The sequence below is a fragment of the Watersipora subatra genome, chromosome 2 (genome assembly GCF_963576615.1).
Source record: "Watersipora subatra chromosome 2, tzWatSuba1.1, whole genome shotgun sequence".
Lineage (NCBI taxonomy): Eukaryota > Metazoa > Bryozoa > Gymnolaemata > Cheilostomatida > Watersiporidae > Watersipora > Watersipora subatra.
In genome coordinates this window covers 26,293,774-26,352,890 of record NC_088709.1, presented here as the reverse complement: position 1 = coordinate 26,352,890, position 59,117 = coordinate 26,293,774, and the positions used below count along the sequence as shown (strand labels likewise).

The 59,117-nt window shown below is 35.1% G+C and overlaps 2 protein-coding genes across 2 annotated transcripts; both read right to left on the bottom strand.

Annotated features, from left to right (window-relative positions):
- Positions 1-6,810: 6,810 nt before the first annotated feature.
- On the bottom strand, positions 6,811-19,417 carry LOC137388090 (sulfotransferase 2A8-like). Its single transcript, XM_068074604.1, is given in 6 exon segments — positions 6,811-6,977; positions 10,727-10,901; positions 12,983-13,080; positions 15,144-15,295; positions 17,911-18,094; positions 19,136-19,417. Coding segments are annotated over 6 exon segments (1,023 nt in total). The 5' UTR covers positions 19,383-19,417.
- Positions 19,418-38,192: 18,775 nt separating this feature from the next.
- On the bottom strand, positions 38,193-50,127 carry LOC137387628 (plasminogen receptor (KT)-like). Its single transcript, XM_068074107.1, has 5 exons — positions 50,006-50,127; positions 44,859-45,010; positions 41,134-41,269; positions 39,687-39,884; positions 38,193-38,481 (listed from the first exon to the last, which is right to left on the bottom strand). Exons 2-4 carry the CDS (start codon positions 44,994-44,996, stop codon positions 39,712-39,714), a joined length of 447 nt encoding a protein of 148 aa, XP_067930208.1. The 5' UTR covers positions 44,997-45,010; positions 50,006-50,127; the 3' UTR covers positions 38,193-38,481; positions 39,687-39,711.
- Positions 50,128-59,117: the final 8,990 nt, after the last annotated feature.

The window sequence follows — 59,117 nt, the reverse complement described above, 5'->3', positions numbered from 1 at the left end:
CTAGCGCGCTGTGAATAATTGTCAGGTGTGCCGATAGATAGACGCAGAAAAGAAGTAGCTATACAATAATTTGACCATAGCGGAAGCAGAATGAATGGCTCTAATAGTAGTATGCTGGTTGTGAAAGGTAATTATCATGGGTTCAAATCCTGTGTGATGCAGTGTTTTTCAACATCTAACTATGCCTTTAGACAGATGGAAAGGCAGACACGACTCTAATCATAGTAAACATTTCTTTTGCAAAAGTCACATATTCTGACCAAAGTCACAGAGGTTGTCATATTGGCAAGTGCAAACAAGGTTTAGTATACCCTGTATATATAGTTTAGGTTCGATATATGTATTTTTTCTAAACATATATTAATATATATATACTAATATATCAATAAAAAATATATATATACATTTGAAACATAAAAGTTTTTTAAATTATGTCATACAAAATGATAGAGAAAGGCAAAACATAGCCAATCAATTGAATGGTTTGACATATACTGTAGCATTTAAAATATCTTTTTCTGGGAAATATTGAGCTTTTTGAAAAGTATTAGTAGAGCATAATTAGAACAGTGATTTTTACAACTGTGATGGCGATAAGAGCAATTCATAATCCGGGCAGCTACAGAGATGAATGTTTAAGACCAGAAATAGGAAGAAGTTCAAACTCTGATATGCTACGCTATTATTATGACTTGTTGCTCCACTTGAAGATGTGTTGATATTTTTATCAACTCTGGCAGTTTGCTGAAACAGTTTTATTGTTGTACAAAATCCAGATGAGTGAGAAAACTCTCAGTTTGTTGAAAATGGTACATTGAGTAGTCCTAAACCCCCTAGCCTGAGAACTGAAAATGGTACATTGAGTAGTCCTAAACCCCCTAGCCTGAGAACTGAAAATGGCACATTGGACAGTCCTAAACCCCTAGCCTGAGAACTGTAAATGGTACATTGAGTAGTCCTAAACCCCCTAGCCTGAGAACTGTAAATGGTACATTGAGTAGGCCTCAATCCCCTAGCCTGAGAACTGATGAAAATGGTACATTGAGTAGTCCTAAACCCCCTAGCCTGAGAACTGATGAAAATGGTACATTGAGTAGTCCTAAACCCCCTAGCCTGAGAGCTGAAAATGGTACATTGTGTAGTCCTAAACCCCCTAGCCTGAGAACTGAAAATGGTACATTGAGTACTCCTAAACCCCCTAGCCTGAGAACTGAAAATGGTACATTGAGTAGTTCTAAACCCCCTAGCCTAGGAACTGAAAATGGTACATTGAGTAGTCCTAAACCCCCTAGCCTGAGAACTGAAAAGTCAGCTTAACAACTTTGGCTAAATACTCAAATGATTTTTAAACAAAGACATTCAAAGTAGTTTGTCTTTGTGCCACGGAATCTATATTAAAGAAACCACTTTGTCAATGTTTCTGCTACTCTGTATAAGCACTATGCGTTTCCATATCTTTGGCTGATTCCATCCAAACTTTTCCTTCACGTCCTCCGTGCTTTCTGTCAAGTCACTAAAATATTTGGTTTCAAAACTTTGTCTGGTTCCGGAAAACCATATACATTCTAAATGTTCTAGCCTGAGAACTAGACTCCTAATCACTCGCCTGCTGGCTATCTAACTGAAAAGAACAAAAATTTGGTGCAACGCCGGGCTAACTGCTAGTTAATTTGAAAGGCCCCTACACCTTTTTAATAACAGTAGTTTTATTGGTGTGCCTTGAACATACTCATACAGGCAAAACAGACGAGTCACACTCTCTGACCTACTCGCTGACCTATCCAAGTTATTTACCTACAAATCAGTAAAAATATAATCTCAGTGAAACGTTTAGCCACCCCGTGACAGACGACTCCCATAGAGATGGAATATTCTTGACAATCTCTGCTTGAATCCGATCAGAATTTCCGATTACAGGTGAACTGCTTTTATTATAATGCTATGTCGGAAGGCATTGTCCCAGCTAAGTACACTAGATGCATATGGGAATATTGCATTACACCTCCAGCTCTTTCAATTTTGAAAAATCATGATAGCGAAAGATAAATATACATTCACGTAAAAATATAGCTTTCAAACAATATTATTGATACAATACCGTATGTTGACAATATTTTTTATCGTGAGACTTGATTCGCTACGGCCCTGGGCTGGTTCCGTATTGGATTTGAGCAAGAACCAATCAATACGTATCTGTTAGCATTTGCTGTATGATTAACCTTGAATGAAGCAATCAATATATCACTGCTTTGGCCCACAAAGCCTTTCCCTATGTTATAAGATTAACAAATATCTCGTAAACAACATCGCTTTAGTCTTGGAGTTAGACTTAGCCGCCTCATCTCAAAGCATTGTTATAGAAAAGGATGCGCCCGCGAGGTAAGAAAATCATCTTAGAAACTCTGGCTAGCTGTCTCATGCCGACCCCACAGGGTCTTATACAATTAATAACTTTGATGATAAGTTAATACCTAGGTTATCCTACCGGAAAGGCATTGTTCACAGAATATCTCCTCCACGGAGTCACTCATTTTCCCACATTGTTAAGTATAGCGCAACGCTTTTGTCAGCGGTGGCATTAGAGCTGGTGCTGTCTTTAAGATACCTTATTAAGCATTTTATTGCCTGCCTGAATGCAAGCGTTTGTATGCAGTCACGCAGGAGCTTCAAGGTCTCGTCACGCTGAGCTGACCAGTTTCGCTCTCCATGAAACTCGTTTTATAAAAAGAGTAACAAAACCTGCAGGCTTCTTTCGTTACGGGTAACTATTATATTCTATTTAAATTTGAGCTATATTATTATTGTTGCCGTGTATTTTATCACAACCAATTTTTCAGAGCATCAGCTAAATACCAAAGGTTACAATCGCCATGCAATATGGTTTTTATTGCTGGAGGAACTTCATGAGGACTCTTTCTGTTCTCGAGGCGTTTGCTCTAAACTCGGCCAGATAAGACAATTGTCTGTTAAATACAGTATTAAAGGGCTCGTTCTATAGGCGTTCTTATTGTTTTTATACTTCATGGTCGTCGAATCTCAAATCATAGTTTTCTCTACTTCTCTTTTTTTTTAATCTTTTTTAACCACTCTTCTCTTATATATATGAGCAATCTTTACCGTGGTAATCAATAGTCATATTTTACAACATGTCTTCCACAAGGTACCACAGCAAGTAAACTAACTAAAGAGCAGTGTACAGAAAAGACAAGAAAGAACAACACACTGAAAACTATACTCTAACTAAAAAAAATAATGAATAGACTAGTTTTCTTGGCTTTGTTAAGTTTATAATTTGGCACTTGTTTGTTTCTGGCTACTCAGAGTTCATGTAAGTGGGTTTTTTTAATCACAGGACAACTTAACCTATATATGGTGATTATTATTATTGGTAGTTAGCACAGCGTGATGTTGAGCTGTTGTTGGTATTTTTGAAACTCGGGTTAGAACAACTAACCTGGGAGATCTAAAACCTGCCTGAGTATTCTAGCCAATCCCAACAGTACAGCAAATTGCACTGTATTATTATTATTGTTCATATATTTTTGATTTCAAAATTTTGATATTCGACAGACAACTGTAAAGTTGAACATTGCTTTGTGAATCACCAAAATAAGATCGCAATACAGGATTATGGAAATGCAGACAGAGTTTAGTTAATTATGGCGGCTTTTCTGTTTCAGACTTGGAAATGACGTTGATTGACACCGTACATTCAACCAACTACATCCATAGCATTTGGGACCTACACAATCCTACTATGCGGCAACAAGAGACACAGCTTCTCAACATAAAACCATGTCGTCTGCCGATACTAACAGGAAGAAAGGATCGCATTACTCAACAAACATTAGCGGAAGATACAAATTGTCAAGTAGAAATGGCTGAGAGTTATGGAACGCGGGGAGTAGCCCCATCCACCCGAAATACTGAGTTTAAAAACAGATTAAGACTAGGTATTTACAAAGGGAATTCAACGTGTGTGGCGACTGACCCTGAGCACCACAAGCAGTTGGTGAAAGAAAAGCTGGCATTGCATGAACAGCGGACTCGTCCAAAGACGCCGATAACCTTAGAACCATTGCATGTACTGCCTCTCAGCAAACCTCAAGCTACAAAGGTCAAAGAAAAGAATCCCGTGAGTTACTATCAGTTAGTTTTACCTAACAGCTACTAGCATCTTTAAAAGACCACCCGGTAGGATATTTTTGGAAGGTTATAGAAGCCAATAATAGTCAGTCATGTGGTTGAGTTATGTAGTAACTATCAGCTAGTTATGCGTGACAGCTAACTAGTATCTTTAAGCGAACACCCGGTGGATAATTTTAGAAGATTCTATAAGACAATAAGAGTCAGTAGTCTAGTTGTGTTGTATGCACAATCCCTTGTATTAAAACCAAAGAGCTAAGATTATACGTTAGATTATATGTAGAAGGGTGGAAGGGGTATCTCAAGCTAACTAGTATCTTGCAACAAAATTCACATTACAGTTTATTTGGTATCAAAAGATTCATCATGTCTTACTCTGTTGTGTTGTAGGTGCAAAATATGTGGGAATGTGATAACGAGGTCTTAAAAGCTCAAAAACGACCAGTTAATCGCAGCCACACGAGACCGCCGTAGTTTGGATTCTCTTTCCAAAATGGCTCAAATGTGACATAGTTGCTACAGGATGGTTTCTGTTTACACTTTCAAGCAACCTTATTCGTCGAAATATTTTCAAAATTTAATTCACGAATTCAATAAAACCATGTCTATTGTTCTTACGCGTCTGTTTTATCGTCATCGTAATGCTGTCACTTTTAGCACTGATATCCTATAATTTACCGTCAAAAGTCGTTTAATTTTTTAGCCTTAGCTTTAAGGAGTACATATCATTGTCTGATAATCATGACGAGCCTGTTGGTCACTTGTGATAATCGAAAAGTGCTGCAGAAATTATTTGCGAAGTATTGGGTCACATGATCAGATTACGACTTGCCGATTAGACCAAACCGAAACAAAACTGTAAAGTAGCGAGCATCTATATTTGATATGGGGTCTTTGGTAAAACCCGAAGTGTTTGTTATAAACTAGTGATACGATAAGTTTTATATTGAGCTTTTTATTGGCCTTTCAATTCACGTGAGAACATCACGTGACAAGACAATAACGAAATTTCATGGCTACGTCATCGAAATAAAGAGATTCCAATCTATGGCGGCTTTTCGTTTTTGAGCTTTTAAGAGCTTGTAATCACATTTCCACATATTTGGCACCTACAACACAACAGAGTAAGACATGGCGAATCTTTTGATACCAAATAACTGTAACGTGAATTTTATTGCAAGTCAACCTTTAAGGGAGCACCTATTAGCCAAATTTTAGAAGGTTCTGGAAGTCAATGATAATCAGTAGTCTGGTTGGTTTGTACGCAAAACCATTCTTATTTAAACTCTAGAACGGAAACTATAAAAGTATAAAAGGGGGTCTTCAAATCTTAGCGTAAGCGCTTAGTAAATTATTTGCAAGTTATAACCTCAATGTCAAATATTTGTAGAGGTTAACACGCAGTGCTCCTGAGTTGGTACAAAAGAGAAACAGCAAACAAGAATTATCTTCCCAACATTTACTATCAACAGGCGGGTGGACAAGTGACAACTCTTTTCAATTTCCTATTCTCAACAAAGATAGCAACCCGACCTTAGGAAACACAAGCAAAGTTTCAGAATTCAGCATTGCAGCAGACACTGAGACAGCTAAAACCTCTCTTACAACCAGCTTTTTTGTTAATTCACCAGAACCTAGGCTACAAATCGTATCTTCATCAAGAATGAATCAAATGAAATCATCGAAACAGACGAGAAATGGAACGAAGCCTCTGTACCAATCCCTTAAGAGCAGCCAATCTAGTTATTCGGTTATGCGAGAGCAGAGGCTTCTTAGTGAAAAGCTTCGTGCCTTTGACAGCGAGAACTTGTCCGTCAGCGCACAATCATATCAGCAGAGAGAACTAGACGGGGTGCTTGAACTGGTTGAACAGGCACAACAAAGCCAGCTCAAGTGCCCAAAACACAATGGCAAGAGGACTTGTGGCATTTGCCCTCCAACGGCTGGAACTGTGAGAAAGGGTCGAACAGACTCTGCCCATCTTCCAGATCTTCTGGCTCCTAAAAGAACTGAGTCTATTGGAAAAGCTAGAAAAGCATTAATTGTTCAATTACCTGATATTTTGTACAGTAGGTCGAGCAGCCCTTTCACTTGACGGATATACTTTTTACATAAACCTTATTATTATGTTTTTATTACCTGTTTTACTTTTTTTACTTCATCATGATATAGTTTGAAATACGAAACCTAATTTTTGCTACTAAATAACAAGACCGATGTGGCTTATAATAATATTTTGTTATATTTAATAGCCATGACAACCAATTGCATAAATTTGATATACAAAATTGATGGTAAAATTACCACACTGTGCAAAATAAAAAAAGTAACACCGGTATTCATTGAACGTACAAAATGTGTCACAAATAAGAAAATAAAGTTATATGTATAAAAAGTTATGAATCACTAAAACGTGATAGAGCGGCTACTAACTAAAATACAATTGGGATGTTCCAGTGTTCACGGGCTGGTTGTGCATAGCCTCTGCAGTTAGATAACAAACACAAGTCGGAATGCAAGGTTAAATATTCATAAAAGCAATGCAGCTACACTACAAACTATAATGCGACACAGTTTATTCTATTTGGATTAAATTTTGGCATAAAGAAGATAACTCCTAAATTAACTTCATAGAAGTTGCTGCTTGGAGGTTGAACAGCATAATCAGAGCTCTACATAGAGCCTTCTATGTAGCTAATTGTGAAGTTTAGACGGCAAAGAAGGCTCAAATCTGAAAGGAATCGCTCTTTTTTTGTTCCAGCGCTTAAAAATCTTGTCAAACCTTCGATTTTGTTCCGAGGAAAAGTGGTTTTTCCAGTCACCGATTTCACCTACAAACAGAAATGAACATATGCTACTACGACATGTATAGTATGACAAGTATATATATCACAGATACAACATGATAGGAATATTTGTTTAAAATATGTGAATACATATTTTTGTTTTACTTCATTATTGAACTATACAATATTTTTTATTTTTTCTTTGCAGCAACGACTTCGCTATAACAAAGATTAAAAAAATTAATTTTAATTGAGGTTGAAGGCGTGTACTTCCATTAACTTAATGTAAAATTACCGTAATCATGAAACCTAAATGAAGCCAAAGGGATAAAAAGTAAAAGTTGTCGATACAAACCAATAATGCCACAGTTACTGTACGGTCTTTAAATTACACAGTTAGCTTTAATTTTTTCTCATTAAAATGGCTAAAGGACTGAGTCTGAGACAATCTTGGAACAGGTTAGACGATTTACATGTATCTTAGGGTTCATGTAACGTATAACATTGCGTATTGATTGTAATGCTCATTCAGCAAGCGCAATTGTCCTGTACTACGTTTAATCAGCCTTGCGTGTATATACAAAGAAGTAACAACGGCATCTAGACGGTGTTTGCACTATAAGTATTACAGCATCACAATATGCTAGCAATATTATATTACTACTAGGTGAATAACCGGCGTTGCATGGCTAACAAAAAGTGCAATATTAATAATAATGCTAGCAAAAATATGCAACATTTACTATTCTAACTTTTAAATGAAAGCGTTTCTTTATTTCTGTGTGTGTCCGGTCAATACATAATTCAAATATTTAAAGGTCGAGGCATAGCTAAAACAGATTGCTAAAAAACATTTCTTACTTTTTATGCTGCACATTCGTTGTAAATTTAAAATAGCTTATAAACAGTGGCAGGTAGTGTAGTTGCCATTGGTAAATTTTTTTACTCAATGAATTTGAGGAACTTAAGCTAGTAACTTAAGCTAGTACTTTAAGCTAGTCTAAATCTTTATTATAGTAAGAGCCATGTCTGTACTTCCGTCTGAGAGTTAAGAAAAAACTGCACCTCAGAGGAGTCGCACCCGTACATTCAGCAGATTCACAGATGTGCAGACAAGCACACTATGACACACCAACAGCTCGCCACGGCCTAGAATAATTATACTAGCAATTGTTACGCTTTATGATCTCTCACGCAATCATGATCTTCAAACATGTTAGAAGAAATGATTATTCCATAGTATAGCAAGGGGCTGCGTGGCGTAGTGGTTAGCGTGCCTGTACGCAAAACTAGGTTTAGATTTTAATTCTAGTGTGAAGTGGTGTTCTGTGTGTATTTTGTAACTATGTCTGGACACACGACAAAAAATCAAACAATTAGATTGATATAGATTGTAGATATATATATATAATGTAGATATATACAATTTATATAGATTGTAGACTTTTCAAGGCAGGAACCAATAAGCTGCAAGATTTTAGACAAAAAGGTTTGCCAAAATGCTAAATGCTGCTCTTTTCGCTCTATAGCGTAGAGACCAACCAGTATGTACACGTGCATTCAGCTTATGGACTATGTTAGCTGTTCAGTTAGGCTAGCTACCATATTTTTATGAGGATCTCAGGCACAAACATGCACGTACGCCAGCAGTGTGCTCAACGCAACAAGGTTTACAAGATAAAACTGGTAGCAGGTTCTGGCAAATGACCAAAATGGACAGACTAGCCTAGTTTTTGACACCGCGAGATAAAACCGGTTTAAGGCAGATATTTTGTTTACAAATTCAGTCAGTGCACCTGCAGCCCCTGGTAATCAGCCTTGATAACATTACATGTCTGTACTAGCACTCTGTGATCTAGATTATAGCATCTAATGTATTCCAGTTGAAACAAGCTTTTTTAACTGGTTTTTCATTCAGCTGATTTATTCTGGATACAGTAGACCCTCCTATAACATATACTTCCTATAACGTAGATTCCAGATAACGTAAAAAATTTATGCACAGTGTTTGCTTCGTGCTATGTAAAAGATTCCAAATAACGTAAAGTGTCAAATAGGTGCAACTGGTCAAATTCGATTTGAATGGTAACATATCTCCCCGCACTTGTAAAAGAAAAAACAACTTATACAGGGTGTTATATCTATTATATATACAGCTTCCATGACATTTCAGTTCATCGGGATAAATCATCAGATGTGTCGACAAAACAGAGAATAGGCAGCTGCACAATTGATAATACTGTATTTTTGGACTACTAGCCGCTAATTTTTCAGACATTTGAGCCATACGGCTGATTTAAAGGCTGTGGCTATTCTGTGGTTTTTTCTTTCATCGCTAGGGGTGCATTGACCGGAATCTCCGGTTAGCGCCTCTAGCGATGAAAGACAAAATGAAAAAGTGCCGTTGGGCACTTTTTCATTTTAACCAGCAAAGTTGCGACCATGTTAACAAGCGCTGTTATGAGTTACGAGGCCTATACAAAAGGTGCGGTCTGTGTATTGTTTTATTAACAGTTTTTTTTAAAATAGAGCATATGCGGCTTATATAGGGGTGTGGCTAATAGTCCGGAAAATACGGTAAGTGCAAAGAGGCGATATAGCTTGCTGCAGGTGTTGCAGCGTTGGTCTACCAATCTGAATGTCACGAGTTGGTAGTACTGCCGAAAGTTATTTTTTATCCTAACCTTGACTTCTGAAATCATATAGACAACGAACGGGTAGACACCGCTCTTTTTACAGTAAAATCTGTTTTTGTTTTGCTTTATTATAGATGTAAAAAATATTTCTTATTACTTTTACTTGATAGAATAGAATCTGCTGTCTAGGAAGAAATGAACAAATCGTTGGAAAATGACGTCGAATATGTATGTTCCCATCAACTTATAGTAGAATAACCGCAACCATAGTCTATAAAACCAGTGAAATTGATCGGGAATATTAAAGAAGTTGTCGATGCCAGCTAATAATATTACAGTTACGATACAAATTAAATACGATTGATACGATACAGCCAACAAATTAAACAGTTTAGTCTAGTTTTTTTCTTTTTGTATGACCAAAAGGAGTGAGTTTTGAAAGATCTTGGAGCGGAGGCAATTTAAATGTATTTTACTGCTCGTATCAGGTAAATTCTCCATTAATTATACGTTCATGGAACGAATATTTACATTGTAGGGGCGTCTATTGTATAATACTAAATTTCCATATAGCATAAGTATAGCGACACACCCCCATAAGGCACTGCAATGCCATCATAGAAACAGCTGTGTCGCCCTCATTCTATTGCGATTCAGTGTTGCTTTTTGAAAACAAAACACCCATACGCTATGCCTTCTTTGCGATGGAAACTGCCTGAGCGACCAAACATGTGCTTGTGCATAAGTCTTGCATTCCTGTAGCTTCATATGCTGACACGTGCCTTGACATAAAGCGTCGCATAGCCACAGCCATCGCTCTACAATAGCGCCCAATGGAAACATAATTTGCTTGTTGACCCAGGGTAGCACTTAGTCACTGGCGCACCAGGTGTCACCGAGGGCACCCGAGAGCCACCGGGGCACCTAGGTGTCACCCTGAGCACCCAGATGTCACCACACAATCGCTGGATGGAAACTTAGTAAATACCTATAAATGGACCATTTTTATTTCCTTAGCTTAATTTAGTTAAAAACAGTTTAGTTTTTAACTAAACTGTTTGAATGCTTTTGTTTTAAATACATTGCTTATATGAACGATAGTGAAAAACTCTTACACCAAGAAATTGCTCTATCTAAAAGAGAATGAAAGGTTCTTACCTTTGCGATAAAGAGACGCATCTTGGCCATATTTGCTTCGGAAACGATTTTCAGTAGAGTATTTGCCTTGTTTCATGACTCGAATGTCAATAGCCGCAGACACTTCTTCAATAAGCTGCTTTGTGTAGCTGATACCCATATGGTCCGCCATAAGCTGCACAACATTCACGGTATCCTACAAAATGCATGCAGTAATCTCTAAGAGTTGTCTTCCTTCTCTTTAAACATGAGCACGTAACTACCAAAAAGAAAAGCTCTCGCGTTACTGTTTACATAATCAGCTACTTTCGCTGTGAACTTGCATTCACACCATGTCTAGCCAACAAGCCAGGTCAACCCTGGACAAGAGGGTGTAGTGTTACACTAAGGAATTTTTAAAAATACTTTTTTGTCGCCCATGCACACGATCAGCGCTAAATTTAGCACTGCGTTTAAAGGTCTTTTATAATTTATACATTTGTCTGCCAAACAGACAACGAGTTTCAGACGACGGTGTTTGGCAGACGACATGTTTCAGACGACGAGGTGATCTGAAACATGCCAACAAAGCTTGATTCTATGCGCTACCAGTCGGACATCATGAGTATAATCACTCACTCCTCACTATAACCTTGAACTCTGAAACACCTCTTTTTTATTTATATCAAGGAAATGTTTGTGTGGTATCAACTGAATATAAACATTTCCAAACCAGACCAATGTCCAGACTTATAGAAATTTTGATATGAACTCTCAACATACATGGAAACCTTGATTGAAAATCTGACAAAAAATTTTGGCTTTTTCTTTGGGCAACATTTGGTTCATTTTCCGACATATGTTAAATCTTTAACTTTTGTTTGCACTTTTGGCCTGTCTGTTGTTCTATGACTTGTCCAAGCCTTGCTGACTATTCACTTTTACGGATGCCTAGAAAACAGCTCACATAAGCCTATACTGTCTTGGATAAATTAGAAAATTTTCATTGTCCACGAGTACATAAAACTGTCCAAAAAATACACGTATACACAGTGACCTTCAACTTCGTGTTTCTATAATACTTCAAATCATTTTATTAGAAATTCCGCTTTTCTGTTTATTAGAATGTGCCATAGAGTGTTGCCATAGCAACATGACACAGTTTGCAAATCTCATGAAAGGGAACAATTACACTTATCAATTATTGAGCAAATCTAATTATTCTAGTTTTTATTAATGAATTTAATGAGATTCATCATAATAAAAACTCCACCTTCTCATTTGAATTGGCAGTTTAATTTATTTAGCAGTCATAGATAAGGTTTAGTCACAACACCAGGAGTGTAAAAAGTACACTTTTATGGGTAAGGCAAACAATCTTTTCACGAGTAAACGACTCCAGACTAAAACAAAGTTGTCTGGCATTGTAATTGTTTTTAACTTGAAAACGCGCTTATACTTGTGTAAGTTGAGATTTGTTGCCATATACGGCTACGTGACAAGATGCTGATTGTCCAATGGGAGATGCAATGCATAGCAGCTGAGTGGTTTACAAACAGTTACTTTAGCTGAAAACTGCTATTAACTACTGCGGCTAACAGGGCTTTGATTTATTAATCCACACTGCGGTGCTTCACTTTTTTGGTTAACCAACGCAATATTTACTTGACCTTGATAACTCAGAGTGGTAAGAGCTGGTACACCGCACCAACGCCTCAACTTTAGAGTTTATAAATAGAAATCAATATCAAGTGCTTAAAAATGAACATTAAAATAAGGTTCTGGCACCGTTGGATTTTGTTGATGCGTTAGTAATAAAATACAACTAGAAGGCAAGATTAATATACTGCAAGTTTGAATAAAAAAGGTAATGAGGATGAAGGAGCCTTATTGGTTATTGGTTAACTCTTATTGAAGCAAAGCTAAGACCAGCTATGATTGGCTAATAGCTGAGGATTAAATCCTGGTTTGTTTTACCCTAGGATTCCACTGATGAGGCATGACAGAGTTTCTCCTTTCGCTTGCATTCCAAGAGACTTAACACGATATATTAACAAGAGATCTTAACAAGAGGTATTTAACACGTTAACATCGAACTTCCAGAAATAACTAGTACAAAAACACCTTCACTGTTTACTTATGAGCAGCTTCCAGTAAATACCGCAATTATGACCGCAAAGCAAAAAATATAAAAACCTCAACATAAATAATTGTGTGCTTTGTACCTGATAGTTTACAGCCTTAGCCAAATGAACTCATTTCTATAAGAGCTCATTAAGGTTCGGTTAAAATACCCACCTCCTTCAGATCTTCGTAGAAAACGATAAGGACGTTTGGGTTATCTTTGTGGTTGTCCCAAGCATCGGCATAGTGGTCCAACGTCTGGCCAAATGGGGCTAAAATAGCGATACATTAAGATTAAGGAGGTACAACTTATTTGAGTTATATTATTGTTATTAAATTTGATGTCACTTTTGCTAATAACTGTAAGATTAAATTAAGGGCATGTAATGATTATAATTATAACTTTTTTAAATTTATCATTTATGTTGCTTTAATGTCCTAGAGTTTATGACACGAATTTCATCGATAAAAAATCAACACTGGAAAGTCGATGAAAATTTAGTCACAATATGCTTTTTTTGTCAGAACAGGTTGATAGAATTTGGGTCGATATGATTGTTGTCATTCAATTTGCAGGATCGATTCATAAAACAGCTATTGCTCATGAAAGGAGAACTGACCTAACAAACCAAAAGAACAGTGATAAATAGAACAATTTAGAATTTTAAATTTTAAAATGATTTTGTAAATGATAAAACTGAAGAATAAGCGATTAAATAAAAATAGACTACTTTAAAGTTTTACAATTCATTCCGCCAATAGTGGTCTTGCTTTCCCAATCATGACTGCTATTATTTGAGTGTTTGTCAATGTTAGGAATGAGACATTGTTAGGGCGATAGAATAAAATCGAACAGCTGACATATTACAATTTTACATTCTAAAAGTTTAGAGAATGGAATGCTGACCACATGCATTAGCTATCAGAGTTACGGGCAGCATTCCTACTTAGGAATGCTGCCCTTACCTCAAAGGCAGCATAGATTGTGAAACTTTAAAAAAGCGCATTTTTATTTTGGTTTTTGATGTCCTACCTTTAGTGATAACCTAGTACTAGTTTGCCACTAAACGAAGCAAGGCACTGCTAAACACTTACTCAACTGTGTAATTGTTAAACTTATTATCAACTGTTATTTTACACCACACTTTCCCACTCATAAAAAAGATAATTTTTAGGCACGATAATATTTTAAAAAGTACAATCTTAGCCAATTTGTCGCATTCTTTAACAAGAATTTATTTTTAGTTAAACACAAGAAAAACTCAAACATTGCTATGAGCGCTCTGATTATATTTTCTGAATTACATAAAATATAATACAAATTATATAATAGCCAAATAAAATTGCTATTATATAATTTAAGAATAATTATAAAACATTTCTTTAAGAATCCCAGAATTAATAAACTATTAGCATACATCTTTGCCGATGTGTCTACTGGCAGACACCTTCAAATACTATTCCTTCTCAGAGAGTAAACACTGGCAATCAATGTTTTGTTATAGCGGTAGCAATGGAATGCCTGCACTTACAAATTTGTCCTTGAGAATTGTATTTTATATCCCAGGCACACCGCTGACACGCAGTCCGCACGTTGACATGCAGTCAGCAGAGGCCAGTAACAGGTCATACGCTTATAATATTGCCAGATACGGCTGGAGTTGATCAATCAATTCTGTTGTTGCAGGGTAGTGACAGCACCACGGTGAACGTAAAAGTAGCAGTTGAACCCTCAAGCAAACCACTATCTTTAATGCCTGATAGGAACCGCCTCTGGATAAATGGATTATTAATGAGAAAGCTGTTTTCTTTGGCCGTTGGACAAATTAATAAAACGTTAACCTAAAATAATAAATCTGGTATTGTTTTAGCTCTTTCTGCAATGAATGAAAATAAAACATTTTTCAGAACTGTCTTTTTGATTGGCTAATATTTTCTGAGAACGAATTTGGCTAATATGCAACCAGCAAAAGCATTTTCGAAATATAGTGATTTTATTTGTAAGTCTCATCCTGTATAAATGCAAGGGTAAAAATCTGCGATCTATAAAATTGGTCAGTGCCACCAACTCCTAAAAATTAGCCCATGCGTGACAGAGGCGCGGCTATATTGTCTCAATCCCCATTTGAAAACTGCTTTTGAATGAAATTTGTAAATGATAATGATTTCGCAAAACCTTTGTGAAGAAAACCTTGGAAAGAATTTAGCTTAATTAACTGATAAAACCTTATGGCGATGCGTAGCGATTAATGGTTTAGTCACCCCTTAAAGTAAGCAAACTATATGTAAAATTAGGTTTAAAAAAGATAAGCGCATAAAAAGGCTATTAACGCACCATACTTGGAGTGTAGGAGAATATCAAACATGTCATTGAAAGGCATGAACTGCTGGTTAACCTTCGGTACGACGTTACGAAAGTGATAGTACATGGAAACAAGAACGTCTTTGGGGTTCCTCATGCATACGATCGTCTTTGTGTTCGACTGCCTGCAATCATTTGAGCATTTGAGAGGCTACTGAATGGGACATTATTTGAGCAATTTAGATGCTCTGCGTTGAAAACACGTGCTATAGGATATATATAAGCTTGACACTTATAATTAATGGGCAAGACTGCGCCAGACATAAACAAGGTGAATCAAGGAAATGTGTTTTGCTTACATTTGACCTATTATTGATTAATAGAATGCAGGCCAAGGAAATGCTGGCAGATGATTCTTTATAGGGATCAGCAGTGGAATATACCTACAGTCAATGTATAGCATGAATCCACCACACCAAAGATTTGAATGAAACTAAAAAGCAATATAACACTAGTTTTAGTGACAACCAAACCATCAAACCTACCAAACCATCGGACATACAAAAATCTCAGGCCTACCAAACCAGCAGACAAACCAAACCATCAGACCTATCAAACCATCAGACCTACCAAGCTGTCATACCTACCAAACCATCAGACTTACCAAACCATCAGAGCTATTAAACCATCAGACTTACCAAACCATCAGACCTACCAAACCATCAGATCTACCAAACAATCAGACCTATTAAACCATCAGACTTACCAAATCAGCTGACCAACCAAACCATCGGACCCACCAAACCTACAGACCTACCAAACAATCAAACTTTCTAAAATAGGTCCAAACATTTGCTAGTAGTCCAATTCACTGAGAGATGAGCTACCCCACATATACATGCATGTATATATGCATATGCATGCATGTATAGGCATATATACATGCATGTACATATGCATATACATGCATGTATGTATGTATATATGCATTTGGTCACAGCAGTGCATGAACAACACATTTTTGTACATGCTTTCATCTATTACACTCAGCATTGTCTTGCATATATGAATATCGTGAGAATGATACGCATGGTCTAGAGTATCATGCAAATAGATAAGGCAAATATAAACAATAGTAGAAACAAGTCCATGCTTTTAGCCTTTTCAGTCATACAAGTCATTGGCTAACAGCTCACGCATTGCTCTGACAACAATGCACTCAATCGCGCTATCACTTTTCACGAGCTCACACGCCGCCAGTACAGTTACTCTTCACACGTGCAATCACTCGTGTGTGTACTCACGCTCGCTCTCGCTCAGTTACTTCCTCACTCTGTCTGTCTGTCACTAACTCTCTACCTCCCTCTCTATTTCTCTCCCTTACTCCCCTTACTACTCATTCATAACTGCCTCCTTGACTTATCCGTTCCCTCTCTGGCTCACTCCTCGTTCAACCACCTTATTTCTCTCTAACCTTGCAACCCTTGCTAGCATATCTCATATTTTGTGGTAGCGGAAGCTGCCAATTAAACTGAGTTATAATTTAAAGGATCTCAAAGGAAACATGATCATAGTAGTTACAATTTTCCTCTTATTAAAGACCCAGAACATAAAATATTCTAAACTAGTGTAAATTTAGTATGATTAATTAATTGGTGGAAAGTTGTACTAGACTGAATGACTCCGAATTAGCTAGCTTAGTTTACCGACAGACATAGTGAATACTTTGAAATAATATTTATAGCCTGTGTTCCTACAATACCAGCATTTTTTAGTGCTAGTTTACTTACTAATAAAATTGCTCATGTTATGAAACTGATTTTACGAAACCGATCATGTTATATTACGATCTTAAAGTAAAGAAGTCGTCACTCTTATAGAGTATTTAGAGGAGGGGTAAGGATTGAACAAGGCATCTCTATAATAGCCGATTGGGTATCTCCATGAGAGGTGACAAAGTACCCCTAAAATAGGTGATTGAATGTATCTATAATAGGCGATAAAATATCTCTACAATAAGTGATCGGGTATCTCTATAATAAATGGTTGGTTTTTCTATTATAGGTAATTTGGGTGTCTCTATGATGGTTAATTTGGGTATCTCTATTATAGGTAATTTGGGTATCTCTATTATAGGTAATTTGGGTTTCGCTATGACAAGTCGTTTAGGTATTTCTATGATAGATAATTTAAGTATCTCTAGGATAGGTAATTTGGGTATCTCTATGATAAGTAGTTTGGGTATCTCTATGATATAGTAGGTAATTTGGGTATCTCTATGATAAGTAATTTGGGTATCTCTATGATATAGTAGGTAATTTGGGTATCTCTATTATATAGTAGGTAATTTGGGTATCTCTATGATAGGTAATTTGGGTACCTCTATGATAAGTAATTTGGGTATCTCTATGATATAGTAGGTAATTTGGGTATCTCTATTATATAGTAGGTAATTTGGGTATCTCTATGATAGGTAATTTGGGTATCTCTATGATAAGTAATTTGGGTATCTCTATGATATAGTAGGTAATTTGGGTATCTCTATGATAGGTGGTTTGGATATCTCTATGATAAGTAATTTGGGTATCTCTATGATATAGTAGGTAATTTGGGTATCTCTATGATAGGTGATTTGGATATATTTCTGAGTTTGTAGTTTGAGTTTGAGTTTTTGTTTTGTAGAAATGTTAGATAACCACTTTATCTGATGTTTATCTGTGCACAAGAATTGTCTGCTCTTGGCGAACTAAGTTTTCCACCATGTTTTATGAGATGAGTTTTCTTTAAAAATCGTGTCTACCTGAAACCAGGCGGAAGTTGAGATAAAGTTTGGTGAGTGTTCAGAACTCTTGGGCCTGTTGGCTTGGCTGATAATATTTCTGGAAGCGTCTTGAACTCGAGCCAGAAGCTGTGCTTTGGTTCAGCGCTGTAAACCGCTGTGCCTCTTGCCAGCATTGACATGATCTCCCACGTCCAATGGGTTCCTTAAAAATTGGATTGTCATAAAATTAATGAGCTGTATATTATATGTTATGGAAAACTCTAAGAGTCGTGTTTGTAAACTGTTTTAAAAAATGGAAAATAACTAGCACAAGTCTTAATATAGTATAAGATTTTTAATATGTCTTTGAATTTATTAATAAAGTTTTATTAGTTAATGGTTAGTATGAAAAGTTTAAAAATCTAAAGTTATTTAATTTTGCTTTTATTTTATATTTAATTATTTCATCTTTTTTAATTGTGTAATAAGTTTTATTTGTATCAACAAGTACATTGTAAAATAAATCATAAGTATAGATTTTAGAGTTGACAAAAAAAAATCAGATGAAAGTTGTACTACTTATGGGCTCCTTCTACTGCTTTAAATAAAATCAAAGTTATGATATAATTGTTATATATTGCCATTATTATCAAATAGAAATACATACAGCTCTGCATATACCAAAAACTAACGAGACATTTTTAATATCTATCTGTCATACGATAGCTAAATTAAGACTGTTAGAATAGGTGAAAGATGTATGATTTTATTTAAATATTATTTAACAATTTTTGTAATTTTTCTGTGTCTTTCTTATAAATCAAACATACTCTCAGCTGTTGTAGGAGATTTTTCCAATGACCAAGAAATGATGCACTCACTCTACTATGTAAGAATGTTATGGAAAATAATAAAAAATAACTGTGCAAATCACTTTAACACCCGCTGTTTTGTTTAATTTTCTATTTTTAAAAGTGCTTCTGTATTTACCCCTACAATACAGGTTATTTAAGAATTTTCCGGGTTGATATAATTTTGAATGGTGATTAGAATAACTGACAGAAGGTGGATCTTTATCAAAATATGTAAGAGTTTTAAAAAACTATAACTTGAAAAATGGTTTACTGTTTTTTATTTGTAATATTAATTCTAGTTGTAGTACACCGTGTAGTATAGTTTAGTCAATTTCCAAATCAAACAACAAGAAGCAAACAAATATCGCTAAGATAACATTTACCAATATTTTTCTCTTAATATTTCTCACCAGATTTTGGAGCGCTGACAAGCAGGAAGTCTCCTTCGGCCATGCGTTGACCTTGGAGCTCTCGTATAAGGTTCGCTGACCACTGGACAGCAAGCATTACTGGTATGATGATTGGGTGCTGTTGGCAGTGAGTTTGTTGGATGACAAAGCTCTCCATACCCTTAGGAAATTTCCGTCTCCTATCTCTATCAACCGAACGCTCAGTGCCAAAGAGAATTGAGTCAGACAGCTTTGAAACTCTGTCCATTTTTGGTATCGATGTTATAAAAATTAACAAATAGATTTTTAGCTAATGCTGCTGAGGCATTGAGATGTTGCAAGTATATGCTGCTCATGAGAACCATTGAGATTTTATATACGTTGCCAGTTGTATGTCTCCAGACTAAGGATTTCATATAGATACTGCAACCTCATATAGTCGCCCAACCTATTTAAAAATCTGGAATACAGGCTATACTATAAAATGTAGTGATGCTCCAGCTTTGAAAAATATCAACCAATAAGCTGACAAATTTAGAAATTCGGATACACTGATTGGTCATTGGGAATAGAGCCAAAGACTAATCAATGCTACAATCATTGATGATACCAGTTATCGTAAAAATTGGCACAATGCCACAAAGCTAAGATCACCACTTCTGCTTTCACTGTCAGACAGTCTAGTTTCCGACCTCCAGGCGAGGAGGCACAAACTAGTCGTAAACAATCTCGTCAAGATTGAGTATATAGGACTTTTATACAAAAAATAATACAAATTGTTGAGAACCACTCAACCAGAAATGAAACTGCCTGATATATTTTCCATTTACACTTTACATTTAACCAAAGCTAGGGGTCAAGAACGCGAGCTCTCAATAAATCAAACCATATGGGTTTTGCTGAAAGCGTACACCTTAGCTTTCTACATGTGGTTGGTCTATCAGCTAAAAGACTCACAACCTACCGTAAAAATATGTTTTACATTATTCCTTCTATGTTAATAATTCTATAGTCAAATCTAATTATTGATAGCCTCAGATCTTGACCAAACTGTAGTTTGGACAGAACATTGAAGATTTTCCTGCATTAGATGTCGAACAGAACTCGGATGTCATCAGCCATTGAAATAATCTGGGGAACCTGATGACCCAGCTCTGCTGCCAACTGACATCTTCTCTCATTATCGTTACAATAGTTTTCAATCGCCGCATGCAGACATGTTCACCTGGCTTATGAAATACTGACTGTCTTTTGCGTTTTTCATAATCTGTAAGTGTATTTTATTTTACACAAAATATAAAAAATATGAAGTTGAGATACATGGTGGTAAAGATACAGCAATATAGTCGCCAACCTCCACCATTCTATAAATGGAATATTTTTGAGCATTTCAGAGTAGTATATGTACACGTACTACCCGCTTTCTTTATGAACGGTCTATGGTGTACCACGATATACACATAATTAAAAACATAATTTTTTTGGAATTCAAACAAATTTTGCACAAAGTTAACCAAAACAAGCTCTCTTATTTTTAAACTGTCATCTGGTCGATTATTTTCTTTCGATTTATATTTCTTTCAATTGTATATCCAAAAGTTACTTCTGTATTCAGACTGTCAACTATAAACTTGTTCTAGAATGTACAGTATATAGCAAAAGCATATTGTGAACTAAACTCATGTTTTGTCAACCTTCATCAGGATGTTCAAGGATTTTATAGAATTAATAATTATTTTCAACAATGAGATCAACAAGAAGCGCTGTCCATTTCTTTACCCATTGAGTTATTGCATAGATATCTGGATTAATTTTGAATTATATATAAACCATTTACCGTCAAACCTTGGTTTTTTACCATAATCAGTTCTAGAAGGCTGTTTAAATAGGAAGGTTTGTATTCAATCAGGCAGTGATTTTAGGCAACTTTTGATCCGGTGTTTTCTAAAACTCATTTCAACTAATCATGTCCATGTACTTCTCTTCATGCAAGCCTCAAGTCACAAGTCTTCTGACAAGCCTGATTGTGTAAGGCGTGACATTTCAGCTCTATTAATCTGAAGTAAAGATAGTTAGTGTTACTACATATTTATTTAAGAAGTCGTAGATATCTGCTAGTAGAAATACTCAACATTACTTAAAAACCAGAAAAAATGGTGCAGTTGTCATATATTTTGACATTTAAAGTATACACTTTTCATAGTTTAAGTATGCAATAAATGTTTGTATTCTATCCATAACTTTCCAAACTAATGTCAAACACTTGTTTATTACATATATATATCCAAAAAAATTTAAAATTAAAAAAAAAAAAATATATATATATATATGTATATATGTACACATATATAATGTAATATATATAATTTGTTTGCAAATCTCAGTTAACCCCAGTAATTGGTAATGTCTACTCAGGCTTGGATCTTCTACCATAAACCTAGGAGTTTAAACATTCCACTAAGGTTTTGACCAACTTTCAATTATAGCACGCTTTCGTATACATGTTTATATATAGCAATGCTACATTCTTGCAGTGAAAAAACTAAGGCCCCCTTAATATTTACTAGTAGCTCACACTATTTGCAATTTTATTAATAAGTGATAAGTGGCATGTAGCAAGCGTGCAAACATAGCAATAGCGTTAAAGCATTTAATTTTGCAAGACATAATTCAGCTAGAAAGTAAGAAATTGCTGTTGTTTTTAATGCAACTTATGAGACACCTGATTTACCGCTGCTATTATAGTGCACGATTATAGCGCACGATTATAGCGCACGATTATAGCCCACAATTATAGCACACAATTATAGCACACCAACCCTGACTTAGTTTTTCTAACCTGTCATTTTAAAATTATTCTTTTCATCGTTTTGAAACTTTACGAGGGGGATGACGAAGTCTAAACCAACCTTTACGTTTGGTAAGATTTTGAGAATTACTCTAGATTTTGGAAATCTAGAGCTGTTGACATTCTGAGTATTTTATGAATGGCTAAAATTAAAGTAATCAGATAACAGCGTACAGGGTTCATTTTAAAAGTGATAGAAGCTATTAGACAGTGTTTATCTAATCCTCCCAAAAAGAGATTATAAGCTGATATTACAGCGGAGTAGTATGGGCCATATGAAAGCGGTAAATTGTGTGTACATTTCTTCAAGGCCAAAGAGGATAAGTATATAAACTAATTTGTAGACCGATCGATAAATCGATAGGCGGGTCGACGAAGATACAGAAGTAGGTGGATAAAGCTGATTAAAGGTTCAAAGTTCAAAGATAAACATCGCATTGGCTGAACCGACACGCAAGAAACAAGCGCACAGTTTTTGTACGACGCTTCGTCGCCCAGTCAGAGAGATAAGAGAAGAGTTGGATATAGGACTCAAGGCATACACCGATGATAATCTTGAGGCCTTTAAAAACAATGATTGATCAGGTAGAAGGAAGTTTCAGATGTTCATATAGTTGCCAGGAGCCTACAACATTAAAGTATTTATAAAAACACTGAGCTATGGCTCTCGCTGATGCATCGGCCCATATGACTGACATATGACATGCGGATGTCTATGAAAGATTAATCTTATTTTAGTTTTTCCTATACTGTCAATGGTAGTCAGCTAAGGCATTTGTGGATTGCTTCATATCCAGGAGGCGTAGGCCTACATGAGACAAAATGTTAAAAAAATATCTATCATGGAATAAACTACAAGATATGCATTAATTAATTTTTATGCATACCCGTAAACTTGAAGTTATGTTATGTTACTAAAACGGTTAGTACTATACCAAAATGCTGTGAGCCCAAGAAAAATTTTTTATATACCTGAAACGTGTTTTTTCAAGTCAAATATTCTGCTATTGCAGTCTAAAAACATTAAAGTTTTTACTATAATAAAGACGATCCATTGGTTCGTCTTTATTATAGTAAAGACGATCTATTGGTTCGTCTTTATTATAGTAAAGACGAACCATTGGTTCATCTTTATTATAGTAAAGACGATCCATTGGTTCCTCTTTATTATAGTAAAGACGATCCATCGGTTCGTCTTTATTATAGTAAAGACGGCTTCGGCAGACGAAGCCACGGTTAGATGTTCGAAAATGATTGTATTCAATGGAATGAAAACTCTCAACTTTTGGCTCGTTAGACCGACACTTGACCACCTTTCTGAAATCTGTAATACTTGTGCACATAGTAATTACACCTGACAATCTCTCAATCTAAACTAGATTGCTAGTGTTTACAAAAATCTTTGGTCCTTTTTATTGATACGTCGTCACACATGCGCTTATCCATTTTTCAATGACCGTACTTGACTTGGTAATTGGGTACAACTGTGTAAACCAATTAGAAGGATATATACTGTAGTTCCTTCTAAAATTATGAGGGATGCACAATCCTAATGCCTCACATTTATTTAATCGGCGCACTCTCTATGCAGAAGGAATTTAAAACCACCCTAATTATTTGCTGCAATTTCAGAGACAATCCGTTATCATTGTTACATGAACCAATCGTTATCATTGTTACATGAACCAATCGTTATCACTGTTACATTAGCCAATCGTTATCATTGTTACATGAAGAAGACTTTTTTGGAGGAAACTAGTGTTTGCTAAAAAATCATTTCCAATAGATTCGATTTTTGGAGTGAAAAACAAGAAAAGATGCTCTTACACATTTACTATAAAAACAAACTAAGGTATTCAACTCAAGATACATGTATCTTGACAGTAAGAATATCTCACTAACAAACGTTCGCTTGAAGTTCAATAGTTGCTTGAACTTTGTGAGATATTATTAATTATTAGCTATAGCTAGTCGCTTCTCTTCTCCCAATGCTTCTTGTAAAATTTGTGCATATTGTTTGTGCAGAGATGTTAATAAGGATTTAAAAATGACTCGATTCATTTCAGTTCTCCTCAAAAGGTTGACAATTTAATTCCTAATTTCTTTGCATCATACGTCGAATAAGAATCGATTTAATTCACAATTCATTGCAAAAACATCACAATTCAATTTTCAATTTTTAGCTATCCTAACTCCAATGACTCAATTCAATTCAATTCAATTCTCCCAAATGATTAAAATCAATTTTCTATCAATTCTTACATGAATTAACCTTTGACAATATACATGTACATGTATCGAAATAACAATAACACAAAATTGCTTATTTAGCTAAACGCATTAGCTCAGTCTATTGACTGTATGTATAGCAAATATCAACTATTTCACTAGAAATTTCATTGCTTTTTTGGGTGGAATCAAGTCATGCCTACCATTTTATGCTGACATACACTCGGTATTTTTTCTGTAAAAGCAGAGTTTCTATCATATAACTTCAATTTAAAGTTTTTTAGAATCAGCAAAAAATTCTGCACAAGAATCAATGTATTTAAAAAACAAAAGAAATGTTTAATATTTTTGAGGTTGAGTAAGACCGACTTCAAAAGAAAAACGCTGTTGTTTTGCAGTTTGACCAAAACGCAGATGTACATTATCCTATATGAAAACGTATTAGCCAAAAATATCATTGGTCCAGTGTTGAAAGATTTCACTAGCAGCAATATGTTTAGGTCACTGTTTATAACCTTTCTCTCATTCCTCCAAAACCGGAAATTAAAAAAGTGAAACCATGAGTTTGTACTGTGTTTCGTGAGTAAAGGAAAAGCTGCAACTGCTGCGTTTTTGGCACCATGAGAACCCAACACGCTAAATCTATTGTAGCAAAGTTTCGAGTAGATAAAACTGCGATCCGTGATCGTTGTTTTGTATAGGTACAAAGACGAGTTGTTATAACGGCTTTTCGGAAGAATGAACAATGTTCGCGAGCAGCTATAAAATTTATGAATAAGTTTACTGTAAGTGCTCAGGCAAACCATGAAGCGAGTGCGTAGTACATGTTATTGATCATTAAAATGTGCACAATGATATTAAAATCTTTTACAAATGTGTGCGAGTGGCAACATGGGACAGCACTGACATCTCCGCTTTGGCGCACAAGATGTTACAGATTGTGTTACTTTAGACATCGTGTTGTTGATGGAATTTGCAGTCAACACAGTAATTATAAAGGGAAGGATTGGTGCATGTTGAGTCAAGTCGTTTTAGTTGAAAATAGAGAATTGAGTAAATTCCTCTAAAGTAACAGTAAATACTCGATTCAATTCAATACTTACTGATAGAATGCTCCGAGTCCATACAATTCTATCGTAAGTAACAGATACCAGAGAGTCAATTCTTTTTAATTCATTTGTGAAGTGAGCCTTAAGGCTTGCTCGAGCAAGCATGTTAGCTGGAGTGCCAATCGCTGGAAAAGGGTAACTTATAGTGATACATTAAATATACTGCATCGTGTCACACACAAGATATCGTCATACTGGTATCTTGGCTATTTTTGCGGTCTCAAAATGTGAAGAGTTCGTGCAACTAAACTTTGTGGGACAGTCACCTTAGTCACCTAACTCATCCGAGTCAACTAGATCAACCAAGTCATCTATCAAAAACTCATTCCAGTCATCCAAGTCAACTAAGACACCCAAGTCAATCAAGCCAGCCCAGTCAATCAAATCATCCAAGTCAACTAAATCAGTCAAATCACTCAAGCCGCTGAAGTTGCCAAACCAACCAAATCAGTCAAGTCACTCAATTCACTCAAGCCAGCCAAGTCAGTCGGTCAAGTCAACCAAGTTTGCCAAGTCAACAAGTTTTCCAAGTCAACCAAGTTAGCCAAGTCAGACCATGCTACAAATTCAGCAACATGAAATAGAGTAATTGCTTGCTGTCATAAACTAGCTGCTGCTCTAGCAAGTATAAAAGGCGTAACAATGACATGCACGTAAGTTCACAATTTGGTTGCAGCAACTACATAATGCACGAATGATTTTATTGCTGAGTAAGCTTGGTCTAAATTGTGAAAAGTGAAATTGTGGCCTAAAGGGTGAATAAATACAATAAGCTACAAAATCATGTTGCATCAGCTTGACATAATGTATATATTTAGTATTTACACAAACCAACTCAAGCCAATATATTAGGTCATCATAAACATCTTTTTAGCAAGATCACATCTCAAATGGCGTCTTGCTTCTAATAATCACAGCAAGCGTACTTTTAAACATTTTATAAAAGCCACATGAGAGGTTGAGACACAATTTTTGCCCTCATATCATGCGGTTTACCCGAGTTATGAGTTCAGATATAAGAGTCACTTAAACCTATAAAAATAATGCCTTGAGCTCAGTTTAATGTCCATAAACGTCAAAGTTGTTACTACGGACAAGCTGTGACAGTCGTTAAGGAGAAGTTACAGTTGTTACTAAGGAGTAACTATATTAGTTGCTAAGAAAGGGTATTGCTTGTATAATCTGTTACTGTGGGCGCTGCCCAGAAAGAACTATGGCTGTTGCTAAGGAGAAGCATGGCTGCCGCTAAGAAAACTGATGGTTGATGCCGAGAAACTGGCTGTTCGTAAATGTTGCGAATGCGATGGATTTGTCAAGGTCAGCTTTCCTCTGATTAGCTGGTTACTACACAAGCTAGCTTGCAATAAAGCTAATGGATTATTGCACAACACCAATCAGTATAAATGCTTGTGGTTGTAATGTAGTGTTTGAAGGATAAGAATGTGCAAAGAGAGAATAAATGGGTGGAGAGCAACAAGTGCTGAGAAAAGAATCAGAAAGCAACAAAGCTACAACATTGTCAATCATCTTTATAAAGTAGATCTGCTGTCATCTGTATCACAATATGTGTAATATAAACATATATATATATATATATATATTATATATATATATATGTTAAATATGAATCAATTTTCTGTCCAAAAACTTTTTTTATTACCCAGGCAGTGCCAGGTAGCACAGCTAGTATATATATATATAGTATATAGCTAGTATATATACATAGTATAGTATATATTCATATATAGTATACAGCTAGTGTATATATATATATATATATATATATATTACACTAGCTGTATACTATATATGAATATATACTATACTATGTATATATACTAGCTATATACTATATATATATATATATATATATATATATATATATATATACTAGCTGTGCTACCTGGCACTGCCTGGGTAATAAAAAAAGTTTTTGGACAGAAAATTGATTTGTATTTAACATATAACAACATTTACCATTCTTACTTTCAAACTACATATCATGAGAGAAGTGTTTTGTGTAGTTGAAATATATTAGGAGAAAAATGAAAATAACTGTAAAGGTTTTAAAACTATGTCAAACAGCTGTAACTTTTAAGCTGTTAGCCAGGGACATTACCAATGGAAAATTCTAGTAATCTGCTTAATAAGATAGGCTTCTAATGGCAGTAAGCCATGGCTTTGCGTCTGCATTGTTGTCCAGCTACAACTATTCTAATTATTGCTATAGCCGGCCAATCAAACCTAGAATACACATACAGACATACTGTGAGAAATATATATATATATATAGATATATACATGTATATATATACTCATGCTACACACAATAGCGTTTCAGCTATTGAAACTTCATGAGTACAGCTCAGAGCAGGCAAGGGAGACAAATCCCATTGCCAATCAGAGTTGACTTCCTGCCATGAAAAAACTAAGTTGCCTCACAGACTTTAAGAAAGTCAATGTGCTGAATATGTCCAATATGTAATTTGAAAGTAAGAATAGGAAATGTTGTTATATGTTAAATACGAATCAATTTTCTGTTCAAAAACGTTTTTATTACCCGAGCAACGCCGGGTAGCACAGCTAGTATATACATATATATATTATATATATATATACATATAATATATCCAAGTTATCTATTATACCTGATTGGCAGGTATAAGTATGTCCACAGTTATTTCATAGTATGGCAATGTGGCTGCGTGGTGTAGTATTTAGCACGCCTGTCTGCAAAACTGGTGTTTGGAGTTTAACATACATATCGTTTACACTCTTGCATTTACAGGTGTAGCTGTTTGGGTACATATTGTTGTACACCTGTTTTAGCATTACATGTGACTGAACTGTATTCGGTTGTTTTGTCTTTTATTTCTACACCGTAAAGTTGGAATAGAAAATAGCCATACTGAGCGACCAGCCACAACGCTTACAGTTGTTATTTAGTCAGTATTAGATCACTCATGTGCAGAACGAACTTACAAGTGGCTATTTAGAGCTCCCCTACTCCTATTTAGGATCCCCTACAATTAGGAGAAGTTATGGTTGTTGCTATGCAAATCGATTATTGTTGCTTTAAAGGTAGTTACTATATGAGATTTGATTGAGATTTGCCCCAGGAAATCTATGAGACCTCGAAAATTTTGCAGATTTATCAAAACTATTAATAGACAAACATACTGAATGACCATCAAATGGCCTTTTCTAATTATAAAGAAATTCTGTATATGCTAACTTGTAAAACTTACTTACGGTTCTAATAAATTAAAAAAACACCATTTCCTGCTCGTCGCTGTATGTTTTCCGCTTCTGGTTAACCAATGACTATATAAATATTACTAGGCTGATCAAAACTGTTACCAAGCAACTGTATTCCTCATATTTGTGTAAGAATATGTAGTATTTATGAAGCACTTAGTTATGGGTGTTGATACATTGTTAACTGAACACTCTCTGTGCTCAATTTGAAGTGTGGTTAAAAGCCACACCAAAAGTTGAAATTTTTAAATGGAGATCACAGGATCACAGTCACCATTTCCTTACTCAAACACTGAACAAGTAGCAAAACATTTTAAATCAAATAAAAACTTTTTTTACAATATTTTGTTGCAACGAAAGTAAAATAGTTTTTTATTACTTGCTAAAATTGGGTTACTGTTTGTATTATTAAATTTAACAGTTATATTTGCCAATTATACATAAATTGTAAGTCTGACACTCGTTGATTCATGCTGAATATAAAATATGTACTTTTTTGCAAAAGTAAAAGATGCTAAAAAGGCTGCACAATGGATGAAGTGCATTCTAGGAGCTAGTATTTGAGGCACAGAAAACCAATCTAAGCACCCATAAAATACATAAAAAACCTCCAAACTACAGTTGGCGCTCCAACATTGTAAAAACCTGTTTCTTGAACGTTTAATTTATAAGGATTTCATGTTAGACAAACAGTAAAACACATGGACATCATCCCAAACTCGCATATTTGACCTGCAAATAAAAAAACTCAACTTTTTTACTTAGTGATTGTACAGTAACTGCGGTATTATTTGTTTGCATTGAAAACTTTACTTTTTTTAATTATCACTTCCATATGGTTTAAGGTCCATAATTCCAGTACTTTTACGTTAAGTTAAGGGTAGCGCATCACTTCAATGCCAATTTAACTCAATTTTTTTAATTTTTTTAGACAGGAAAATCTATGATAGATGGAAAAAAATGTATATATTTAAAATAGTTTTAAAAAATTGCATATTTAATATCGTAAAAATAGGAAATAAATCTGTGTTTGTCTGTGTCCATTATTTTTTCAAAAATATGTTAGGATAAAAGATTGATTGCGATGAGGCACCGACTCGTCACATTTAAAGTAGTCAACTAAAACTCGAACACCTGTACCAATCGATCGCCTTTAAGTATTCCTGAATAATTATACACCTACTTGTTCTTTTTATTGGTATACCAGATGATATCCCATGCCATGCAAGGGTCGTAGCATATATAATAGAAATACCCTTATGCGCCACCGTCTTCTATCCCACATGAGCAATGAAAGAAAACGATATTTTTAAGGCTAACTACGGAACTCTCATTATTCAATCGACTTTGAAAACTTTCACCGGCTTGACACTTTACGTTATATGCATTTTTTTACTTAGTACACAGTTAAAACTTTACATAAAATTTTTACGTTAAGCGAAGTTCACTTTATAGGAGGTTTAAGTTATAGAAACATCTACTGTATTTCATCGTCTGGATGCAATCAAGCTGACCAGGCATACATAAACCACGTTTTACATGAATTCCCAATCTATTAATAGGCAAGTCAAAAACCAGTAGGCTATTTAACTCTTGCATCACTTCCCAGTATCGATGAGCAAGTCAGAAACCAGTAGGTAACCCCAGTTATTAACCTAGACAATGCCGATTTCTAGACACGCCCTCTGTGTTTCACCAGCACTTTCTTTCAAGTGCATACCGTAAAACCTCTAAGTGAATGCTATGGCGCTCTATTTTTTAACCCTTCTTCTGTAGTGGTGGTCAATTGGAGGCGGCGTTCAAATGGATGCTAGCGGCGTATTTTTCAAATGGCTTGTCAGAATAGTGAGAAGATAAATCTAGCCCTTTTTCGGGCGAAGCGATTGTTGTCTATATTTTGCCCTCTTTTTCTGGTAGAATGGTATTAAACCTTTTGGATGCAATAAATCTGCTAACTTACCTTCAAATCATCAAAAATCTCTTAATAAATATGCATTGAGAAACCGAGAAACATCTCTACCAGTTGATATCTATTGCGTGCAATTAACTTGCGATGATATTATTGCTGGTGTCCTGCTTTACAATTTATTTGAGCTTTCAATTTTTATTTCATTCTAAATTTGAAAACATATTTTTATTTTAAATCTATATTTACCAATGTTGCATGAAAGCTCATTGCACTCATTGATATGTTTGCTACAATTTGCACCCAAAACTAGCTTTTTATGTGCAATAGAAGAGAAGTTTCGAGCGTCGATCAATTGTAAAATCAAACTACCGCAATGATGCTATCAAATATCATGCTATAAATCTGAAAATTTACAAGTTCTACATCAATAATCTAACAAATGTTAAAAATATACGTTCATAAACAAGTGACATAAAGGAACCATACTAATATTCCATGCAGGAACAAAAATTAGCGTTTTTAAAACAAAAATGTTTTCATCATTTGCTAGGACAGCTGCATTTTGATTGATGCTGCTGATAGAACGAACATATTCTAGTTGTCCAATATCTTCCACAATGTCATTTGACTTCAACTCTTTTTCTGCACCGCTGAACTAGTCAATATAAACGTTCAAATTATTTTTGGCAGAGCACAACTTTCACGTGTTGCATTTAGCCTCAACGAAACGCGTAAAAGTTTTGCTCGCTAAACGTAATCTTCGGTCCAAAACTCGCAAACCATTTTATATGCGAGTGCTTCAAAGGATCAAGTTCGCGTTAAACAAGGAGCTACTATTAGCCTGAGACAGTTATTAGTTATTTCTATGGCGTTGATTTTAAAGTTAATCTATCATCATAAATTTAAACTGTTTTCATGTACTTCCAAGTATCAAGACAGCGTTAAACAAGTAGCTACTATTAGTCTGAAACAGTTATCAATTATTTCTTTGGAGTTGCTTTCGAAGTTTAAAAAAAACCGCAAGGCTTTAGAGTTGGCCAATGAAAGAGTTGATTGTTATTAATGTAAATGGTTCATTATAAATATGATTTTGTTGACACTTTTTTACTGATCAATTGATATTGTGGGCTCATAAAGATCAAATAAGGCCGAAGTGGCGTTCAATTAGAGAGTATACTCTCTAATTACTCTTAATACTCTCTATAGTGCTCTATTTTTCAACCCTTCTTTCAGTGTGGCAGTCAAATGGAGGTGGCGTTCAATTAGAGGTGGCGTTCAATTAGAGGTTTTACTGTAGTTTTAGACATCCTAGTTTTTAACTTCTGGAACAGTTTTGTCAACTCCCTGTCAGTTTTCTTTGTTTGCAAGTGGGCTAAACAATGTTGACACTATTTAAATTAGATAGCCAAGTTCCGTGTGCTGATAATCAATTCATAATGCTGCAAGCTTTTCTAAATATAGCCCGTAAGATTAAGATTGAGTCATTGATAGTCATTGATATAGAATAGAACGGTGGTTGCTTTTATTACCCATCAGGTTGGCTGAAATTTATGTAGCTATCAAAAAACCTGCAACAATTGCCATATAAATTTAGAATCCATCGAATGTGCAAAAATCTTTTTTGAAAAAACATTAGCTCTATAATAATATCTACTTATAAATTAACGAAGCAAAAACAACAGAACCATATGATACATTTGCAAAACTCGGCTGGTTAAACGTTGTCATCTTATTTTTTCTACATTAATTTTTGCGCAAAATCAGTTATGATTACCAATGGAGCGACCGATATAACATCGCAACTAAGCCGCATAGACGGAAGAGAACAACTCCCTATAAGTGCAGCTGATGCATCAGGTGCAGTACGTCTTGTGACAAGCTGTTGTGTTGCTCGCCCGCTCGACGGGGGACAACTCCGCAAAAAACAACAGTTTGTCAAGACAGGCTACTTTGCGTAGGACATGGGTCATAGCATAACTCACGAGAAGCTGTTGGCTCACATTATTAAACGTACCCAAATTTTCCATTGGCATTGTGCCAGGCCAATAGCAAGCAACTCTCACTACTTCTCATTGTTCATAAGACAAAACACTGTTCTCATGATATGTAGTTTGAAAGTTAGAATGACAAATGTTGTTATATGTTATATACAAATCAATTTTCTGTCCAAAAAGGCATTTCTATTACCCAGGCAATGCTGGGTAGCACAGCTAATATACTGTATATCTATGCGTCTATGCGTATATGCAATTAGGCATCTATGCATCTGCTGTAAGTTCTGCACCAGCATCAAGTATAAATATTAAACCTAAGCAACCATGTAGTGATTTATTAAGTTGAATGCTTCATTCATTACGTAATTATTAGACATCAATAACTTCCTGCTACTACAACCTTGAATTCACTATCCAAATTCTTCCGCAACACTATTAGATTCCCCAATTTTTAAAATAATTTTGTTCAACTCCCTCTATAATCCCTGATTTCTGTCTTCTCATTTTCGTTTTGGCATGCAACGAAAAAAAAACGTTATATCAAGTTATAAATTCATATGATAGAAAGACCTTTTAGGACTGTAATTGGTTGGTAGTTAAATTCAAATTATCATTAGAAATTAGAAATATACTTTGAATATAAAAGCCTTAATTAGCAAAAACTGATGCAGAAAATTGAATTACAAAAGGTTTCTTCTAAAATAACAAATTAAATCTCACTGTTACATTGTTTTTAATTATTAGGTTTTTCTCTAATGGTTGTTCAAATCATATAGCTGCAAAATAAAACAAAATAAACAGGACCCTTTTATTAGAAAACTAAAAGTCTCACTTACAACACTACTACTCTTTGTGAATTTAGTCAATAGCTGTTAATTATACAATTGGTTAATACTCATTTTGTCCTGACTTAAAATATGTAAACTAAACAACTGTATAATTATGTTTTTAAAGGACTAGGTAGGCTGAGTTCTGATCATTTTATTTTTATTGTTTAAGATAACAAACTATACAGATATGATCACATCCTTATTGTTATTGTTATTGTTATACATCGTTATTTGCTCATATAAAACCACATAAATGCACCGTAAAACCTCTAATTGAACGCTATGGCACTCTATTTTTCAACCATTTTCCTATATTGGAGGTCAAATAGACGTGGCGTTCACATAGATGTGGCGTTCAAATAGAGGCGGCGTTCAAATAGAGGTGTTTTTAAATTACAGGTGGCGCTCAATTAAAGGGTGTATGGTATGTCTTAAAAATAAAATAGAGGCATCCAGTTTATTTTGATCAAAGCTGTATCTTGTTTTAGCTGTGATTTTTTGTACCAAACCACTTACACTAGCTAAACAGTACTTTGATCTTTAAAATATTCAGTAGTCTACTGACAGCTACTGATAGACATCATTAATCACAGGCGCATGTGTTAATCAATTTAACTAGAGTCCTATCTTATTTTCCAACCACATTCTGTTCCATTACTCTGTTCAAAGTGACTTTTCCAATTACCAAGAATGCAAATAGCTTTAATCTGTTCCAAGAATTCATAGCAAGATCCAAGACTAAATAGATTTTGCAATATTTCACACCACAAGCTGTTTTTTAGGGGCACTGGTTGTATTATTGTATCTTTAAGATTGTATTATAGATTAATACAATCTTAAAAATATATTAATAATATATAAATCTATTAATAATATTATTATATTGTATAATGATATATATTTATATACGGGTAATATGCAAACTAAATGCTTAATTGAGTTTCCATAAATAGTTTATTAAAAGAGAAAACTAGCCTAAAGAATTTAACGTCATAACTGTACGCCTCGTACCTCAACTCATCTTGTGTCAAATAGAAAAGTCTAAAATAGCTTGCACGCTATAATTTGATAAAACAAAGAAATAAAATAGTTCATAGTTACACTATACCAAACACAAACAGCTTTTGCTAACCGCAACAAACACATCGGCATATAATGGTTAACTACTAAAGATATTAAAAGAGAGGGAAAGAAAAAGGGAAAAGGAAAAGAAGAGGGAGGAGGAGGGTTGGCGGGAAGAAGAAAGTCAGCTAACAACAGAGGTGATTCATCATGTTTGCGTCTTTAAACAGCTTCCGAATCAAAGAGTCTTGAATATTTTTGCAAAGTCCAATTTGTTTAATATCGAAGGCATTAGATAACATGAGTTGGACAGCTTAAACTAAACACATTGTCTATTGATGAAATCATCTAGCATCTATATAGCGGCTCTAGAGATAATCCCCGGCAGGTCAGTAGACTGAATTTTACCCCATTAAAACACAAACAACCTACAAAGACTAAATAAATTGAAAACTTAAGCATTTGACCCATATTGGCTACTTTCTCTGAAGAAACCCATATAGCCTACTCTCTCTGAAGTGACCCATATTGGCTACTCTCTCTGAAGTGACCCATAATGGCTACTCTCTATTAAGTGACCCATAATGGCTACTCTCTCTGAAGCGACCCATATTGGCTACTCTCTCTGAAGTGACCCATATAGCCTACTCTCTCTGAAGTGACCCATAATGGCTACTCTCTATTAAGTGACCCATAATGGCTACTCTCTCTGAAGCGACCCATATTGGCTACTCTCTCTGAAGTGACCCATATAGCCTACTCTCTCTGAAGTGACCCATAATGGCTACTCTCTCTGATGTGACCCATATTGGCTACTCTCTCTGAAGTGACCCAAATTGGCTACTCTCTCTGAAGTGACCCATATTGGCTACCGATTCTATGAAGTGACCCAAATTGGCTACTCTCTCTGAAGTGACCCAAATTGACTACTCTCTCTGATGTGACCCATATTGGCTACCGATTCTATGAAGTGACCCATATTGGCTACTCTCTCTTTGAAGTGATGTCACCATATTGGCTACTCTCTCTGAAATCACCCATATTGGCTACTTTCTTTCTAAATCGACCCATATTGGTTACTCTCTCTGAAGCAATTAGCAAATCTACACCATTGACCGACTTTCAACGGATAGAACGGGTTTTTGACCTCGTTCAATTGTATTATCATCTCATAGAATCTCTGAATGATGACCTCACCTGACTGTCTGACAAGTATTTGCGGAGCCAGACTGTCATTTGCATAAAATATTGAAAAGCTACGACTCGAAAATTAATTGGAATTTGACAAGGTTGGTGAGAATGATTGATGAGATTGGTATGGAATTTACTAATCTATACTGAAATTTAGAAGGGGTGGACACACCTCCACCCTTGATTACACAAATCACTCTATGTTAATCATTAGATGTATGCAGATTTTTAGGCTACGCTGTTTCAAGTCACCTTGAAAAATTCTAGGCACCTATACAACGTGAGCGCATATCTCGAATGAATGATAGCTAATACTATCAAACTTTAGATAACTGGAAAGGGATACTTTATAAAATGAGTGCATCTTGAAAGTTCATTTTAGCTATTGAATAACTTTTTTGCTACGTGTCTTTTTTATGTTTACAAAGGAAATGTTGAAATAGCAAAACCTTTCCTCACTTCTACCCAAACAATGGCACTGTATAATAACTGTACTCTAAGTGCCTATAGTTAATACCATCCAACTGCAAATGGCTGAAAAGTGATACTTTGTAAGTTATATTTTACAATTAAACTCTTTGCACTCAACTATTTCAATTTGATCTTAAAGATAATTGAAAAGCTCAGTGCTCAGACATTTTCTTGAAAAAAATTATGAAATTCAAGTGCCATTTTTATGCTCATCGCTGATCACCAAGTTAATTTTTTTTGCACAATTTTTTCTGCTCAAAATACTAACTGCATTTACCCATAACTAACCTGAAGATGTATCTATAAATTCATTTAGAAATGCTAAAAAAGTTGCCATTGTTGTTTACCCTTCTCAACTTGCTGCACTGAGCTCTTCAACTTTAGATTGATACAATTGGTTTCTCTTGTTAACAAAGCACATTTGAAGATGTTCATATTTGTTAAACAGATGATGATTATCTAAACCTTATGTTGCACTTTTGGCAGCTTTGGCAGCCTTATATAAGTAGTTTTTCATTTCCCTAAAACAAAACTATCACGATATCGAGGCATCTATTTAAACACGTCGTTGAAGAAAGTGATACTTTTAGTCGCTGCCAAAACTCAAGGTCAATTACGAGTGTCTAGCCAAAAGAATGTTCCGCTTGGAGTTCAGGCAGATATCATAACACAAGAATTACTACGCAATCAGCAAAATCTAATGCGATGATATCTAGAAGAAGCGGAAGACTGCCTAGAAATTTGAGCAAAGATTTATGACTTTCCGAGACACTTAAGGCATATCTCATAACCACAGCTCTTCTCTAGGAAATGGACTAAGTTGATTGCTAGTACAGATATAGTGTTGGTTATAGTAAAGGTCAGTAAAACTAGAGCAGGGCAAGAATAGATGACTTAACAGGTGAAAGTATGTAGTTCAGTTTTTTTACTAGTTAAATATGCATAGGAAAACGCTGCTTCAATTTATATTTTGTGCATGACATGTCAGCATGACAGATCAACAGAGCACAATGTGAGTTTTTAAAGCTTTGAAACAAAAATAATGGATACAAAGTGATAAACTGCAGTAAATATTCAGCTGAATGATCAAGTTATCATTTTCTAAAACTGCATACCTTTATGGTTCCTGTGAGAGAACCGCATTGTTTCCGCAAACAAGATACTAATAGTCATACTTACACCATGTTGAACCAGTCTAAAATACACATTATAACTGTTGATAGAGAACACAGGTTTGGTGAATGAGCTGCTGAGTAGAAAATTCGGCAGACGCAGCTTTTCTCAATATAACTGAGACATGTTTTAGTTTATAGATATAAGTATATACTTTTTAGACAATCGCAAGCAGGTTGAGATGGCCTTATTTCCGTTGTGCTAACTATTGTTTGCCAAGTTCATTTTATATTAAGGATGATGTTTAAAGCTCTAGTGGTGCAGATCAGACTTCTCTTACACTAGCCTTCTTTAAAACTTAGCCATGCTAGTACTATGCGAGTCCTTGCGCCATGAGAGATCATCATTTGTAATAATTATTTGTACAATTGATTTATCAGTGACACAGTTGATTGCAAAGTTGGTGGCTAGGAGTCCTAATATCCATGTTTGATTTCTGTGTAGTTCAATTATATTTTTCTTAACTCTTTGCGTAGCTTCGGATAAGCACAGGTTAATTATAATAAAGATTCTCTCCTGCTTATAATTTCAACAGCAGTGTCAGGTTATAAACTGCTTATCATTTTTCTCAAGCAGCGTGTAAGGTAGTAGCCTGGTTTTAATACTAGTTTACTATCAGACTTAGTCAAAACCTTGCCATTTAAGCTACACGATGTACCTTGTTGATCAGCCCAAATGCTGTAGGAGCTAACAACTCCCTCACATTTACATGGGAAACATACAGAAATCAAATGAGCAAGTTTTTGAAATAGATTATCTACACTTGCCAGAGTAATGAGACAACTCCTACAACCAGTATGATTGAACAGCACTGCCATTTTACTGTTAGTATAATACTTGTATTCTGTCAAATTGCCTGTGTCTTGCCTCATTCTTTTATTGTGGTAACTAATCTCGCTCTGAAGCCAATTTCCCACTATGTTATAGTGAAGGGCTATTCAGCTTATGAATTTGTAATACCCAGGGTCAGACGTCATCAGCTATCTCCAAGTAAAAATGCACCATTTCATTTACATGTACTTATAATTGATGTATTTTTATGTAATATTTCCTGTAGTATTAAATGTTTCAAAACCTTTGCAAAAGCTACCAAATACCTCACTACAACATGAAATATAATGAATATACTAGGTCAAACGGATAGATACAAAAGTGATAAACTTTCACATAAAATAGACAAACGAATGAGCAGCAAACAACAGCTTCTGTCAAGACTGAGGAGTTGTTTTGGAATAGCATCTCAACTCTAAACATCTGTGCATCAGTCTGAGAGGGTGAGGGATGTTTATGGACCTACAACAGATTAAATAAATACTATATTCAAAAGCTTCTGTGGTATCTGTAAACTTCTCTGCCAAAGTATTCTATTAATCATGAATTCGGATCTCTACATAAATAATTTTAATTTAACCAGTTGATTACATGAAGAGAGAGGTTTTTTGATTTTATTAAAAACGATCTTACACAAAATTTTAGATTTTATCAGAAAATATCGATATTTTTCTACCATTTGTGATTGTTTTTGATGTTTGAGGGGTCTGACCGACAGGATGGTCATAGATCGACAAAACTTGATTGTGGTTAAAACGCTCAAATCAAACACAAGCGCGATTATGACGTTTATAGTTGTAAAGAGAGTGACAGAATAGAGATGAGCAACACTGCAACTTGAACACAATAGCTGATATCAACTATAGCAATTTATGACGTCATTTCGGCATGTATTTTTCTTCTGAGCGTTTTAACGGAGATCAAGTTTTGTTGATTTTAATATTGAAACATCTGGCAGTCAGATCACGTCAAATATCAAAAACAGTCACAAATGATAGAAAAGTACAGATACTTTCTGATAAAATCTACTAAAATTTTGGGTAATTTTATCTCTAATGAAATAGAAAAAGCCTTTCTTATCATGTAATTAACTGGTTAAATTGAAATTATTTGTGCAGAAACCGAGTTGATGATTAATAGAATCCTTTGGCAGAAAAGTTTCCAGCTAGTGCAGAAGTTCTTGAATATGGTGCTTTCCAAAAAAAGTATCACACTAGAGCAAACAAAACTATTGATTAAACCTTTTAGCTTGCAAATTGGCTACTACCTACCATTTAAAACTGGATTCATATGAAAAATTTTACTCTAAAGATAAGACAACTTCAAAGAAGAAAAATGCACTGCAACACTACAATAAAACGCTATACTCAACCAAATCAAACCAAACGCAGAGATCGTACTTTCGAGTTATGGTGTATTGAAGTTCGCATATTTTTTGTTTAGCAAACTTTTGCAAACAAGCTATCAAATCAATCCTTTTTTTACAATGTCTGATCAAATTTTGTTTTAGAGCATCTGCAATAAACTAAAAAGGTACACCTGTCAAATTCTGTGCAGACCAAATGAGTCAAATGACGTCTGTAGAGCTCTTGAAATTATTAGATATTGTGGCAAGTCTACTTACACTGGTAATTAAAATAGCTATAATAAAATAACTTCAATCTCACCAATATGCTAGACTAAATTCTCTGACTACTTCTTGACTGAATGAGCAGCGGCCTGAGCAGCGCGCCTCGAGTCCAATTCGGCTACGGTTGGCAAGCCCATGGCTAAATTAACAAGACTTAGTTCTCCCTTAAGGATATTCTCGGCTTCAGATGTGATTCTTGTCATCTTGCCATTGTAGGCCGTGTCCCATTGATAGCCTGGAAGAAAAAAATGCCAAAAAGAAGACAACTAATAATTGATTATTTAACAATACAGTTACGCCGGGCATACTAATACAACAGAGCAAGCCAATATAGAATAGGCATTAGGCTGGTGAACAATCAGAAAACAACACGTGAACTGGAGTAGTGCAGCCTCAAAAATACAGGTTGTATGTAAGTGAAACAATGACATAAAACATTTTGTGCATGACACTTCTCAAAATCGAATTCGACGTTAGAACCTCGTGGAAAATTTCAATGCGCATACTGAAAATGTAGACAAATATCGAGCTATATTTCAATTCCGATCTTCGAAAGCTTTGACCTATTCATTCTTCATATGTTGATTTTGTTATATGTACATGATGTACATTAACAGTAAGTCAAGATTTATATGATATATCTTGAACAAATAAAGTTTTGTATTATGTAATTCAGTAATGGGTGAAAAACAACGTAAAAGGTTCCCTACTTCCTACTACTTCCTACTACTTCCTACTACTTCACACTACTTTCTTTTTCCTCTTAGCTCAATTGCACAAATATCATATATGACGACGACGGTGAAACACAATTTGTATACAACCATAAACCACTATCATGAAGAGGAACTATAGCCATATAGAATAAACAATAGTAATCACATAACAAGAAAAGGAAACCATATGTCACAATGCATGCCAGCGCTGCGCAAGGGCTTCGCAGACATTGGCAATTTCATTTCACATTATAGATATTCTAAGTAACTGGCAGTAAGCCAGACGATGCCCAAGAATTATTCACTTTAAATCAGCCATCCCGCAGGGGGGGGGGGTTAACTAGGCTGGTTCACAGCTACTAGGTAAGGGTTTTGAAACCAAATATTTATGGTGACATGGTGGAAGGCGTGGATCATATATGTGTGAAGTTGGGACAGACATATACACGGTCACACACACTAACACATAGGCCCTATACGCTTAGACATACATACGCTTATACGTACATACATCTTTACGTACATACTCTTATAAGTACGCATATATACATACGATTATACGTACACTGAAACATATGTACGCTTATCCAAATGTATGCGTGTACGCACGCACATACGAGTTAATACACACACACTAATGCACGCACACAATGGCACAGTGGGATTTATTTACATGTATATAGATATGTTGAATCTCAATATAACCAAGCTGAAGTTAAAATAAGAATCTAATTCAATCCTACAACAACCAAAGTGGGAATTACTTACCGACAACCCAGGTGAGTGGGAAGAGTGGCGCGATGAAGACGGGGTTACCCTTCTTAATTGCTCCAATTCCGAGACCGAGAACTGCAACTGCCCAGAAACTCCCAGTCCAGTTCAACATTTCTCGTGTTCCGGCAATCTAACGAACAGACAATCAGGGGGTATCGGTCACCGCTTGTAGCATTCTATGATTTTAAAAATGTAGATAATGGGATTGACAAAGACTGTGAAAGTGATAGGTTTGTGTATCATATGACTCATGCAAAGTCATATAATATCACAGGATTACACTCTAAATGACCAACCACAGCGTATGATATCATAGCATATCACTTAATGTTGTCCCATCACCGTCATATAATCAATCAGTTTAAATCAGTTTCATCTTCAATAAGAAATCAGCAATAAAATAACAACAATAGAAATAAACTTGTTCTATGAAAACACATATATATATATATGTTTCTGTATATATATATGTATATATATATATATATATGTGTATATATATATATATATGTATATATATATATATATACAGAAACATATATATATATATGTATATATATATATATATATATATATACACATATATATATATATGTTTCTGTATATATATATGTATATATATATATATATATATATATGTGTATATATATATATATATGTATATATATATATATATATACAGAAACATATATATATATATGTATATATATATATATATATATATATATATATATATACACATATATATATATATGTTTCTGTATATATATATATATATATACAGAAAATTACTAAAGAAAGTTATTTTTTCTCTGAAGTAAAGGAAATATTTATAAATCAGCATGGACGAAACGCAAGTTGATCTTACTAAAGTTTGAACTCATTTATTACTTTTGCTGAATTTGATTGTGGTCAATCCTACACTGACACCATGGTCAATCCTACACTGACACCATGGTCAATCCTACACTGACACCATGGTCAATCCTACACTGACACCATGGTCAATTCTATACTGACACCATGGTCAATCCTACACTGACACCATAGTCAATCCTACACTGACACCATGGTCAATCCTAAACTGACACCATGGTCAATCCTACACTGACACCATGGTCAATTCTACACTGACACCATGGTCAATCCTATACTGACACCATGGTCATTCCTACACTGACACCATGGTCAATCCTACACTGACACCATGGTCAATCCTACACTGACACCATGGTCAATTCTACACTGACACCATGGTAGATTCTACACTGACACCATGGTCAATTCTACACTGACACCATGGTCAATCCTACACTGACACCATGGTCATTCCTACACGGACACCATGAAACACTTAACACGTCTTATCGCAAGGAATGGGCAAAAAATAACCAATGAAAATAACTCTACCCAACTAAAGCGCAATTCCAAGACGTGAGTTTTGAATAAATTTTTACTGATAATACACAATCCCATAGGTCCAACAGCTCATGTTAATGAGATGTTGGATTAGAAACGTGCTTGGATTCTGAATGCATCGCCCACATATGATTAGTCATATACATAATGTAAATATTACAATAAAAATTACTTCCATTCTGCGGATTTACTCGCATGGGTGCAATTATAAAAAATACTTCATGTGCTATTTATCATTCAGATATTACAACTGCATTTCAATCATTTTAGTCATCTGCAACAGTGTATGCCGCAGGCCAGTGTGTGCACAAGACACCTGCGATACACCACTAAATACACCTACATACCGAGGTGAATAGCATACCGCATGATTGGTCATATATATGGTGCAGATTTGCTACTTTCATAAATGAATAATAGCAATTCCTATTATTCATGGCTCACTGATGCATATGGCAGGACTGGCAGCAATTTATGCACCGGAGTATAGAAACAAACCTTTTTGTTTCTAGTACAAGGCATTTTGTTTGAGACGGTACGAGTGATGAAAAAATAAAGAATAATATCAAAAACAGATTAAATAGTCTGGACACCAAATATTCTGCCTCTGTGGCTCGAGAAAGCTACCTCAGAAAACTACTAGTATGAATATCGTACTCTTGAACTGACAGACTTAAAAATAAGTGCACGTCTAGTAACTCTAGTTTACAAATTAATATTACTGAGTATAGATGTAAAGTCGCCCCTCAGCTTACGAACGAGATACGTTTTGAATGGCTGTTTAATAAGCGAATTAGTTTGTATGTTGTCTCAGTTATTTTGCACGGAACGTATGTTTACGGATTATACAAGTATGTTTAAAGGTTGACTCGCAATAAAATTTACATTACAGTTATTTGGTATCAAAAGATTCACCATGTCTTACTCTGTTGTGTTGTAGGTGCCAAATATGTGGGAATGTGATTACAAGCTCTTAAAAGCTCAAAAACGAAAAGCCGCCGTAAATTGGAATCTCTTTATTTCGATGACGTAGTCATGAAATTTGGCTATTGTTTTGTCACGTGATGTTCTCACGTGAATTGAAAGGCCAATAAAAAGCTCAATATAAAACTTATCGTAGCACTAGTTTATGACAAACACTTCGGGTTTTACCGTAGACCCCGTATCAAATATAGATGCTCGCTACTTTACAGTTTTGTTTCGGTTTGGTCTAATCGGCAAGTTGTAATCTGATCATGTGACCCAATACTTCGCAAATAATTTCTGCAGCACTTTTCGATTGTCACAAGTGACCAACAGGCTCGTCATGATTATCAGACAATGATATGTACTTCTTCAAGATAAGGCTAAAAAATTAAACAAATTTTTACGGTAAGTTATCAGATATCACCGCTAAAAGTGACAGCATTACGATGACGATAAAACAGACGCGTAAGAACAATAGACATGGTTTTATTGAATGCGTGAAGTATATTTGTGAAAATATTTCGACGAATAAGGTTGCATGAAAGTGTAAACAGAAACCATCTAACACAGCTACGTTGCATTTGAGCCGTTTTGGAAAGAGAATCCAAACTATGGTGGTCTCGTGTGGCTGCGATTTTCTGTTCGTTTTTGAGCTTTTAAGAGCTTGTAATCACCTTTCCACATATTTTGCACCTACAACACAACAGAGTAAGACATGGTGAATCTTTTCATATCAAATAACTGTAATGTGAATTTTGTTGCAAGTCAACCTTTAAGGTATGCCACTATTGCCACTTTTGTTTCAAATTAAATGGCCTCTTTTCTAGACTTCCACTATCACCCGAAGCCTTTCGCTTTTCGCCGACCATATTTAATAATGGATGCATGAAATATTACACGATAAAAATGGCAAAGCTCGTAATGCGCTGGAGATACATCTACACACTCGGGAAATCTATGATGAACTGGGCAGAAGAAGCCTAATACTTGACAGATGCTGGACGCACGCTCACAGTGCCCGGCATCGGTATCTGCGGGGGAAAGCCGCACTACTCAGAAAAGGGTGTGCAATACAAAATCTTACCTACCGGATCTCCATACAAACACTTTTGACATACGTAACAAAATTCGTAGCTGGTGGAAAATTTCTTCTGCTATTGTTTTAATTTTCAAGAGAAACATGCTTACATTTATACAGGCACTACATTAAGAATGCATTGCCCACGCATGATCGCTCATATATGTCATAGATTTGATTTTTTTTAAACAATACTACATACTAGAATTTGAAAATTGTTAGAGAAGAAATAACAGGTCAACATTAATAAAATCACCTGCGTGGCCATCATTCTCTCCCTCATAGCGTTCTGCATGTTCATATTTCGCTCGAGCATTTGGAATTGAAGGTCCTTTTGGAAGACCTTCTGCTTCTCCATGTTCTCATCCATAGCTGCACTCATCATACTACCCATGATGCCACAGACGTCTGCAGAAGAGTAAAACATTAGTAATCATATCATGAGAATGATCAGTTTGAGATCGCTGAATAAATTCTGTTAAGTATCAAATCAATAAAAATTGTACGGTCAAACGCCGACTTACGCTTGACCACCTTTACATCCGAAATTTTTGATATATAAAGTAAAATTTACACAAATATTTGTCTTCACAAAAAATAATTTCCTAGGGTGTGGGATTTGACATTTTTCGGAACTTGGCAGTTTTTTTATACAGTTCTCATTAGACAGTATGCTTCTACTTTGTCCGACTAAAACTAAGTAAAGCTTCAGTTTTTAAAGTTTCAAATCTTGAATCCCAAAAAAGACAAGTGCAACTGGTAGTAGTTGCAAAACAAGGTCATGCTTTGTTCAAAGGTAAAACAACAAATAATAGAAAACACCAGCAAACATATTTGGATCAACTCCTTAAAGAACCTCGGAAACCGCGTAGTTGTTAACATGAAAAAGGGAACTGATGAGAAATAAAAGGGAAAAATTACTTCTAGTGCGAAAGCTGGCTGTGATAATTATATATAAAATAAAAAAAGTCAAAACAAAAATGATAGGCTATATGTAAAGCTGAAACCACACAGTGTAGGTTAGACTAGCTCTGTATTTCTTTTGTGACCTATATTTAGGCGCTGTCTACTTCCTGCATCACAAAGAAAACCTCATTTCGCCTTTCTTCACCTTAAAAAGGCGATAAAAGTGACAATAAAAGTCTCTTGTTACTTATTGCTTGATTTATTTTAATTACTTTTATATAAAGTTGTTTTATACATAGCCTTACATAACACATTTGTTTTAATGCTACCCTAGGACACTTATGTATTCGCCTCATCTAACTTTCGCGTTTTTGCGGAATCATCCTCTCGTGAAAATTTCATGTGCAAAACTAAACTATCATAATGAACGAGCGAAAACGCGAAATTAAATAGCCTTGTTCATTGATAGTCCAAAAAACAAATGGCAGCAAACGATCAAATTGCATTATCGACCTTGCCCACACAATTCTACCTGCGGTTCACAATTACAAACTAGTCCCAAATTGAAAATTTTTTTTTATCGGTGAACCAGGCCCGTATTTCCTGGGGCGGCTGGCCGGCTGAGCCGCCCCAATTTTTTAGGAGCTTTCCGCGGCTAAGTACAGTCAAACTCTGATAACTTGCCCTCGGATAAAATGTAACATTTTATCTCAAACACAAGGTTAACTCGAACGGATTTGTTTGGTCCGTTCCCACGCAATGATAAATTGCTTCAGATAACTCAACCTCAACATCATTTATTCGAAAAGTTAGTTGCCCAACGGCTATGGAGACGGTTTTTATCGCTGTAGAATATCACTTTATTCGAAGCCATAGAAACAAACTTAACTTTTAGTAGTTCTTTGGCGTCATTATTATCATCATCAGTGGCAAAATTTCTAAGGCAAGACCTTTATAAAGGTTTGCAAAATATCAATTTTTACAAAACAACTTAAAATAAAATCGGCAAAATTGATTTTTGTTAAGACGCTCAAAAGAAAAAGATGTTTTTTTTCTGAGCGTTTTAACTGCTGTCAAGTTTTGCCTATTTTAATTTAAAAACGTCTCATCAGTCACATCACCTAAAACAAAAAACATCTCAAAAAATAGAAAAATGTTGATACTTTCCGATAAAATTTTTTAAAACTTCACAAGCGAGGCCCGGCTGAGGCCCTACGTAAGAAAAACCTGTTGGGGGCTTACACCGCCCCCTTCAACACCCCCAGGTGTTCATAACTAGTCGCATAACATTAGCTGCCCCAACGTGCAACCAGTGAATGAATACAGGCCTGCGGTGAACTGAACCTGAGAAATCTAATTATGTTTGTTCCACTGCATTTATTTTCCCATCACTATATTTTCACACTCATCAGAGCTGCGAAATTAAGTTGCAGTGAAATTTTACTCTGTATGCTACTCACGAAACTAAATACTAGCAAAATATAAGTGTCCTAGGGTATATGTTTTTACTCAAGTTTTTGGGTTGTGGACGAAGGAAGATGAAATTCAATACATTTACACAGCAATCCCGCTCCAACCAACAAAATTCTCGATGAGACAACATATGAAAAAAAATCAAGGTACATCAAGGTTTGATTGTAGTTTCCTGTGTAGGGCCCACCCTAATCTAATTGATGACTAGATGAAACTACTTATTCATGATTGAGTTTTTCATGATTACAATTGATAGATGACACCTTCCCAATGAGCAACAGAAAAAGCATTACCATAGCTCACTTCATGTGTTTGTTTACAACACTGATAAACTAGGATGCGGTAAGGCATTTTATTTAAAACCGACTGATTCTCGACAAAAGTTTGAAACAGCTGAGTAAAGTTTGCAGTATAATTGTTGAACATGATATCATGAACCTATCCAAGTGACCTGATGCAGCATTTAATGCACAGAAGCTAGAATGATTCCCTATCATATAAAAATTGCAGCTTGTTATCTGTAGCTCCTAAAAGTATCTAATTGGTTGATACACACCGGTGTGTTTAATTCGTCATACCAATTAGCTGAATGATTCGTAGTAGCTCTTTGATTTTAAAAGATATGGGATAGCTACCACTAGACCCGTTTAAGAGCGACTTGACAGTCTCAAATAAAGTCTATAAACTCATGAGTAAACCAGTAAACAGTAAACCACAAGCGACAGCAATTACGTTTTTGATAATTACTACTAAGCACCTGCCTATACTGAAAAAACAAGATCAGAAATGTTTTTCTGGGACTACGAAGTTCTAAATTACTTTTCTCATTGTGAGTCCATTGTGAGCTTTAAGTATGCTCTTGACTTTCAGTTCCAAATACAAATTTAATGCGATTTTTCAAATATTCTAAATACAACCTGTGAGGTTTGAAAAAGCAGATATAAACAAAAAATTGTGTATTTGCACGTTAAATGGCATGCTCAATTATGTCAAGTCATGCTTACAAAAGTTATTCTACTCACACATGTGTTTGCTATTACAGATACAAATATAAAGAGGAATCAGGGCAAACCCAGGCCAGGATACGAAGATGTAGCTAAGCATACCATGAAAATGAGGGAACTAAAAGTCTAAGACCAAACAGATGGTAAGAGACAGCAAAAACCAGCTGCATGGAAGTCAGGGATAAAGCTTAAGCCATAAGCCAGGCACTCTCAAAATGACAGGCACTGTCGAAACAACAGACTGCAAGAGAGTGATACAGATATAACTGACAATTGCTCAAGAAACCTAAAAACCAGACATACATGTAGATAGAGAACAAAACTAAAGTTGTTCACAATCTGACAACCGGCTCAAAATGCCTCTTCTCATTTTTTGTTTATACAACATAATTAGGCTACTGGCTGCAGAATTGTATCAACTAAATGTGCATTCACAGGTCTGTGTTCTATCTAGAAATTTGTTTTGGTCAACTAACAGCTTAACTCAAGTGTGATTTGAGACTACGATGAACACCTACACACCTCAACATGTTGGCAATTAATAACTTTGTCACGAAACCAGGTGAAGTTGAAGAGCAAATTTTTCACTAAAATTACCGCATGAAATTTGGGCAAAGCTTTGGCTGTTTAGGTTGACATTAGTGTTTTTAGTAAATATACAATTACTGAATCAACTTATAGCATATTTGATAAACAGAACACTTTGTCAGAGCAAACAATCTAGTACACACATGAATTCACAACTGAGCACTTCCTGCTGAACTTATCAGGTTTTAGCTCCACCTTGTTAGAGGGAATATCAAAATATCACAGACACTAACAATGGCTAAAATGCATTTGGCTACCACAAGATTATTTTTACATTACATATTGCTTTTAATTCAATGATCACCTAGTTCTCAAAAGGTTCTCTTTAGCTACATCTACTATGGCCTAAGTAGTAATCACAACTTGATAAGATGAAAGTGCATTTTTGTCACAAAATATGTTAAATATATTTATATCACTGCATAATAACATGAGAAAAAAATTAAACAAAACATACTAGACAAAAGTGCTTTTTAATTACAACAACCAAAATAAAACTGCACACCAAGTACATGTACATTAGTAATTCTACAGGTATCAGTTTAGACCTGATCGCCTCTTCATTCGATATACTTTTAAATAGAAAGCCTAAACGAATTTAATTTATTAACAAATGTGCTGAATGCAAACAAATCATGATAATTACAAGTTAATAAACTGATTCAATGAAAATCACTGAGATTAATAATATCCTACAAAATCTTCATACACACTTTTGACACACTTTTAACCATGATTGCGTATATGCATAATCTATTCAGTCAACAGTTCTATATGTTAAAAGATTTTGACCAAATTCCGATTGCTTAAAAGTTGCACAGCAGACAATACGTTAAATCTAATTAACGATTGCAAGCCATAACATAAGCAATGGCTTCGAAGGATAAGCTTGCTAAATATCATCGGTACAAACACACTTGTTGCATCACGCACTTATAAAATTCTGTTAATTCAACGAACAATATTGCAACAACTGACTAATTTATGAAACAATGTATTATCTAGAACTGATTAGTGCTACAACAAGCAACGTCACGAAAGTTAGTAAAAAAGATAATTAGGCCTGAGGCTGATTCAAAACGAATACATTGGATACCCCGAGGGTTACATCTAGTAGTCGTTTAACAAGAACTCATTGCGAGATTACATTTTTCATTGAAAAAAAATTATTATTAGCAAATAGAGACACGCCACAGACACAGAATTATTTGATAAGAGTACTTTTATGCAGGCTCAAAGAAGAAGTCTTATACAAATTATGTGACACCGGAAACCGTTCAACCGCGTCCGTTTTACCGGCACCAACGTATATTGCTCTATTAACTCGGTTGCTACACCAAATAGTTGACTCAATACTATATGACATGAAATGATTTATTCAGATGTGCAATTCACCAGGATCTGAGCATAGGCGTTACAATTGTTTACTTACATTTAATATGAGCAATCAAATAACAACCTTGAGACGATCAGGACCAAAGACGATTAAAGCCAAGGGTTCTAATTAACGAAGTTAGCTGTTGATTCTATTGACATATGAACTGTATACAATCAAGATCGCAAGCTACGTTTAACATTTTTAGCTGGATATATCACTCCATTTAATATTTTAGAGGGTGCGCCGTGGTTTGTAATTACAGAACTCGATTGGGTGCGCGTATAATCGCATTTGCTAGACTATGAAAGTCACAGGTCCGGCGGTTTCTTTTCTTCTTTTTTCGGTTTCGGTTTCTTTGGCTGCGCGTTGTTTCATTCATAAATTCAAAACATTTATTTGAAAAGAGCACGTTTTCTACTGTTCATGTTGTAGACTATATAATAAGTTTAAACAACCTTGCGAATGTAATCGATGTCTACCTATTAGCAAATGCTTTCTACTCATTTGTGTACCGATCCTTCACAATATTAGCTTCTTAGCAGAAAGATTAATCATACATCACTCCCCGAAAAGCAGTATATTGGAGGTTGCGTATATGATAGCAAGCTATCTGCTACAAGGCGAGATTAAAAATGATACATCCAGTGTTAAGAATTCTCATATAGAATGGAAATACCCTTTGGACGGTTCTTATACATTTAGCTTAGCATCTACAGTAGGTTGTAAAATAAAAATCTCTTCGCATGACAGAACTATCTGATAGGAGGCACTATTTGTACCATAACACCATGAATGTATGTAGTATGAAATACTATGATTGAATTATGGAAATACTAACCAAAGCTTCTTTAATTATCATAAGCCGTATGCGCACTATTAGGAACTCTCCTCTTGTTCCACTTATATAATATATACAGTTGCTTTTGGAGTAGAATGCACTGCACCATTATTGTTCAAATCAGCAAATTTAAGAATAGCTGTAAAAATCGTTCATTATTTTCAATTTTCACAAAGTTCTTGGCTCCAGTAATCGCCGCACTCATGCATAAACATGCTGATTGCTAAATAGCTATTGCTGTACTTATTCTCTCAGTGCTTCAGGCTGATTTATTTGGAATAGTCAATAGTTGATTTTGAAGCCTTTCAGTAATTTTGCCAATTAATATTATTGTTTTTAAACCATACACGAGATCTGTATAAATTATTATGCTTCAATTTTTCCATCTTTTTAATTAACACATCCACGACTTCTAAATTAGCTAGAGTAAAGAATAGAAGATCTGTTATGAACTTGAGTTTTTTTCACACCATAATACATATAAACATATGTAGCACCTTTTGTGACAAGAATAGACCTGTACTGTATCATGTTATAATCACTACTTTTAAGAGTGCGTGATCTTTGAACTACGCACTATGTAATAAAACCTTGTTTGTTGATAAGAACACTTGTGTGAGTGATAAAGTAAGAATAGTGCTATTTAATGACTGGTAATTTGTGTTCCCAAAATTTTATAGATTTTTGAGAGTTGTTACACATCATTTCGCTTACATGGAATGGAAACAACAGCAACCCACAAAAAGTATAGCTATTAGGGATTTACCAGCCGATATTACTGAAGCTGCGGTGAGTAGAGAAGTATGGATGTAAATACTGATATAATTCAGTTTAACATGTACTTACCAGTAATCTAACAACAGAGGTGTAATGGTTGCTCTCACTCATATATGATTACTGTTTGGTTGTTTCCTTGTACTCCTTTCTTAATTGGTAGCTCTCTACTCCAAAATAACATTGAATTGTTTTTTGGACTGCCATGATATCATATAACTCATTGGATGCTTACCTATTTGGTAAAGTACAATCTATGATGTAGTGGTTTTACATGTTAGATCAACTCCATCTATAATATAACTGTGCCCATAGGTGATTAATTTCATAAGATATTATTGAAATATAGGTTATAACATGTTTTTATGCAGTATAACATCATCCATGTAGAATGACAACTCTCTATATATGTCAAAGGTCAAAGTGCAAGGTATTTTTATTCATAGTCATAACATTTTGCCGGTACCATCCAGCACTCTCTGTAATAACTCAAAACATTATTTTGTCAAGTAAAGAATGCTTTAACCATGGCTGAAATACCTGGTAAAGGCATTAATTATACTGTGATATGTCTAGTATACCATTTATGTCGTATATTTTTGGTATAAAATTGTACATTCTCAGATTTTTACCAATGTTCAGCATCCTTCAGGGTTTCAACTGATTGTCAGCTTCACTTGATTTGGGCTATGAACACCAGTTTGATTGTATGTACTACTAAGCTATCTGCCCTCTAAATGTTTACACGCAGTTTTATATTTGGGCTGCTAGAATTGAGTCTCATTAGCTCTCTTTAACAAAACAATTTTCAGCGCTTTTCCTCGAGAGTCATCTAATTGCAAATATTATCTCTAAAGCATCTGTCTTTAAAATGCAGGTTTTTGTGAGACCTCCATCACTCGATAAAAGTTAGACACAGTAGACACTCCTTTCAAGTAAATAATTTGTTTAGAGTAAGTTTACATTATTGGAATTTAACATTATGCAAAAACATTTAAAATATGTGTCAGTTGTTTAATTCATTCTAACATCTTCCCAAACTCACCCAATTGGCACATTTTAAGAGGAATAAAAAACTTCACATTTTAATCTAATGACAGTACAGTATCTGTTATATTATTGGTTTGTATCGACAATTCCTTTCTTTTTCATGTCATTTTTGCTCCGTTTTCCGGTTTGTGAGTATGGTAATTTTTTACAATAAAGTAAGAGGGAGCGCACACCTTTAATGTCAATTTACATCGATTATTTAATTTTTACTAGACAGCAAGGCCTATTCTACAAAGGAAAAGTAGCAAAAAATTTTTTATGTCTAAAACAAAGATATATCTTTACTATACATAATAAAAGTGTTGTCTATCTGACCATCCGTCTATTCGTCACCAGTGTTCAAGGTTAGGAAAAAATATTGCTTTTGATGAGGCTACAACTTGTGGCATTCAGCTTGGTATACCGACACTCTAACACCTGCACTAATCAATCACCTGTATTTCTGAATACTTGCGCAGCTACTTATTCTCTGTGCTTTATCCGACACACCTGATGATCTCTCACTGAGAACTAGGGTGCTAGTGTATATAATATAAATAACCATGTTTTACTTCCCAAGTGCGGCAAAAGAAAAAGCAATATTTTTGAGACCAACTACGAGATTCCCATAATTCAAATCATATTTGAGAACTTGCATTGGCTTTACCCTTACACTGAAGCTGGTGCAAGGCATATGGAATTTAGAATTCTATATAGATTACACGTCGTATGGGATTTAAAATTCCAATAACGTGTAATTCAATGGAGTTTTAAATTCCATATGACGTGTATGTCAATGGAATTTAAAATTCCACAAAGGAATTTTAAATTCCATTGACATACATGTCATATGGAATTTAAATTTCATATGGCATGTATGTGGCTTTCACACTTACATGTTATATGGAGTTTTTTACCCAGTATGGTCAAAAACTACATAAATTCTTTATGGTTTTTGTCTTTGACGTTATAGGAGCATCTACTGTACTAAGTACTGGTTAGGTCACTTTATATTCCCTGGATGTGTATTCATAATTAGGTGTGTTACCACCGCCCATTTTCTGACAATTTCTTTTTACTATCTGCTGGATTCTCCTTTCAGCTTGCCAGTAAGCTCAACCATTTGCAAGCCAATTTTGATGACATTCGTTTTATTCCCAAAAAAGGTAAGCAGTATTATGATAACAACTTGATTTGATCGGTTTTGTTGATTATGGAGTAATCAACAAAACCTTGGGTTTTAATATCTTGATATAGTTTACTTCAACGACATTTTTTGCATTTAATGCAATCGTCTTAGATTCAGACAGGCCTAATCTCAGATATGCAATAGACAATGTAGACACACATCTATTTATAACATCTCCTTGGGTTTAGCGTATGTGTCAAAGCTTCAGCATATCTGTCGAAGGTTCGGCATATGTTTTAAAGGCTCAGCATATCTGTCGAAGGTTCAGCGTATGTGTCAAAGCTTCAGCATATCTGTCAAAAGGTTTAGCGTATGTTTTGATGGTTCATCACACTGTCGAAGGTTCAGCGTATGTGTCGAAGGTTCAGTGCATGTGTCAAGATATTTATATGATACAAGATTTATTGGGAGAAAGCTTTGCCTTAAAAAACTATCTGTGGGGAATTATGTTAGCCTGCCTTGACAAACTGTTGTTTTTGCGGAGTTGTCCCCTCGTCGAGCAGGCGAGCAGCACAACAGCTTGTCACAAGACGTACTGCACCTCATGCATCAGCTGCACAGAAAGGGAGTTGTTCTCTTCCGTCTATGCGGCTTGGCTGCGATGTTATGGCGGTCGCTCCATTGGTAATCATAATGGATTTCGCGCAAAAATTTATGTAAAAAAAAAGATTACAACGCTTAACCAAAGACCAGTCTCTGTTGTAAACTTTAGTAGAGCTTAAGAATAAAATAAATAGAAAATAAAATCAATAGCAACAAATAAAACTGACTGATACAAAATAGAAATAAAACTGACTGAGCGCACAAATAACGACATGTTTAGTTGCTGTTGTTGCCTAAGTTCTCAAGTTCTACTAAAGTTTACCGCAGAGATTGGTCGCTGGTTAAACGTTGTCATCTTATTTTTTCTACATAAATCTTTGCGCAAAATTCTTTATGATTATCAATGGAGCGACCGACATAACATCGCTACCAAGCCGCATAGATGGAAGAGAACAACTCCCTATAAGTGCAGCTGATGCATCAGGTGCAGTACGTCTTGTGACAAGCTGTTGTGTTGCTCGCCCGCTCGACGGGGTCACAACTCCGCAAGAACAACTGTTTGTCAAGACAGGCTAGGGTTGTGTGAGCTTATTGTATCATTTAAAACCTTTGTTTATCTTGTGTTGATACAGAAGGTTGTTTTTGACTTTTAACTCAAGATATGGTTGTGTAAAAGTGATGAGGGCTCGACGGGGGGACAACTCTTAGTAAATTTTGCAAATCTAATATTAAAGAGAATTTTTGGCATCTGATATATATTATATCTATTAGTATGTTATGCATTTTTAATTCATAGGGTGAGCCTTTCAGTTTTGTAAATTTAGCATACTATAAAATCTCTAATTGAACGCCATGGCGCTCCATTTTTCAACCCTTCCTTTATAGTGGCTGTCAATTGGAGGTGGCGTTCAAATAGAGACTGGTGTTGTATTTTTCAAATGGCTCGTCAGAATTTTGAGAAGATAAATTTAGCCCTATTATGAGCGAAGCCTATGTCGCCTATATTTTGCCCTTTTTTTCTGGTGGAGCGATATTAAACCTTTTGGGTGCAATAAATCTGCTAATTTAGCTTCAACTTGTCAAAGATATCTTAATAAATATGCTTTGAAAACAGTATCTGAAACAATCAAACAATCAAAAATGAAAGAAATATCTTTACCAGTTGATATCTATTTCATGCAATTAACTTGCTATGATATTATAGCCTGTGTCCTGCTTCGCATTTATTTGAGCTTTCAATTTTTATTTCATTCAAAGTTTGGAGAAATTTTTATTTTCTATCTATATTTAACAACGTTGAATAAAAGCTCATTGCTCTCATTGATATGTTTGCTACAATTTGCAACAAAAACTAGCTTTTTATGTGCAATTGAAGAGGAGTTACGAACATCGATTCGTTATAAGATCAGATTACCCAATGATGCTATCAAATATTAACTTATAAATCTGCAAATTTATAAGTTACTATTTAATGATAATCTTTCAAATGCTATAAATATATATTCGTGAACAAGTGACATAAATGAACCATAGTCATACATAATACATACCGAAACGAAAATTAACGTTTTCAAAACAAAAATATTTGCATCGTTTGCTAAGATAGCTGCGTTCTGATTGTTGCTTTTGATAAAACGAACATATTCTGGTTGTCCAATACCTTCCACCATGTCTTCTGAACTCAACTCTTCTTTTGCAAGGCTAAATTTGTCAATATTATTGTTCAATCAATTTTTGGCTGAGCAAAACTTTGACCCATTTCATTGAGCACAAATGCAATGTCGTAAAAGCTATGCTCGGTAAACATAACCTTTGGCCCAAAACTTGCAAACTTGTGGTGGTCACAATAATGATGGTCACAATTAAAACACACACAGCCTCTGCTTGCAGTAAGCTAAGCAGTCATATTCAAAATCTTCAAGAATTACTCAAGAGTTTTACTATGAAAATAGTTATGGATGCATTTTATTGCCCCTAATTTTTCCTGAACGCATTGCGAAAGCATTAAGTCTATACGTGTATATCAATTTGAGCAATATCATAGTCAGCAAAGTTTGATGTTTTAGAATTTTTTATCATTTTTCGTTAAACTTATTTAAATGTTACGATTCAAATATTGCAAAAACAGCACATGCAATGCATTCTTTTTTTAGCTAATTTTGAGATAAAAAAACATCCCATTTCGTCAACCATTTCTCCTCTATCGCTGAATTAATAATTTCTCCTACAGTAGGAAAAATGGGTAATTGGCTATAAACATCCTGGCAGTTAGATCACCTCAAACATCAAAAACAATTGCTAATTACTGAAAATACCGATAGTTTTTAGTAAAATCTACTAAAATTTTGTGCTGGTTCATCTTTAACATAGATTGGGCTCAGGACAAGTAGTTAGTTTACAAAGTTTGTAAAATTCTCATGTTCCACCTCACCTCTGAAGTTCAGAAAATGACTGTGGAACACAGTGCTGTCAGCTTGTTCGTGCTGTGTGTGTGTGTGTGTGTGTGTGTGCGTGTACTGTGTGCGTGTACTATGTGCGTCTACCGTGTGCGTGCGTGTACTGTGTGCGTACGTGTACTGCGTGCGTGCGTGTACTGTGTGCGTGCAACATATTATCTGTCTACCGATCTTCTGCATTAAAAAGAATGCGCAGCTGAAAAGGGCACAACCATGGATTTTTATGTTAAGGCAATTGATATAAATACGAGCATTCAGCTCAACTTCAACAACACCAAAATACATACAAGACTAGTCAGAATTTGTCTGTGAAAACTGAATATACAACATTTTCTTGTTTGCAAAAAATATTTTTTAACATCAGAGCCCGGGAATGAAACTAATCTCTTTGTGTACTCGGCAGTTGTCATAATTTCAAAGAGTGTGTCTCTGTAAACTTCACCAAACTGTAGTTATCTGTAACAAAGCTAATGCTATTGATGAGTTTCGTTTTAACCTTTCTTCCATTATAATACCTTTAAAGGTCTCTTTAAAGAGCTGAGATGGTGTTTCATTGCTGAATAAGAAATGATACTCAATTTTATTGTGCCCCTTTCACAACTTAATACGGAATCGGAAAGACTGGACTGTTATGTAAAAAGAACACAGCTAATACAGCTCCAAATAGTAGCACTTCATCTATCAAAGTTATTTTTTGCATGTGTGACTTATTTCACTGACATGTCCAGGTCAATATGGCAACGCTCAAGCCTTCATTGACTTCATCAGCATTGCTGCTGCCAAAGAATGGATGGAGCGACATCAGGTCTGTACGCTATCCATCTTAAAGCTGGTTCTTGTTCTGTAAAAATCCCGGCTATGTAGCAATCCTAGCTACGTAGCGATTCACCTTTCTCGGTTTCAATACTTCACTGGGTAAAAAATATTCCTCAAAAAGTTAAAAGTTGACAGAACTAATAAATATAAAAAAAATCAAGTACATAAATGACTCTCAAACTCTGGCCCCGTCAGATTCTTTCGCAAGCATCCGTGTGTTGGCAGTTGTCCCATTCTGCTATTTTTCTATTAAGCTTTTCATAGAAAAATAAGGCGCGTGATGCACTCTAAGAAGTGCATCACGCGCACTTCTTAGAGTGCATCTAAGAAGTGCATCAGGCCTCTTAAATAAATGCCCAAAACTCTCAAAATAAAGAAACAAAAAAATAGGCTATTTGTTTATATATACATATGACATGTACATTTATACATATGTCATGTACATGTATTTCTATATTTAAATATATACACATGAATATATTTAAATATGCTGCTGGTGTAAGTAATTAGCTAAAAGATTATTATTTAAAGATTGACTTGCAACGAAATTCACATTAGAGTTATTGGGTGTTGAAAGATTCACCATGTCTTACTCTGCTGTGTTGTAAGTGCAAAATATGTGGAAATGTGATTACAAGGTCTTAAAAGCTCAAAAACAAACAGTTCATCCCAACCATAACGAAAACGTCGTAGATTGGAATCCCTTTCCAAAACGGCTCATGGTGAACCTATTGATACCAAATAACTGTAATGTGAATTTTGTTGCAAGTCTCCTCTAAGTAAAACTAATGAAGGGTGCTCAACACAAAGTGTGGAGCTAAAACTATAATTAGTTTAAAGAATAGTTTGTCCTTGGCTTTTATCTACTGTCAGTTTCGAAGAGGTAGTGTATCCTTTCCAAACTAATTATATATAATATATATATTATTATATAATTGTATTATAATTATATTATTGTATGTTTAGTGGGATTTTTGTTATTCGAGTTCTTACACACATAAGTGTGGAATTTTGCTTTGTCATCTTAGGCTATTCTGACTATGTTTAGCTTATGCACTTTCGCTTGGGTTGTGTAAACTATTACTGTGATTATTATTGGTTCAGACACTAGCGATAGGGCTAAGCTGTTATAAGCAATACTGTTATTTACCAATGAAATATATTTCTTTATTCTGTAACTCCAACAATTAAAATACGCAACTAACAAAATTCTAAACCAATAATATTAATGATAAAGGGTTAAAAGTAGCCAATGAATGTTACACCCTTGACTGGTCATCTATGTTTGTTCATTCAGTCATGTACGGCTGCGAGTCTTGACAGTCCAAGGTAGAGTTCATAGTTCGTAGAGTTTTGACAGTTCGTAGGTAGAAAGGCTCAACAGTTAAAATAAGAGGGAGCCTTGGCCGTTGAAAGAGGCCTCAGCAGATGGAGGAAAGTGAAGCTCCACAGGCAGGGTAAGTGGCTCTGCAGACGGGAAAAAGGCAGAGTCATGGGAGTGTTCCTCTTTTATAGATGTTT

Excerpts from the sequence above, each read along its gene's own strand:
- LOC137387628 (XM_068074107.1), bottom strand. The coding sequence starts at position 44,996 with ATGGGTAGTATGATGAGTGCAGCTATGGATGAGAACATGGAGAAGCAG. Across the intron at positions 41,270-44,858 it reads AGAGAATGATGGCCACGCAG|ATTGCCGGAACACGAGAAAT; the intron begins GTGATTTTATTA and ends TCTGTTCGTTAG. Across the intron at positions 39,885-41,133 it reads CCCACTCACCTGGGTTGTCG|GCTATCAATGGGACACGGCC; the intron begins GTAAGTAATTCC and ends TTTTTCTTCCAG.